Genomic DNA, 72,089 nt, shown 5'->3' with positions numbered 1-72,089 from the left:
TCTTTGGTAGGCAATCCATAAGTGGCTCTCATGATAGTTTCATATGGCAATTTTATTTTCTTTCTTGGAAAGTGTTCCATGCCCTTTTTTAATGGAAATTGAAATCTAATATTCCCTTCCTTCATATCAATAATCGCACCAACCATTCTAAGGAAAGGTCTACCAAGAATAATAGGGCAAGAAGGATTGCAATCTATATCAAGAACAATGAAATCTACGGGCACATAATTCCTATTTGCAACAATAAGAACATCGTTAATCCTTCCCATAGGTTTCTTAATAGTAGAATCCGCAAGATGCAAGTTTAGAGAGCAATCATCAAAATTACGGAAATCTAGCAAATCACATAAAGTCTTGGGAATAGTGGAGACACTAGCACCCAAATCACACAAAGCATAAAACTCATGATCTTTAATTTTAATTTTAATAGTTGGTTCCCACTCATCATAGAGTTTTCTAGGGATAGAAACTTTCAACTCAAGTTTTTCTTCAGAAGATTGCATCAAGGCATCAACAATATGTTCGGGTAAGGCTTTATTTTGACTATAAGCATGTGGAGAATTTAGCACAGATTGCAACAAGGAAATACAATCAATTAAAGAGCAACTTTCATAATTAAATTCCTTAAAATCCAATATAGTGGGTTTAGCAACATCTAGATTTTTATTTCTTTCAATCCCACTTTCATCAATTTCATCATTAAGATCTAAATACTCAGAATTTTTAGAACGCCTTCTAGGTAAAGGAAGATCATATTCAGTTTCATCAAGATTCATATTGTAAAACAAAGATTTAATAGGGGACACATCAATAACTTTTAGATCTTCATCATTATTTCATAGGGATTGGAAGAACACGCTTTAATAAAGGCATCTTTGGAAGCACGCATCCTAGCGGTTCTTTCCTTGCACTCATCAATGGAAATTCTCATGGCTTTGAGAGACTCATTGATATCATTCTTAGGAGGAATAGATCTAAGCTTTAAAGAATCAATCTCAAGAGAAATTCTATCAATGTTTCTAGCCAAATCATCAACTTTAAGCAATTTCTCTTCAAGCAAAGCATTAAAATTCTTTTGTGAATTCATAAACTCTTTAACACTATTCTCAAATTCAGAGGGCATCTTATTATAATTTCCATAAGAGTTGTGGTAGGAATTCCCATAATTATTAGAAGGATTACTAGGATATGGCCTAGGATTAAAATTCCCTCTATAAGCGTTGTTACCAAATTATTCCTACCAACAAAGTTCACATCCATAGATTCATTGTTATTCTCAATCAAAGTAGACAAAGGCATATCATTAGGATCAGAAGAAACACTCTTAGTAGCAAATAATTTCATAAGTTCATCCATCTTTCCACTCAAAACATTGATTTCTTCTATCGCATGCACTTTTTTATTAGAAGATCTTTCAGTATGCCATTGAGAATAATTAACCATAATATTATCTAGGAGTTTAGTAGCATCTCCTAAAGTGATTTCCATAAAAGTGCCTCCCGCGGCCGAATATAAAAGATTTCTAGAAGCAAAATTCAATCCGGCATAAAAAATTTGTATGATCATCCACAAATTCAAACCATGAGTAGGGTAATTACGTATCATTAATTTCATTCTCTCCCAAGCTTGTGCAACATGTTCATGATCAAGTTGCTTAAAATTCATAATATCCTTTCTAAGAGAGATGATCTTAGCGGGAGGGAAATACTTAGAGATAAAATCATCTTTGCACTTGTTCCAAGAATCAATTCTATTTTTAGGCAAAGACGAAAACCAAGCTTTAGCATGATCTCTAAGCGAAAAAGGAAATAGCTTCAATTTAACGACATCATTATTGACATCTTTTTTATTTTGCATATCACATAAATCAACGAAGCTATTCAGATGAGTAGCGACATCTTCACTAGGAAGGCCGGCGAATTGATCTTTCATAACAAGATTCAACAAAGCAGTATTAATTTCACAAGATTCAGCATCGGTAAGAGGAGTAATCGGAGTGCTAAGGAAATCATTGTTGTTGGTATTGCTGAAGTCACACAATTTAGTATTATCTTGAGCCACCGCAACAAACAAGCAAACTAGCACACAAGCAAACAAGAGCAAATGGGCAAAAGAGGCAAATAGAGGGGGAGGATAGAGAGAGAGAGAGAGAGAGAGAGAGAGAGAGGGCGAATAAAACGGCAAGGGTGAAGTGGGGGAGAGGAAAACGAGAGGCAAATGGCAAATAATGTAATGCGAGAGATAGGGATTGTGATCGGTACTTGGTATGTTGACTTTTTGCGTAGACTCCCCCGCAACGGCGCCAGAAATCCTTCTTGCTACGTCTTGAGCTTGCGTTGGTTTTCCCCAAAGAGGAAGGGATGATGCATCAGAGTAGCGTAAGTATTTCCCTTAGTTTTTGAGAACCAAGGTATCAATCCAGTAGGAGGCCACGCTCAAGTCCCTCGTACCTGCACAAAACGATAGCTACTCTCAACCAACGCAATTAGGGTTTGTCAATCCCTTCACGGTCACTTACGAAAGTGAGATCTAATAGATATAATATTTTTGGTATTTTTGGTATAAATATGCAAAGTAAAGAGTAAAGGCAAAGTAAAAAGCAAAACAAGATTAAAGTGATGGAGATTGATATGATGAGAATAGACCCGGGGGCCATAGGTTTCACTAGTGGATTCTCTCAAGAGCATAAGTATTCTATGGTGGGTGAACAAATTACTGTTGAGCAATTGACAGAATTGAGCATAGTTATGAGAATATCTAGGCATGATTATGTATATAGGCATCACGTCCGTGACAAGTAGACCGAAACGATTCTGCATCTACTACTATTACTCCACTCATCGACCGGTATCCAGCATGCATCTAGAGTATTAAGTTAGAAACAGAGTAACGCCTTAAGCAAGATGACATGATGTAGAGAGATAAATTCATGCAATATGAAATAAACCCCATCTTGTTATCCTCGATGGCAACAATGCAATACGTGCCTTGCTGCCCCTTCTGTCACTGGGAAAGGACACCGCAAGATCGAACCCAAAGCTAAGCACTTCTCCCATGGCAAGAACTACCAATCTAGTTGGCCAAACCAAACGGATAATTCGAAGAGACTTGCAAAGATAACCAATCATACATAAAAGAATTCAGAGAAGATTCAAATATTATTCATAGATAGACTTGATCATAAACCCACAATTCATTAGTATCAACAAACACACCGCAAAAAGAAGATTACATTGAATAGATCTCCACGAGAGAGGGGGAGAACTTTATATTGAGATTCAAAGAGAGAGAAGAAGCCATCTAGCTACTAACTATGGACCCGAAGGTCTGAGGCAAACTACTCACACTTCATCGGAGGGGCTAGAATGATGTAGAAGCCCTCCGTGATGACGGCCCTCTCCGGCGAAGCTCCGGAACAGGCCCCAAGATGGGATCTCGTGGATACAGAAAGTTGCGGCGGTGGAATTAGGTTTTTGGCTCCTGTTCTGATCACCCTCGTGACCTACTCTTTGACTCCTTGGAGTAGGGTCCAAGTCTCCTGGATCACGTTCGGTGAGAAAATCATGTTCCCGAAGGTTTTATTCCGTTTGGACTCCGTTTGATATTCTGTTTCTCTGAAACACTGAAATAGGCAAAAAGCAGCAATTCTGGGCTGGGCCTCTGGTTAATAGTTTAGTCCCAAAATAAATAAAAAGTGGAAAATAAAGCCCAATATAGTCCAAAACATTAGATAATATAGCATGGAGCAATAAAAAATTATAGATACGTTGGAGACGTATCAGGGCACAACCCGGCAGGGGGAGGTGCCAATGCGCAGGATGTGGTGGATCATGGTCGCGCACGTCGAGAGGCCGAGTTAGCAGCTCTGCATGGAGCCCGTCAACCTACTCCGGTTCACCCTACCGCTTCAGTAGAGACAGGCATGGTATTCAATTCCTTAGGGGTGCCGTGTTTCACCCCCGCTTTGTGTAATGTGAGACTGCCCAAGGACTTCAAAGGACCTCGAAAGGTACCCAATTACACTGCCGATCTACAACCAGAGCCATGGGTTGAAAGCTATGAGATGGCAATGGAGATGTTAGATGTGGATGAAGCAGTATGTGCTAAATACTTCACCATGATGTTGGAAGCAACAACTCGTACTTGGTTGAAGAGCTTACCAACTAACCCTGACGGATCATGGGCCGAATTGAAGCACCGGTTTATCCAGAACTTCAAAGGTACTTATAAGCAGCCCATGTCAATTGTGGATCTGGCCGCTTGTGTCCAAGAGGATGGGGAGTCCACGACCCATTGGGTAAAGCGGGTCTCAGCTATTTTGCATTCATCGAATCGTATCAATGCAGATACCGCAGTGCTAACATTGGAGGGCAATTGCCGTTTTCTGCCACTCAAACAGAAATTAGGAAGGCTCAAACGTCACTGCAATGATATGTCAATGCTTATGGCCGCTTTGGTTAAATACACCGATTCAGAAAATACCAAAGACCCTGACTCATAGGAGGACAAACCGGGGAAAGGGAAAAAGAACGGCAACACCAAGGGTCAGCAGCATAATCCGGCAGGCCATGGGAACAATGGTAAGCGCAAGGCCGACAACAGTTTGGACTTTCCGGCTAACACCAATGCTCAGGAGAATGGTCAGCATCATAAGGGCAAGCAGCCCCAGAGAGGCGGAGGTTCAGGCCCCAATTTGGAGCGCCTGTTAAATCAACCCTGTCCAAAGCATGGATCAAAGGAGAAGCCAGTGTCGCATCTTTGGAAGGATTGTTATATCATGCGAGATTTCAAGAACTCCAATATGTTTCAGTACGATAATGGCCCGCCTGGCGGTTCAGGAGGTGGTTTCCACGGGCCGGGTTACGGAGGTGGCAGTTCCGGTTCAGGATTTCAGGGCAATCAAACCGGACACATCAATCAAGGGAACCAAGGCAACCAGGGAGGTTACAACCATCAGGGGAACCAACAGCAGCAGCAGTAGTCGGGTTATCAGAGCAATCCTAAGCAGTTAAATAGTGGGCAATATCATGTCTTCACCACTAGCTTGTGTAAGCGTGATCAGAAGCTTCACAAGAGGGCAGTGAGCTCTGTTGAACTGGCGGTGCCTCAGTATTCACGCTGGTCTGAGCAACCCATTTTATGGAGTAGAGAGGATCACCCGCCCTGGGTTGACAATCCGGGTCATCTGGCCTTAGTGGTGGCCCCTCAAGTTGGGGGATATAAGTTCACTAAGGTACTCATGGATGGAGGAAGTAGTTTCAACATTCTATATTATGATACCTTCCGTCGTATGGGGTTGATAGATAAGAATCTTAAACCTTCAAACACCGTTTTTCATGGTTTAGTGCCTGGTAAGTCTGCATATCTAGTGGGCAAGATAGCCTTAGAGGTGGCTTTTGGAGGTGATCATGATTCAAGATCAGAAACATTGACTATTGAGGTGGTGAAAATCAAAAGTCCGTATCACTCTTTGTTTGGGCGGTCGGCTTACGCTAAGTTCATGGCGAGGACGTGTTATGTTTATCTACAGCTTAAGATGCTAGGTCATAAGGGGACCATCACAGTACAGTGGAGCAGGAAGATCGCTTTGGAATGTGAGGAAGGTGATGCGGCTTATGCTGAGTCGGTTTGTGCCACGGAGGAGCTGAAGTTTTATAAAGACCAAGTTGATCCGGCAGATATGACCTCTTTGAAAAAGCCAACTACGGAACACGATCCGGCGTTGAAATTTAAATCGGCCACAGATACTAAGATGGTTGATTTTGTTCCTAGCGATTCATCCAAGCAGTTCAGCATCAGCGCTAACCTGGATCCCAAATAGGAAAGCGCGCTCATCGAGTTCATCCATGAGAACCAGGACATCTTTGCATGGAAACCTTCTGACATGCCAGGTGTACCGAGGGAACTCGCTGAGCACACACTTAACATTGATCCTAAGTTTAAACCGGTGCGGCAGTTTCTCCGCCGCCTCAATGAAGAAAGGCGTAAGGCTATTGGTGAAGAAGTAGCTCAGTTGTTGGCCGCAGAGTTTATCGTGGAGGTCTTTCACCCGGAGTGGTTGGCTAATCCGGTGCTAGTTCTTAAGAAAAACGGCACTTGGCGTATGTATGTAGATTACACAGACTTGAACAAGGCTTGCCCTGCAGACCCCTTTGCCCTCCCTCGTATTGATCAGATCATTGATGCTACGGCGGGTTGTGACCGTTTGTGTTTTCTGGATGCTTATTCTGGTTATCATCAGATCAAAATGGCAGTTAAGGACCAGGAGAAGACAGCTTTCATAACTCCCTTTGGAGCCTTCTGCTATGTCTCCATGCCCTTTGGGCTTAAGAGTGCCCAGGCGACTTATCAACGTTGTATTCAGAATTGTCTTCATAAGCAAATTGGGCGTAATGTTCATGCATATGTGGATGATATTGTGATAAAATCCAGGAAGGAGGAAACATTGATAGATGATTTGAGAGAAACCTTTGACAACCTCCGGGTTTACAAGATGATGCTCAATCCAGAAAAGTGTCTCTTTGGTCTCCCGGCAGGCAAACTCTTGGGTTTTCTGGTATCAAACAGAGGCATTGAGGCTAATCCGGAAAAAATCTCAGCAATTACATTTTTGGCTAAACCGGCGTGTATCAATGACGTTCAACATTTGGTCGGCCAGATTGCGGCTTTGAGCCGGTTTATCAGTCGTCTTGGGGAGAAGGCTATCCATTTATATAAGATGCTAAAGAAAACAGATGATTTTGTCTGGAGCGAGGCGGCTGATAAAGCATTTGAGGATCTGAAGAGACAGTTAGCTGAACCGCTTGTGCTTGCAGCCCCGATCGATAAAGAGCCGTTATTACTGTATGTGGCTGCTAATGCCTGAGCTGTTAGCGTGGCTATTGTGGTGGAGCGCAAGGAAGCTGGCAAGGAGTATCCGGTTCAACGGCTAGTTTATTATATCAGTGAGGTGCTCATTGAATCAAAGTAGTGGTATCCACATTGGCAGAAGCTGGTGTATGGAGTGTTTATGGCAAGACGGAAGCTTAAACATTATTTTCAAGGCCATCCTATCACAGTGGTCAGTTCAGCCCCTCTTGGAAATATCATTCAAAACGGAGAAGCAATTGGCCGGATTGCCAAGTGGGCTATTGAGTTTGGACCTCACGGGCTCAAATACATACCTCGCACAGCGATTAAATCCCAAGCACTCGTGGACTTCATCAATGATTGGACGGAATTGCAGGCACCAAAGGAAAAGCCAGATAATATGTATTGGACTATTCACTTTGATGGATCCAGACAGTTGGAGGGCTCGGGGGCTGGAGTCATACTAACTTCTCCACGAGGTGACAAGTTTTGTTTTGTCCTCCGTTTAATGTTCCCTTGTACTAACAATGCAGCTGAGTATGAGGCCTTGCTCCACGGTCTTCGGATGGCTAAGGAGATGAACTTAAGCCGGGTTAAGTGCTTTGGGGATTCAGATCTGGTGGCTCAACAGGTGTTTGGCACTTGGGATTCTAAGTACCCACTCATGGCTGCATATAGACGAGAGGTGGACACAGTGGCTGGTCACTTCAAGGGTTATCAGGTGTACCATATAGACCAGTGAAAGAACAATGCGGCAAACGCTTTAAGCCGCCTTGGTTCTCAGCGTAAACCGGTCCCACCAAATGTCTTTCTTAACGTGCTGCATAATCTGTCGGTCAAGGTACCAACAGAGGAGGAGTTGGCTATTCCTGATTCGGAGGCTCAATTGGTGGCAGCTTTGCATGATATACCGGATTGGATAATCCCATACCTGGCTTACATGAACCGGGGCGAGTTACCGGAGGATGAAACCTCGGCCCGGCAGATAATCCGGCGTTCTAAGTTGATGACCATACTCAACGGAGAGTTACATCATTACAGCTTCTCAGGGGCAATTCAGTGTTGTGTCTCTCCTCAAGAGGGTTGTGAGATTTTGCGAGAAATCCATGAAGGGGATTGTGGTCACCATGCTGGTTCAAAGTCTTTGGTAGCTAAAGCTTTTCGCCACATTTTTTATTGGTTAACAGCTCACGCTGATGCGGAGGACTTAGTCAAAAGATGTGACGGTTGTCAAAAATTCGCACGCCATGCTCATATTCCGGCTTAGGAGTTGAGGATGATTCCAATAACGTGGTCATTTGCGACTTGGGGGCTTGATATGGTTGGACCCTTTAAGCGCTCCAAGGACAAAAAGACCCACTTATTAGTGGTAGTTGACAAATTCACCAAATGGGTGGAAGCAGAGCAAGTCAGTAAGTGTGATGCGGCCACATCGGTTCAATTCATCAAAAAGGTGATATTCCGGTTTGGCTTTCCACACAGTATTATAACTGATAATGGTACTAATCTGTCAAAAGGAGAGATGGAGGAATCTTGCCAACGTGAGCACATCTGGCTTGATATAGCATCGGTGGCTCACCCCCATTCTAATGGTCAAACGGAGAGGGCAAATCAAGAAATCTTGAGATGTATTAAGCCCCGGCTTATGGTTCTTTTGAAACGGACACCGGGTTGTTGGGTTGAGGAGTTACCTTCTGTGTTATGGAGCATCAACACCACACCCAATGGATCTACGGGTTACACGCCTTTCTTCATGGTTTATGGAGCGGAGGCAGTTCTTCCTAGTGACATACGTCACGACTCGCCCCGTGTGGCAGCTTATATTGAAGCTGATAATGAGACATCATGTCAGGACTCACTGGACTTGTTAGATGAGGAGCGTGATCTTGCAGCAGCACGTTTGGCGATTTATCAACAAGATCTCCGACGTTATCACAGCCGCCGGGTTAAGACCAGAACCTTTCAAGAGGGCGATTTGGTGCTCCGACTCATCCAGGATCAGACTGATATGCACAAGTTATCCCCACCTTGGGAAGGACCCTTTGTGGTCAGCAAGAATCTGCACAACGGGTCATACTACCTCATTGATATTCGAGAGCACAAAGACTCACGTAAATCGGAGGAGGAGACCAAGCGGCCGTGGAATATAGCTCTTCTTCGGCCTTACTATACTTGAGCCACAGGCTCTTCATATGTACATATTTATGATAATGTATATATTATATAATAAACCGGAGCCTCGAATAAAGCGGGGTCTCTGTTCTTTTTACATCGTCTGTGAGCTTACAAGAGTTTCTACTGACAAAGTGGAGTTTTGTTAAACCGGTCTCTGCGGCCGCACAAATATAAAGAAAAGCACTAGGGGGCTTGGTCATATCTGAACCATAGCTACACCTCTTGGTCGGTTTGAAACCACAAAGGGATATCACTAGGGGGCTTGGTTGTTGTCACACCATAGCTACACCTCTTGATCGTTTTAACACCACAAAGGGATATCACTAGGGGGCTTGGTTGTTGTCACACCATAGCTATACCTCTTGATAGGCGTTAAGCCAAAAGGAAATTATGTGGAGCCAAAGAGAGTTTGTTGCATTAAGCACAACTCAAACATAGGTAACCATCGAGCACAGCTCACATATTACCTGGGCGCTCTTTGCTTCTTAAAGAACAATGAGTTTTGAACCCTTGTAATAGGCTATCAAGCCAGGCTTGGAAGCCAGGTGTATTCACCTAAAACCCCGGGTTATCCTGCCTCTTTAAGTAAGTCACTCCATCCAGGTAAACCTGGTATGATCCATCAAACATTTGACAAGTCAATCTCATGGACCCTGAACTTGTCAAAGTTAAATTGGTGATTGGTTAAAGATTGAGGTCCATCTTAAAAAGGCTTTCCAAAATGGTTTTTTGGGCATCATAACCTGTCCAGTGGTAAACCACTAGGACACTTTCAAGTTCTTGTATCCAGGAACACAAATCATCATGGGGTATGCATAAATAGATGCCAAAAATTGGAGCAAGTTTTCACAATAGCAAAGCACCACAAAACATGCTCGATGGCATGACAGATAAAGGAGTTTTTGCTATCCTATTACAAGAAGCTTCAAAACGGCTCCAATTGAATAATTGTTTTTAAGCATTGGTGCACAATAGCTGGTAAACCGGCTGCTAGTTTAAGATGCTTCGTCTGGACGGTTTGACGGTTGAGGGTCATTTGGTGCAATCACTTCTTCTTCATCCCTCCCCAGACGCTGGAAGTCAACCGTTGACCAATCGATTCTGGTTAAAGCTTGAAACACGGCTTCTTCATGGATAAGGCTGGTGTTGGGGAACGTAGCATAAATTCAAAATTTTCCTACGTGTCACCAAGATCTATCTATGGAGTCATCTAGCAACGAGGGAGGAGTGGATCTACATACCCTTGTAGATCGCGTGCGGAAGCATTCAAGAGAACGGGGTTGATGGAGTCGTACTCGTCATGATCCAAATCACCGATGATCCTAGCGCCGAACGGACGGCACCTCCGCATTCAACACACGTACGGAGCAGCGACGTCTCCTCCTTCTTGATACAGCAAGGGGGGAGGAGAGGTTGATGGAGATCCAGCAACACGACGGCGTGGTGGAAGTAGCGGGATTCCAACAGGGCTTCGCCAAGCGCTGCGGGAGGAGGGAGATGTGTCATGGGAGGGAGAGGGAGGCGCCAGGGCTTGGGTATGGTTGCCCTCCCTTCCCCTCACTATATATAGGGCCAAGGGAAAGGGGGAGGGCACAGCCTTGCCCCTTCCTCCAAGGAAGGGTGCGTCCAAGGGGGGGAGGAGTCCATCCTCCCCAAGGCACCTCGGAGGTGCCTTCCCCCTTTAGGACTCTCCCCTCCTCTTGTCCCTTTGGCGCATGGGCCTCTAGGGGCTGGTGCCCTTGGCCCATGTAGGCCAAGGCGCACCCCCTACATCCCATGTGGCCCCCCGGGGCAGGTGGCCCCACCCGGTGGGCCCCCAGGACCCTTCCGGTGGTCCCGGTACAATACCGGTGACCCCGAAACTTGTCCCGATGGCCGAAATAGCACTTCCTATATATAATTCTTTACCTCCGGACCATTCCGGAACTCCTCGTGACATCCGGAATCTCATCCGGGACTCCGAACAACTTTCGGGTTACCGCATACTAATATCTCTATAACCCTAGCGTCACTGAACCTTAAGTGTGTAGACCCTACGGGTTCGGGAGACATGCAGACATGACCGAGATGACTCTCCGGTCAATAACCAACAGTGGGATCTGGATACCCATGTTGGATCCCACATGTTCCACAATGATCTCATCGGATGAACCACGATGTCGAGGACTTAATCAATCCCGTATACAATTCCCTTTGTCTATCGGTACGACACTTGCCCGAGATTCGATTGTCGGTATCCCGATACCTTGTTCAATCTCGTTACCGGCAAGTCTCTTTTACTCGTTCCGTAACACATCATCCCGTGATCAACTCCTTGATCACATTGTGCACATTATGATGATGTCCTATCGAGTGGCCCCAGAGATACCTCTCCGTCACACGGAGTGACAAATCCCAGTCTTGATTCGTGCCAACCCAACATACACTTTCGGAGATACCCGTAGTGTACCTTTATAGCCACCCAGTTACGTTGTGACGTTTGGCACACCCAAAGCACTCCTACGGTATCCAGGAGTTGCACAATCTCATGGTCTAAGGAAATGATACTTGACATTAGAAAAGCTTTAGCATACGAACTACACGATCTAGTGCTATGCTTAGGATTGGGTCTTGTCCATCACATCATTCTCCTAATGATGTGATCCCGTTATCAACGACATCCAATGTCCATGGTCAGGAAACCGTAACCATCTATTGATCAACAAGCTAGTCAACTAGAGGCTTACTAGGGACATGGTGTTGTCTATGTATCCACACATGTATCTGAGTTTCCTATCAATACAATTCTAGCATGGATAATAAATGATTATCATGAACAAGGAAATATAATAATAACTAATTTATTATTGCCTCTAGGGCATATTTCCAACAGTCTCCCACTTGCACTAGAGTCAATAATCTAGTTTACATCGCCATGTGATTAACACTCACAGGTCACATCGCCATGTGACTAACATCCAAAGAGTTTACTATGGTCAATAATCTAGTTCACATCACTATATGATTAACACTCAAAGAGTTCTGGGTTTGATCATGTTGCTTGTGAGAGAGGTTTTAGTCAACGGGTCTGCAACATTCAGATCCGTATGTACTTCGCAAATTTCTATGTCATCTTGTAGATGCAACTACTATGCTACATTTGGAGCTATTCCAAATAACTATTCTACTTGGAGCTATTCTAAATTGTTGCTCCATTATACGTATCCGGTATCTCTACTTAGAGCTATCCGGATAGGTGTTAAGCTTGCATCAACGTAACTCTTTACGTCGAACTCTTTATCACCTCCATAATCGAGAAAATTCCTTAGTCCACTAGTTACTAAGGATAACTTTGACCGCTGTCTGTGATCCATTCTTGGATCACTCTTGTACCCCTTGACTAACTCATGGCAAGGCACACTTCAGGTGCGGTACACAGCATAGCATACTGTAGAGAGCCTATGATAAAAGCATAGGGGACGACCTTCATCCTTCCTCTTTCTTCTGTCGTGGTCGAGCTTTAAGTCTTAACTTCATACCTTACAACTCAGGCAAGAACTCCTTCTTTGACTGATCCATCTTGAACACCTTCAAGATCATGTCAAGGTATGTGCTCATTTGAAAGTACCATTAAGCGTTTTGATCTATCCTTATAGATCTTGATGCTCAATGTTCAAGTAGCTTGATCCAGGCTTTCCATTGAAAAACACTTTCCAAATAACCCTATATGCTTTCCAGAAATTCTACGTCATTTCTGATCCATAATATGTCAACAACATATACTCATCAGAAATTCTATAGTGCTCCCACTCACTTCTTTGGAAATACAAGTTTCTCATAAACTTTGTATAAACCCAAAATCTTTGATCATCTCATCAATGCATACATTCCAACTCCGAGATGCTTACTCCAGTCCTTAGAAGGATTGCTGGAGCTTTGCATACTTATTAGCATCTTTCAGGATCGACAAAACCTTCCGGTTGTATCACATACAACCTTTCCTCAAGAAAAAACGTCGAGGAAACAATGTTTTGACATCCTATCTGCAAGATTACATAAATAATGCAGTAATCGCTAATATAATTCCAACAGACTCTTAGCATCGCTACGAGTGAGAAAGTCTCATCGTAGTCAACTCCTTGAACTTGTCGGAAAACATCTTAACGACAAGTCGAGCTTTCTTAATGGTGACATTTACCATCATTGTCCGTCTTCCTTTTAAAATCCATCTGCACTCAACAGCCTTACGACTATCGAGTTGTTCTGCCAAAGTCTACACTTTGTTTTCATACATGAATCCTCTATCGGATTTTATGGCCTCGAGCCATTTATCGGAATCCAGGCCCACCACCGCTTCTCCATAGCTCGTAGGTTCATTGTTGTCTAGCAACATGACTTCCAAGACAGGATTACGTACCACTCTGAAGTAGTACGCATCCTTGTCATCCTACGAGGTTTTGATAGTGACTTGATCTGAAGTTTCATGATCACTATCATAAGCTTCCACTTCAATTGGTGTAGGTGCCACAGGAACAACTTCCTGTGCCCTGCCACACACTAGTTGAAGAGACGGTTTAATAACCTCATCAAGTCTCCACCATCCTCCCACTCAATTCTTTCGAGAGAAACTTTTCCTCGAGAAAGGACCCGATTCTAGAAACAATCCTTTATTGCTTTCGGATCTGAGACAGGAGGTATACCCAACTGTTTTGGGTGTCCTATGAAGATGCATTTATCCGCTTTGGCTTCGAGCTTATCAGCCTGAAACTTTTCACATAAGCATCGTAGCCCCAAACTTTTAAGAAATGACAGCTTAGGTTTCTCTAAACCACAGTTCATACGGTGTCATCTCATCGGAATTACGTGGTGCCCTATTTAAAGTGAATGCGGTTGTCTAGTGCCTAACCCATAAACTATCGTGGTAATTCGATAAGAGACACCATGGTATGCATCATATCCAATAGGGTGCAGTTATGATGTTCGGACACACCATCACACTATGGTATTCCAGGCTGTATTAGTTGTGAAACAATTTCCACAATGTCTTAATTCTGTGCCAAACTTGTAATTCAGATATTCATCTCTATGATCATATCATAGATATTTTATCCTCTTGTCACGACGATCTTTCAACTTCACCCTGAAATTACTTGAACCTTTCAATAATTCAGACTCGTGATTCATCAAGTAAATGTACTCAACATCTACTCAAATCATCTGTGAAGTAAGATCATAACGATATCCACTACATGCCTTAGCACTCATTGGACTGCACACATCAAAATGTATTACTTCCAACAAGTTGCTTTCTAGTTCCGTTTTACTGAAAACAAGGCTTTCAGTCATCTTGCCCATGTGGTATGATTTGCATGTCTCAAGTGATTCAAAATCAAGTGAGTCCAAACGATCCATCTCTATAGAGTTTCTTCATGCATATCTACCAAAAAACATGGTTCGCATGTCTCAATCCTTTCAAAAATGAGTGAGTCCAAAGATCCATCAACATGGAGCTTCTTCATGCGTTTTATACTGATATGACTTACGTGGCAGTGCCACAAGTAGGTGGTACTATCATTACTATCTTTTGGCATGAACATGTGTATCACTACGATCGAGATTCAATAAACCATTCATTTTAGGTGTAAGACCATTGAAGGTATTATTCAAATAAACAGAGTAACCATTACTCTCTCCTTAAATGAATAACCGTATTGCGATAGACATAATCCAATCATGTCTATGCTCAACGCAAACACCAAATAACAATTATTTAGGTTTAACACCAATCTCGATGGTAGAGGGAGCGTGCGATGCTTGATCATATCAACATCGGAAACACTTCCAACGCATATCGTCGGCTCACCTTTAGCTAGTCTCCGTTTATTCTATAGCTTTTATTTCGAGTTACTAACACTTAGCAACCAAACCGGTATCTAATACCCTGGTGCTACTAGGAGTACTAGTAAAGTACACATCAACACAATGTATATCCAATATACTTCTATCGACCTTGCCAGCCTTCTCATCTACCAAGTATCTAGGGTAATTTTGCTCCAGTGGCTGTTCCCTTTATTACAGAAGCACTTAGTCTCGGGTTTGGGTTCAACCTTGGGTTTCTTCACTAGAGCAGCAGCTGATTTGCCGTTTCATGAAGTATCCCTTCTTGCCCTTGCCCTTCTTGAAACTAGTGGTTTCACCAACCATCAACAATTGATGCTCCTTCTTGATTTCTACTTTCGTGGTGTCAAACATCACGAATATCTCAAGGATCATCATATATGTCCCCGATATATTATAGTTCATCACGAAGCTCTAGCAGCTTGGTGATAATGACTTCGGAGAACCATCACTGTTCATCTGGAAGATCAACTCCCACTCGATTCAAATGATTGTTGTACTCAGACAATCTGAGCACAAGCTCAACAATTGAGCTTTTCTCCCTTAGTTTGCAGGCTAAGAAAATCGTCGGAGGTCTTATACCTCTTGACGTGGGCACGAGCCTGAAATCCCAATTTCAGCCCTCGAAACATCTCATATGTTTCGCGACGTTTCAAAACGTCTTTGGTGCCTCAATTCTAAACCATTTAGCATTACGCACTGAACTATCATGTAGTCATCAAAACGTGTATGTCAGATGTTCACAACATCCACAGACAATGTTCGAGGTGCAGCACCCTGAGCGGTGCATTAAGGACACAAGCCTTTTACTGTCTGCAATGAGGACAATCCTCAGTTTACGGACCTAGTCCGCATAATTGCTACTATCAACTTTCAACTAAATTTTCTCTAGGAACATAACTAAACAGTAGAACTAAAGCGCGAGCTACGACATAATTTGCAAAATCCTTTTTGACTATGTTCAGGATAAACAAGTTCATCTTATGAACTCCCACTCAGATAGACATCCCTCTAGTCATCTAAGTGATTACATGATCCGAGTCAACTAGGCCGTGTCCGATCATCACGTGAGACGGACTAGTCAACATCGGTGAACATCTTCATGTTGATCGTATCTACCATACGACTCATGCTCGACCTTTCGGTCTTCTGTGTTCCGAGGCCATGTCTGTACATGCTAGGCTCGTCAAGTCAACCTAAGTGTTTGCATGTGTTCCGAGGCCATGTCTGTACATGCTAGGCTCGTCAACACCCGTTGTATTCGAACATAAGAATCTATACACCCGATCATCACGTGGTGCTTTGAAACTACAAACTGTTGCAACGGTGCACAGTTAGGGGGAACACTTTCTTGAAATTTTAATGAGAGATCATCTTATTTACTACCGTCGTTCTAAGAAAATAAGATGTATAAACATGATAAACATCACATGCAATCAAATAGTCACATGATATGGCCAATATCATATTGCTCCTTTTGATCTCCATCTTCGGGGCTCCATGATCATCATCGTCACCGGCATGACACCATGATCTCCATCATCATGATCTCCATCATCGTGTCTTTATGAAGTTGTCTCGCCAACTATTACTTCTACTACTACAGCTAATGGTTAGCAATAAAGTAAAGTAATTACATGGCGTTTATGTTGACACGCGGGTCATAAATAAATAAAGACAACTCTTATGGCTCCTGCCGGTTGTCATACTCATCGACATGCAAGTCGTGATTCCTATTACAAGAACATGATCAATCTCATACATCACATATATCATTCATCACATCCTTTTGGCCATATCACATCACATAGCATACCCTGCAAAAACAAGTTAGACGTCCTCTAATTGTTGTTTGCATGTTTTACGTGGCTGCTGTGGGTTTCTAGCAAGAACGTTTCTTACCTACACAAAAACCACAACGTGATATGCCAATTGCTATTTACCCTTCATAAGGACCGTTTTCATCGAATCCGATCCGACTAAAGTGGGAGAGACAGACACCCGCCAGCCACCTAATGCAACTAGTGCATGTCAGTCGGTGGAACCGGTCTCACGTAAGCATACGTGTAAGGTTGGTCCGGGCCGCTCCATCCCACGATGCCGCCGAATCAAGATAAGACTAGTAATGGCAAGCATATTGAACAAAATCAATGCCCACAACTACTTTGTGTTCTACTCGTGCATAGAAACTACACATAGACCTAGCTCTGATACCACTGTTGGGAACGTAGCATGAATTCAAAAATTTCCTACGTGTCACCAAGATCTATCTATGGAGTCATCTAGCAACGAGGGAGGAGTGGATCTACATACCCTTGTAGATTGCGCACGGAAGCGTTCAAGAGAACGGGTTGATGGAGTCGTACTCGTCGTGATCCAAATCACCGATGATCCTAGCACCGAACGGACGGCACCTCCGCGTTCAACACACGTACGGAGTAGCGACGTCTCCTCCTTCTTGATCCAGCAAGGGGGGAGGATAGGTTGATGGAGATCCAGCAGCACGACGGCATGGTGGAAGTAGCGGGATTCCAACAGGGCTTCGCCAAGCGCTGCGGGAGGAGGGAGATGTCTCATGGGAGGGAGAGGGAGGCACGAGGGCTTGGGTATGGTTGCCCTCCCTTCCCCCCACTATATATAGGGCCAAGGGAGAGGGGGAGGGTGCAGCCTTGCCCCTTCCTCCAAGGAAGGGTGCGGCCAAGGGGGGGAGGAGTCCATCCTCCAGAAGGCACCTCGGAGGTGCCTTCCCCCTTTAGGACTCTCCCCTCCTCTTGTCCCTTTGGCGCATGGGCCTCTAGGGGCTGGTGCCCTTGGCCCATGTAGGCCAAGGCGCACCCCCTACATCCCATGTGGCCCCCCGGGGCAGGTGGCCCCACCCGGTGGGCCCCCGGGACCCTTCCGGTGGTCCCAGTAAAATACCGGTGACCCTGAAACTTGTCTCGATGGCCGAAATAGCACTTCCTATATATAATTCTTTACCTCCGGACCATTCCGGAACTCCTCGTGACGTCCGGGATCTCATTCGGGACTCCGAACAACTTTCGGGTTACCGCATACTAATATCTCTATAACCCTAGCGTCACTGAACCTTAAGTGTGTAGACCCTACGGGTTCGGGAGACATGCAGACATGACCGAGATGACTCTCCGGTCAATAACCAATAGCGGGATCTGGATACCCATGTTGGCTCCCACATGTTCCACGATGATCTCATCGGATGAACCACGATGTCGAGGACTTAATCAATCTCGTATACAATTCCCTTTGTCTATCGATACGACACTTGCCCGAGATTCGATCGTCGGTATCCCAATACCTTGTTCAATCTCGTTACCGGCAAGTCTCTTTTACTCGTTCCGTAACACATCATCCCGTGATCAACTCCTTGATCACATTGTGCACATTATGATGATGTCCTACCGAGTGGGCCCAGAGATACCTCTCCGTCACACGGAGTGACAAATCCCAGTCTTGATTCGTGCCAACCCAACAGACACTTTCGGAGATACCCGTAGTGTACCTTTATAGCCACCCAGTTACGTTGTGACGGTTGGCACACCCAAAGCACTCCTACGGTATCCGGGAGTTGCACAATCTCATGGTCTAAGGAAATGATACTTGACATTAGAAAAGCTTTAGCATACGAACTACACGATCTAGTGCTATGCTTAGGATTGGGTCTTGTCCATCACATCATTCTCCTAATGATGTGATCCCATTATCAACGACATCCAATGTCCATGGTCAGGAAACCGTAACCATCTATTGATCAACGAGCTAGTCAACTAGAGGCTTACTAGGGACATGGTGTTGTCTATGTATCCACACATATATCTGAGTTTCCTATCAATACAATTCTAGCATGGATAATAAATGATTATCATGAACAAGGAAATATAATAATAACTAATTTATTATTGCCTCTAGGGCATATTTCCAACAGCTGGAGGGGTTAATGTCAGGAGCGTAAGTATGCTTACGGATTGGAGGCACAAGTTCTTCGACTTCATGAATTTCGGCAGGCTGTCTCTTCCCTTCAGTGTCGTAAGCCGGCTGGAAATGAGATAAGTTTGTGTCTTCTGCCAGTTTGCTGGCTATTGGCCGCATCTCCTTTGTCAGCCTTCGGAGATCATCATTGTCGAAGTTTGAACCGTCCTCCTTCACACCTGGATATCCTTTTATAATGTCATCTGCTTCAAGGTCCGGAATCCATGCCTTGGCCTGGATTAGCGCGGTTAATGCTCCTGCTCTTGCAACTGTCTTCTTCAGTTCGGTAATCTGGGCTGGTAACATGGCCAGCTTCTCAAGAGTTTCTTTTATCAGTGATGGTGTTGGCTTATTGTAAGCCGCAGTGCAAATAGCATGCTGGGATCCAGAGTACAACTGTTCAATCAGGGTATAAGCCGCTTTAAGCTTCATCCGCATATCCGTGCCCAGATGAGCAATATGAGTGCATGTCACAGTTTAAAATCAGCAAACTGGTAAATGATAAGATCTCATGAATTGGACAAACTGCATAAGAAGATACTTACCAAAAACAGCGGATGTCATGGCATTGATTTGCCGCTTCAAACCAGTTAGTTCATCTACAACTGGCTTCAGGGCTGCTTCGGCATCCTTAGCTCTTTTGGTTAAACCGGCCTTCTCGGTTTCCTAGTCGGCATGTTCTTTGTTAAAAGACTCCTTTAGCTTTTCCATAGTTGTCAGGGCTTTGGTCAGCTCCTCCTTCGCTTTCACAGCCTCTGCTTGTTGGGACTTCATGTTCTCTTGCAAATCAGCGGTTCGGGCATCTCTATTGCTTAGCTCGGCCTGTAACAGCGAAGATATGTCAACAACAGGATATGTATTTTCTAAGTACAAAGCATATAACAAGTTATGCACTTCATACTTGGGGGCTAATGCCTATTTGCTCTGATTCACTACATCTTTTATAAGTCTCCAGAACAATGCAAGCATTATCCTTGACACTTGGGAGCTTTTGTACATCTGTTCAAAACGGACGCATGGATTAAAGACCCGGATTACCTCGCAAAGCTAAACCGGCCTTTGGGGGCTACTGAGGGAGTCCTGGATTAGGGGGTGTCCGGATAGCCGGACTATACCTTCGGCCGGACTCCTGGACTATGAAGATACAAGATTGAAGACTTCGTCCCGTGTCCGGATGGGACTTTCCTTGGCGTGGAAGGCAAGCTTGGCGATACGGATATGTAGATCTCCTACCATTGTAACCGACTCTGTGTAACCCTAGCCCTCTCCGATGTCTATATAAACCGGAGGGTTTTAGTCCGTAGGACAAACGACAATCATACCATAGGCTAGCTTCTAGGGTTTAGCCTCCTTGATCTCGTGGTAGATCTACTCTTGTACTACCCATATCATCAATATTAATCAAGCAGGACGTAGGGTTTTACCTCCATCAAGAGGGCCCGAACCTGGGTAAAACATCGTGTCCCCTGCCTCATGTTACCATCCGCCTAGACGCACAGTTCGGGACCCCCTACCCGAGATCCGCCGGTTTTGACACCGATATTGGTGATTTCATTGCGAGTTCCTCTGTGTCGTCACTTTTAGGCCCGATGGCTTCTCCGATCATTAACAGCGATGCGGTCCAGGGTGAGACCTTTCTCCCCGGACAGATCTTCGTATTTGGCAGCTTTGCACCACGGGCCAATTGGCTTGGCCATCTGGAGCAGATCAAAAGCTACGCCCCTGGCCATCAGGTCAGATTTGGAAGTTTGAGCTACACGGCCGACCTTCGCGGAGACTTGATCTTCAACAGATTCGAGCCGCAGCCGAGCACGCCGTACTGTCACGATGGGCATGATCTAGCTCTATCGCCGAACAGTGCCATGGAGGCACACCCGCATCAGCCCCGACCCTTAATTCGGAGCCAACTGTGCCAATCGAGGATGGGTGGTTGGACACCGCCTCGGGGGCTACAATCTCTATGGCGATCGAGCCGAACACCAGCCTCATTCTCTGCAAAGCCCGTGACTCCAAGGAGCCGGACTCCTCTCCAGACTCCGAGCCCTCCGCGCCCCTACCGATCGAACCCAATTGGGCGCCGATCATGGAGTTCACCGCCGTGGACATCTTTCAGCACTCGCCCTTCGGCGATATTCTGAATTCACTAAAGTCTCTCTCTTTATCAGGAGAGCCCTGGCCGGACTATGGTTAGTAAGGTTGGGATGCAGATGATGAAGAAATTCAAAGCCCACCCACCACCCACTTCGTAGCCACTGTCGATGATTTAACCGACATGCTCGACTTCGACTCCGAAGACATCGACGGTATGGACGCTGATGCAGGAGACGATCAAGAACCAGCGCCTATAGGGCATTGGAAAGCCACCTCGTCGTATGATATATACATGGTGGACACCCCAAAAGAAGGCAATGGCAATGGAACAGCGGAGGATCACCCCTCCAAGAAGCAGCCTAAGTGCCGGCATCAGCGACGCCGCTCTAAATCCCGCCAAAGCAAAAACGGTGATTCCGGCATGGGAGATAATAACACCCCAGACAGTGCCGAAGACAACCACCTCCAACAAGATTCAGCACAGGAGGATGGAGAAGCCAGCCCTAATGAGAGAGCGGCAGACAGAGAGGTCGAGGAAGATAATTATATGCCTCCCTCCGAAGATGAGGCAAGCTTCGACGATGACGAATTTGTCATGTCGGAGGATCCCGTTGAACAAGAGCGTTTCAAACACAGGCTTATGGCCACGACGAGCAGCCTCAAGAAAAAACAGTAATAGCTTAGAGCTGATCAAGATTTGCTAGCCGATAGATGGACTGAAGTCCTTGCGGCCGAAGAGTATGAACTCGAACGCCCCTCCAAGAGCTACCCAAAGTGCAGGTTGCTACCCCGATTAGAGGAGGAAGCACCTAAACCTACATCACCAGCGCATGATGCGGCCGACCGGCCACCCCGTGGCCGCGACAGAGAGGCCTCTTGGCCCTCCACTCAAGCCGCACCCCGGCGCCGCTCAAAAAATACCAAGGCACGGGAAAATGCGCCAGACCTGCGAGATATATTGGAGGACAAGGCAAGGCAAACAAGATCGATCTACGGACCGTGTGGGCGCCCCACGGCATGAGACGGTAATCATCACTCCGGATACAGTAAATCCGGCCGGGCCGAACACAGTAGACAAAGCTCTTTTGAGCTGCGTCGTGATATAGCCTAATACAGAGGCGCCGCACACCCACTATGCTTCACAAATGAAGTAATGGATCATCAAATCCCCGAGGGTTTCAAACCCGTGAACATCGAATCATACGATGGCACAACAGATCCTGCGGTATGGATCGAGGACTATCTCCTTCATATCCACATGGCCCGCGGTGATGACCTACACGCCATCAAATACCTCCCACTCAAGCTTAAAGGACCAGCTCGGCATTGTCTTAACAGCTTGCCAGCAGAATCAATTGGTTGTTGGGAGGACCTGGAAACCGCATTCCTCGACAATTTCCAGGGCACTTATGTGCGACCACCAGACGTCGATGACCTTAGCCACATAATTCAGCAGCCAGAGGAATCGGCCAGACAATTCTGGACACGGTTCCTAACCAAGAAAAATCAAATCGTCGACTGTCCGGACACAGAGGCCCTAGCAGCCTTCAAGCATAACATCCGCGACGAGTGGCTTGCACGGCACCTAGGACAGGAAAAGTTGAAATCTATGGCAGCCCTCACGACACTTATGACCCGCTTTTACGCGGGAGAAGACAGCTGGCTAGCTCGCAGCAATAACATGACCAAGAGCCCCGGTAATTCGGATACCAAGGACAGCAGTGGCAGGTCGCGTCGCAACAAGCAAAAGCACCGCATTAACGGCGACAATGCTGAGGATACGGTAGTTAATGCTGGATTCAGAGGCTCTAAACCCGGTCAGCGGAAAAAGCCATTCAAAAGAAATACTCCGGGCCCGTCTAGTTTGGACCGAATACTCGACCGCTCATGCCAGATACATGGCACCCCCGAAAAACCAGCCAATCACACCAACAGGGATTGTTGTGTGTTCAAGCAGGCAGGCAAGTTAAATGCCGAAAGCAGAGACAAGGGGCTGCATAGCGATGACGAGGAGGAGCCCCACCCGCCGAACAACAGTGGACAGAAAGGTTTTCCCCCACAAGTGCGGACGGTGAACATGATATATGCAACCCACGTCCCCAAGAGGGAGCGGAAGCGTGCGCTAAGGGACGTATACGCGATGGAGCCAGTCGCCCCAAAGTTCAACCCATGGTCTTCCTGCCCGATCACCTTTGATCGAAGGGACCACCCCACTAGCATCCGTCATGGCGGATTCGCCGCATTGGTTCTATACCCAATTATTGACAGATTGCACCTCACTAGAGTCCTTATGGACGGCGGCAGCAGCCTGAACCTGCTTTACCAGGATATAGTGCGAAAATGGGGCATCGATCCCTCGAGGATTAAACCCACTAAAACGACATTTAAAGGCGTCATACTAGGTGTAGAGGCCAACTGTACAGGCTCAGTTACACTTGAAATGGTCTTCGGATCTCCGGATAATTTCTGAAGCGAGGAGTTAATCTTCGACATAGTCCCGTTTCGCAGTGGCTATCACGCACTGCTCGGGCGAACCGCATTTGCCAAGTTCAATACGGTGCCGCACTACGCATACCTCAAGCTCAAGATGCCAGGCCCTCGAGGAGTCATCACGGTCAATGGAAACATCGAACACTCTCTCCGAACGGAGGAGCATACGGCGGCTATCGCAGCGGAAGTGCAAAGCAGCCTCTCAAGGCAATTCTCTAGTCCGGCCATTAAACGTCTGGACACCGTCAAGCGCGCCCGGAGTAACCTACAACAAGACCGCCTGGCATGTTCCGAGCAAGCGTAGCAATGCGGCCCCAACCCCAGCCCTTGCGAACTTGCGAAACCAGTGTTGCGCGTACATAACTAAGCTCTGGAAATACCATGGGCACAGGAGGAGGGGCACCATCACGGCACGCCCGAAACGCGGCTTAAACCGCACTAGGGGCTGCCGATTTCTTAATTTTCTCTTATTCTCAGGACTCCATTCTTCGGAAGGCTTGTCCAGCAGTACAATTGCCGCACAAACGATACAACCAGGGAAGCAGAAAGCTATGCCGCACTATGGAACTCTAAGGTGGTCTCTATAACAAGCAGTATACCTATTTCACATAACATTCCACAGCTCGCCCCTGGAAAGGACATATTAAATAGTCCCATCTTTTGCTTATTGCACTATTTGTATCGTTCTGCTTTGATCGCAGCTTTTTTAAAATAAACAATGCATAGCTTCCGTCTATTATTGCATTACTCTTTTTTACGAATATATGTTCATTAATGACATGTTGCACCCGTACACTTTGGTACGGCCAATACGCCAGGGGCTTAAGTACCCCACAATACGGTGTGAGAAGTCCGAACACTTTCACAAGTGCGGCACCCCGAACTTATATCATTATATGCATCGGCTCCGAATCATGTCTTGGGTCAATAGTTGGGTTTGCCCAGCTCCTATGTTTTGGTACCTTACGTTCTGTTATATCGGCTAAGGTTGCGCTAGGAGAACTACTGCGATTGTGCCCCAGTTGAGCTGGGCTAAGCACCTCAGTAGAGAAAGCTAAAACTGACCGTCATGATGAGGCGAGAGCTAGTCGCTGTTCGAGAGGTTTTCGAGTCCCTAAAGACTTATGCCGCTTAGAGCGAGGAGTCGGCTTTGTCCGGCCTATGCGTGGATAGCGCCCCGAACTCGGTCTTCCGAACACTAGGGGCTTCGCCAAAATTTAAAATTATAGAATTCTATGGCTAAATGAGAGTGTTCAAGCATTATAGTCCGATTGCCTTGTTCGTTGTGTTGAGCGCCTCCCTCGAAGGACCCGAGAATGGGAAAAAGAGTGCTCATGTTTATCCCGAACACCCCAGCACTCGTGGCATGGGGGCAGAAGCCGACGACTCGCCATCTCTTAAATTTGATAAACGGCCACACAGAAGGTAATATTTTAAATTCAAAAGCGTTGCTTAGCGCATATGAACAAGTTTTCAGCGTACAGGATCACAAATGCGAGTTTACTCAAAAATTACATCTTTAGAGCATTCATCCGCTATATGGCGGGCACCCTTTAGGACGCCCTCATAATATGCTTCCGGGACGCGATGCTCCTTGCCCTGCGGCGGCCCGTCCTTCACCAGCTTCTCCGCATCCATCTTGCCCTAGTGCACTTTAGCACGGGCAAGCGCCCTACGGGCACCTTCGATGCAGACGGAGCGCTTGATTACTTCAATCCGTGGACAGGCATCCACCAGCCGCCTCACCAGCCCAAAGTAGCTCCCAGGTAGAGCCTCTCCAGGCCAAAGCTGAACTACGAGGCCCTTTATGGCCTGTTCGGCCACCTTGTGGAGCTCGACCATTTGCTTCAGCTGGTCGCTCAAAGGCACCAGGTGTCCGGCCTCAGCATACTGAGACCAGAACACCTTCTCCGTCGAGCTCCCCTCCTCGGATCGGTAGTAGGCGGCGGCATCATACGCACTACGGGGCAAATCTGCGAATGCTCCTGGAGAGCTCTGGACTCGGGTAAGTAACAAGTAATTCACTTTCACGTGCTTGCTTTGCATAATGAATGCCTTACCCACCGCTATCTTCTTCATCGCTTCAATTTCTTGGAGGGCTTTCTGGGCTTCGGCCTTGGCAGACTTCGTGCTTTTGAGGGCTGTCGCAAGCTCGGACGCTTGCATCTTTGAGTCAAGCTCCAATCTCTCGTGTTTTTTCACGAGAGCGTGGAGCTCTTTCTGCACCGCCTCCACCCGCGCCTTTGCTTCCCTCTCTCTGTGCGCTCCACGGCCGCTCTGTTTTCGGCCTTGGACAGCACTTTCTTAAGGGTTGCCACCTCGGTCGTGGCCCCTATAATAGCACGTTGATCCTGTCATTTTTTGCAACCAATCTTCTCTATATACTTGCGCAAGGTATTACTTACCTTCCTTCTCCTCGAGTTGCCTCTTGGCATGGCCGAGCTCGTTCTCAGACCGCATGAGGTTTTGCTTCAGCGTATCCACCTCCGCAGTCAGTGCGGCGGAGGCCAGCAGCGAAGCCTGCATACGCATATTGACTTGATTATGTTATACTCCTGCGAATGTTATTAGATCCTCTATTCGGCTTTTCTTTCCGAACGCCGAACAGAGCATCAGGGGTTACTGCCTATGCGGTAATATTTTTACATATTCTTTACTTACCTCAAAGCTTGTTAGAAGGCTGGCACAGGCTTCAGTCAGTCCGCTCTTGGCGGACTGAACCTTCTGGATCACCGCACTCATAATAGTGCGGTGCTCCTTGTCGATGGAGGCGCCTTTAAGCACCTCCAGCAAATTGTCCGGTGCCTCCGGTTGGACGGAGGTCACCGGCTCGGTAGGCTTGCTCCTCTTGGAAGGAGGCTGCCTACCGGAGTCCGGAACCATTGAAGGTTCCAGCGCGGTGTCTGGCTCAAAGCCGGACTCGGGGCCCTTGGGGTTTTTATCCCCTTTGCGCCTGGAGTCCGGGAGGTCGCCTTGCGGCGCCTCCAGGACCACCTCCTCCTGGCTTGGAACCTGTTGGGACAGCACCTCGGCGTCGTCCGTAGGGTGGGGGGAGGTAGCGGGCGAAAGTGAATTCACGTCCGATGAATCCAGGGAGCCGCTCGATGACTCGTCGAGCCCAGCCTTGGGCGGACTGCATAGTCATATTCGGCGTAAGGAGGAGCTGTGCAAGAAAGGAACACTATGAATTGCTCTGGTGTCCGAATGCTTACGATCTCGCCAGGGGCTTGGCCCTGTGCGGCCACTCCTCTTCGCCATCATCGGCGTTGGTGGAGTAGTCTGGAGGAAGGATCTTCCCCTTCTTGGACCCTTCGGCCTCCCTAGTTGGGGTGGCCTTCCTTTTCTTCCCTCCTCCCGCTGGAGGGGGAGAGGTCTCTTCTTCCTCCTCCTCGTCTTCATGGGAGGAGTGCGTCTTGGAGTTGTCGGATGATGAATCCGACACCTCCTGGTGCTGGGCACTCTTTCGAGTCCCCGTGGCCTTCTTGGCCTTCTTCTCTGGCACCACATAGGGTGCCGGAACCAGCAGCTTCGCCAAGCGAGCGTCCGCTGGGCCTTCGGGCAAAGGAGCCGGACAGTTGATCTGTCCGGACGTCTCCTGCCAATCCTGTCAAAGGTAAGGGAGCTTAGATCATGCATGGAGTCAAACTATGAAAAACTAATACCCTGTAAAAGGTAAAAATAGCTTACCGCACGAGCGTGACGCTGCGTGCTGAATCTGCGATCCTCGGTAGCGGATGTGGGGGCCTCGGCGCCCTTGAAAAGCACCTTCCAGGCATCTTCGTACATTGTGTCGAAGAGCCTGCTCAGAGTTCGGTGCCGCGCCGGGTCGAACTCCCACAGGTTGAAAGCCCGTTGTTGACACAGGAGGATCCGGCGGATGAGCATAACCTGGACTACGTTGACAAGTTTGAGCTTCTTGTCCATGAGGGTTTGGACGCATGTTTAGAGTCCGGTTAGCTCTCCTTTTTTACCCGACGACAGGCCCGTCTCTTTCTAGGAGGTGAGCCGCGTAGGGGGTCCGGATTGGAACTCGGGGGCTGCGACCCATTCAGGGTCGCGCGGCTCGGTGATGTAAAACTACCCTGATTGCCACCCCTTTAGGGTCTCCACGAAAAGCCCTCGAGCCATAGGACGTTGGGCATCTTGCCCACCATGGCGCCTCCGCACTCCGCCTGGGTGCCGTGCACCACCTTCGACTTGACATTGAAAGTCTTGAGCCATAGGCCGAAATGGGGGCGGATGCAGAAGAAAGCCTCGCACACGACGATAAACGCCGAGATGTTGAGGACAAAGTTCGGGGCCAGATCGTGGAAATCCAGGCCATAGTAGAACATGAGCCCCCGGACAAATGGGTGGAGAGGGAAGCCCAGTCCATGGAGGAAATGGGGGAGGAACACCACCCTCTCATGGGGCCTAGGGGTGGGGATGAGCTACCCCTCTTCGGGAAGCCGGTGCGCAATGTCGTTAGACAAGTATCCGGCCTTCCTCAGTTTTTTTATGTGTCCCTCCGTGACGGAGGAGACCATCCACTTACCTCCCGCTCCAGACATGGCTGGAGAAGGTTGAGGTGGGGTGTGCGGACTTGGGTGCTGGAGCTCGAGTGCGCAGAAATGGATAGGCAAAGGAGGAAGAAGGCATGGATGAAAAGGTGGATCCTTATCCCCTTATATGGGTGGACACGACTATGCGTCCCCACCAGCCTGGTAAAACTCGCTTATCTCCCAAGCGTCGTAATCAATGGCGCGGTTGGGTTACCCACGCCCGTATTGATGAGAATCCCGGAATAAGGGGACACGATCTCTGCTTTGACAAGACGTGCCAAGGAAACCGCCTCGCTAAACGCACTGAGGTGGGACAGTAAAGTGATTCGAACAAAGACTTGGCCGTGGTGTGATGTCACGCTATGGAATACGTCTGCAGATTAGATTTGTGTACATATTATTCTCTCTATGGCAATAGGTGGAAACTTATTTTGCAGAGCCGGACACTACCTTTGTGTTCAAAATCTTCTATGAAGTACTTGGAGGAGGAACCCGCCTTGCAATGCCGAAGACAATCTGCACACCGGACTCGTCGTCATTGAAGCCTGGTTCAGGGGCTACTGAGGGAGTCCTGGATTAGGGGGTGTCCGGATAGCCGGACTATACCTTCGGCCGGACTTCTGGACTATGAAGATACAAGATTGAAGACTTCGTCCCGTGTCCGGATGGGACTTTCCTTGGCGTGGAAGGCAAGCTTGGCGATACGGATATGTAGATCTCCTACCATTGTAACCGACTCTGTGTAACCCTAGCCCTCTCCGGTGTCTATATAAACCGGAGGGTTTTAGTCTGTAGGACGAACGACAATCATACCATAGGCTAGCTTCTAGGGTTTAGCCTCCTTGATCTCGTGGTAGATCTACTCTTGTACTACCCATATCATCAATATTAATCAAGCAGGACGTAGGGTTTTACCTCCATCAAGAGGGCACGAACCTGGGTAAAACATCGTGTCCCCTACCTCCTGTTACCATCCGCCTAGACGCACAGTTCGGGACCCCCTACCCGAGATCCGCCAGTTTTGACACCGATAGCTACACTGAGGAAAGCTATATAATTACATTGGTAAAGTATCGGTTTTGGTTTTTCACTAAGGACCTGACATTTTGAGGGTTAGCAGGAGAGGATTCAAGTATTACAAAGACCCGATTTAAGATTAACATCATAAAACGGCCCTTGGCGGCTACCTGGGTTAGTGTTTCAACTTTGGAATCAAAAAATAAAGGGAGATGAAAATACCTCATAGCGTTCCTTCATCGGGTTCACCAAACCGGCTTCATAGTCACAGTTTGAGTGCAGACGGTTTAAGAAACCAGAGTGAAGTTCTTCAGCACTGAGATGAGCATAGCTTGATAAATCAGTGCTCCATTTACCCTTTTCCCTGGCAGCACGCTCCTCTTTGGCACTATGTTGGGACAAGATTACAGGATGGCCAGGAGAGCTGTGGCCCATGCCAGTAATGACAACATCATCTCCTTGGCCTTTAGTAGTTTTTGCGGGTGATGATGGAGTATCAGTACCTCTCATCGGACTAGCCCGGTTTGGAGCTGCCAGTTCAGTGTCAGGCACAACAGGATCAGCTTTTGGTTGTTCATCAACATTTTGGTCTTAAAGGGGCGGTTCATCAAAGGTAGCTTCAGGATGAGGACCCTCCGGTTCACAAGTTTGGTCCGGTTCACCTATTTGCTCTTCTCCAAAAACAGCCTGGTCTTCTGACGGATTGTTGACCTGAGCTTTCTTGCTGGGTTTAGCTTTGGCTCTGCAAACAAAATTGAAAGAAGGTTTAGCATCTTATTCAAGATTTGCAACACTTTTGAAGAAAGGGTTTGAATACTTACCCAGCTACAGTTTTAAGAGGAGGGAGTTGGGTTGATGTTGATTCGCTAGAGGACGAGGGAGGTGTCACCTGATAATTTGAATCGAATGGATTAAGAGGTTGTCTGAAATAACCTGCCTTGGGATAAGAATTGTCAGAAGTGGGAGAGACCTCAGACCGGCGCTTCCGAACCAGGGTATCAGGTAAACCGGCCAAAGTGACCTGTTAGCCACTGTGCCGGGTTGTCTGGCGAGCTTCATGCTGCTGCGTCTTCAAAATAAATGTTGGATCCAACTAAGCAAGAGGATGAGAAAAGCTTACTTTTCGGACTGTTTGACGTGTTTTTTGTGGTGGCATAGAGTCTGAACCGGAGGAAAGGGTAATTATCTCTACATCATTAGCTTGGCTGCCTTCTACGTCCTCCTGATAAAGATCATTGTTAATGAGGTGCATGAAAAGTGAGCCAAGTGAGTCAAGTTCCACCTCAACTTCCGGATCATCGGCATCTTCATCAAGTTCCATGTTGATTCGGTCAGCCGTTTTCCACTTTGAGGTAGGCTTGGCGGCTTTGGTTTTGGGACGGGATGGCTTTGCCGCTTTATCTGCGGATTTCCGCTTGCAGAAGGGATCATCACCCTGTTTATACGCAAACAGAAGGAAGTTTACAAGTTGAACAATTTAAAGATATCAAAGATAAAAAGGAAGCATAGTGCTTACAGCAGGCGGTTTATTTTGAGTATAGAAGGGGTTCAAGCCGGTTTGGTGACAGACTGATTCCGGTTCATTCAAAATTTCTTGACACTTTCAGTGACCTCTTCATCGGTCACCTCAATGTTGATATGGCGTTGGGGGTCTTCTAAATCACCGGTGTACTCACACATTAAACCGGGGCGGCGGCTTAGTGGCAAGACGCTCCAAGATATCCAGCAACGCACAAAATCAACGCCTGTTAAACCGTTGGCCATAAAGGCCCAGAGCTTGGCGAGTTGAGGGGCATATTTGGCCCATTCCATAGAACTTAAACGCTGCGGCATCGGATGAGTGTTGGAAAGCCGGTGATCACGGTAGCCTGGAAGAGGGTTCTCATCTTCATGAGAGGTATCTATGCAATAGAACCAAGTCTGATTCCATTCCTTAGGGTGACTATGCAGTTTGGCATGAGGAAATTCAACTTCTTTCTGCTTTTGAATAGAGACACCACCAAGTTTAGTGTTGGGACCATTTACAAATTCTGTATGCCGGTTCAGATGAAAAAAGTCCCGGAACAGCTTAGCAGTTGGTTCTTCTTGTAAGTATACTTCATAGAAGACTTGGAAGTTGCATAGATTGGACACCGAATTGGGTCCGATATCTTGAGGATGGAGTTGGAAACTGGCAAGCACATCTCGGAAAAACTTCGACCCGGGCGGTTTGAAACCACGGCCTATGTGGTTGACAAAGACCACTACCTCACCCTGCCTCGGGGTAGGAGGATTCTCTGTTCCTGGAACTCGCGATCGAATTTCAGTTTTCTTAGGCAAGGTGCCGATACTGACCATTTCGTTCAACTGTTCCTCGGTGACCCGGGAACGAGCCTAGTTGCAAGCGGCAAACTGTTTGGCCATTGTAAAGCGAAAAGCTGAAAAAGAAATGCTGGATTACAAATCATTCATGGTGGTACGCAAGATGCAATGGAATAAAGATATACAGATATGTGAAATTGCGTAAACCGGAGACTGATACAATAATGACTGACAAGGTCATATCAAGGGTATACATGTGTTGTTAAACCAGACTGTTACAATGAATATAAAGGGGGGTTTGCCGGTTTACTAGGGGACTAATGGTATGAGATAGATTGTTTTTACAAGGGTAAACCGCCTACATGGTAAAGAGGATACAGATCTAAGGCGAAAAGGGCTAAGTAAGGTAAAACAGGTTTCACAGGATCACATGGGCATTTTGGATCTACCACAAGTCAGGAAAAGAAAAAGATTTAGACCTAAAAAGTTGGTCCTGGAGCAGTTCATAAAGGTCCAGATCAGTTTTTATGTGTATAAGGCTTGGTTTGATAGCCAAAATAAGGACTACTATAGCTGCCGCACGGAACACATCAAGTTTGAGGTCTGCTGTGTATGGACTGACGAAGAACAAGAGAAGAACGCCATGAGCCCATGTGAACCCTAAGTGGATCTGAAGAGAAAAAAGGGGAAGATTTACCGAAGTTATTGAAGTAGAGGAGGTGCGTCGCGTTTTTCTGGTTCAGTCAGGTTGATGCAGCGGTCGACGATGAGGCAGAGGTGAAGCTCGACGACGACGGCGGCGCTCGGGTGCAGAGGCGTCGCGAGGAGGAAGAAGATATGAAGAGGCAACGGGAGGAAAAGGAAAGGGATCCTCAGCCCTATTTATAAGGCAAATAAATAAGCGACAAGCGCGGGAATCGAGGAGCCCAAAAATGGATATATGACAAGGTTGTTGCCTCAATTGTTGGATGCTCATTAATAAAGGGTATCTTCGGCTTTAATGAACAGGTGACATCACGACGGTTTACTACAAATCTGGAGGATGACGTCACGGCGGTTTACAAGATCTATGCGAAGGTGCAAACGGAGGAATTTTTCTAAGTGTTGAAGATTGACATGAACAAGTTCAAACCAATCTGGGGCCTAATGTTGGGGATATTACTACTGGACATAAACCGGCCAGGAGTAGCCAGATTAACTTTATGAAGATTAGAAGCCCATGAAGACGTAAGAATGATGGCGCTTATGAAGGCCCAAGGCCCAGAGGCGAGTTAAGGCCTATAGATGTAAACCGACCTTATTATGTAACTTGCATTATAAGATAGGAAGTATAGAGACCGAACCGGACACGTTTATGATCCGGCTTCGGGACTCTGTAAACCGGCGGGCGTCAACCTATGTATATAAAGAGACGACCCGGCAGAGGTTTAGGGACAAGACATACAACTCGAGAGCCAGTCAAAGCGGATTCGCTCCCTGGTCATCGAAACCCTAGCAATACCAATCACAACTAGACGTAGGCTTTTACCTTCATCGAAGGGGCCGAACTAGTATAAACTTCCCGTGTCCCCTTGTCCAGTTTAACCCCTTTAAGCTAACCCGTTGCGATGGCTCCACGACTAAGTCCTTTCACAAGGACATCTGCCGTGACAAACCCACGACATATTCCTAGGTCACTATTGTACTCGCTTGCTAAACACAGTGTAGGGTATACAATAGATCTGGTACACAGCATGGCATACTTTATAGAACCTACTGAGGCACAGGGAATGATTTTCATTCTCTTTCTATCTTTTGCCGTGGTCGGGCTTTGAGTCTTACTCAATTTCACACCTTGTAACATAGGCAAGAACTCTTTCTTTGACTGTTCCATTTTGAACTACTTCAAAATCTTGTCAAGGTATGTACTCATTGAAAAAACTTATCAAGCGTTTTGATCTATCTCTATAGATCTTGATGCTCAATATGTAAGCATCTTCGCCGAGGTCTTTATTTTGAAAAACTCCTTTCAAATACTCCTTTATGCTTTCCAGAAAAATTCTACATTATTTCCGATCAACAATATGTCATTCACATATATTTATCAGAAATGTTGTAGTGCTTCCACTCACTTTCTTGTAAATACAGGCTTCACCGCAAGTCTATATAAAACTATATGATTTGATCAACTAATCAAAGCGTATATTCCAACTCTGAGATGCTTGCACCAGTCCATCGATGGATCACTGGAGCTTGTACATTTTGTTAGCACCTTTAGGATCGACAAAACCTTCTGGTTGCATCATATACAACTCTTCTTTAAGAAATTCATTAAGGAATGTAGTTTTGACATCCATTTGCCAGATTTCATAAAATGTGGCAATTTGCTAACATGATTCGGACAGACTTAAGCATCGCTACGAGTGAGAAAATCTCATCATAGTCAACACCTTGAACTTGTCGAAAACCTTTTGCGATAATTCGAGCTTTGAAGATAGTAACACTACTATCAGCGTCCGTCTTCCTCTTGAAGATCCATTTATTTTCTATGCCTTGCCGATCATCGGGCAAGTCAACCAAAGTCCATACTTTGTTCTCATACTTGGATCCTATCTCAGATTTCATGGCCTCAAGCCATTTCGCGGAATCTGGGCTCATCATCGCTTCCTCATAGTTCGTAGGTTCGTCATGGTCAATTAACATGACCTCCAGAACAGGATTACTGTACCACTCTGATGCGGATCTCACTCTGGTTGACCTACAAGGTTCGGTAGTAACTTGATCTGAAGTTACATGATCATCATCATCAGCTTCCTCACTAATTGGTGTAGGAGTCACGGAAACAGATTCCTGTGATGAACTACTTTCCAATAAGGGAGCAGGTATAGTTACCTCATCAAGTTCTACTTTCCTTCCACTCACTTCTTTCGAGAGAAACTCCTTCTCTAGAAAGGATCTATTCTCAGCAACAAATATCTTGCCTTCGGATATGTGATAGAACGTGTACCCAACAGTTACTTTTGGGTATCCTATGAAGACGCACTTCTCCGACTTGGGTTTGAGCTTATCAAGATGAAACTTTTTCACATAAGCATCACAACCCCAAACTTTAAGAAATGACTGCTCAGGTTTCTTGCTAAACTACAGTTCATACGGTGTCATCTCAACGGATTTAGATGGTGCCCTATTTAACGTGAATGCAGCTGTCTTCTAATGCATAACCCCAAAACGATAGTGGTAAATCGGTAAGAGATATCATAGATTGTACCATATCTAATAAAGTACGGTTATGATGTTCGGACACACCATTACGCGGTGGTGTTCCAGGTGGCATGAGTTGTGAAACTATTTCGCATTGTTTCAAATGAAGACCAAACTCGTAACTCAAATATTCTCCTCCACGATCAGATCGTAGAAACTTTATTTTCTTGTTACGATGATTTTCCACTTCACTCTGAAATTATATGAACTTTTCAAATGTTTCAGATTTATGTTTCATCAAGTAGATATACAAATATCTGCTCAAATCATCTATGAAGGTCAGAAAACAATGATACCCACCGTGAGTCTCAACACTCATTGGACCGCATACATCGGTATGTATTATTTCAATAAGTCAGTGGCTCGCTCCATTGTTTCAGAGAACGGAGTCTTAGTCATCTTGCCCATGAGGCATGGTTCGCAAGCATCAAAATGATTCATAATCAAGTGATTCCAAAAGCCCATCAGCATGGAGTTTCTTCATGCGCTTTACACCAATATGACCTAAACGGAAGTGCCACAAATAAGTTGCACTATCATTATTAACTTTGCATCTTTTGGCTTCAATATTATGAATATGTGTATCACTACAATCGAGATCCAACGAACCATTTTCATTGGGTATATGACCATAGAAGGTTTTATTCATATAAACAGACCAACAATTATTCTCTAACTTAAATGAATAACCGTATTGCAATAAACATGATCAAATCATATTCATGCTCAACGCAAACACCAAATAACATTTATTTAGGTTTAACACTAATCCTGAAAGTATAGGGAGCGTGCGATGATGATCATATCAATCTTGGAACCACTTCCAACACACATCATCACTTCACCCTTAACTAGTCTATGTTCATTCCACAACTCCCGTTTCGAGTTACTACTCTTAGCAACTGAACCAGTATCAAATACCGAGGGGTTGCTATAAACACTAGTAAAGTACACATCAATAACATGTATATCAAATATAGCATTGTTCACTTTGCCATCCTTCTTATCCGCCAAATACTTGGGGCAGTTCCGCTTCCAATGACCAGTCCCTTTGCAGTAGAAGCACTTAGTATCATGCTTAGGTCCAGACTTGGGCTTCTTCACTTGAGCAGCAACTTGCTTGCCGTTCTTCTTGAAGTTCCCTTTCTTTCCCTTTGCCATTTTATTGAAACTAGTGGTCTTGTTAATCATCAACACTGGATGCGCTTTCTTGATTTCTACCTTCATCGATTTCATCATCATGAAAAGCTCGGAAATCGTTTTCGTCATCCCTTGCATACTATAGTACATCATGAAGTTCTACTCACTTGGTGATGGTGACTAGAGAATTCTTTCAATCACTATTTTATCTGGAAGATTAACTCCCACTTGATTCAAGCGATTGTAGTACCCAGACAATCTGAGCACATGCTCACTGCTTGAGCTATTCTCCTCCATCTTTTAGCTATAGAAGTTGTTGGAGACTTCATATCTCTCAACTCGGGTATTTTCTTGAAATATTAACTTCAACTCCTGGAACATCTCATATGATCCATGACGTTCAAAACGTCTTTGAAGTCCTGATTCTATGTTGTTAAGCATGGTGCACTAAACTATCAAGTAGTCATCATATTGAGCTAGCCAAACGTTCATAACGTCTGCATCTGCTCCTGCAATAGGTCTGTTACCTAGCGGTGAATCAAGGACATAATTCTTCTGTGCAGCAATGAGGATAATCAACAGATCACAGATCCAATCCGCATCATTGCTACTAACATCTTTCAACTTAGTTTTTCTCTAGGAACATGTCAAAAATAAACAGAGGAGTTAAACGCGAGCTATTGATCTACAACATAGATATGCTAATACTACCAGGACTAAGTTCATAATAAATTAAAGTTCAATTAATCATATTACTTAAGAACTCCCACTTAGATAGACATCCCTCTAATCATCTAAGTGATCACGTGATCCATATCAACTAAACCATGTCCGATCATCACATGAGATGGAGCAGTTTTCAACGGTGAACATCACTATGTTGATCATATCTACTATATGATTCACGCTTGACCTTTCAATCTCCAGTGTTCCGAGGCCATATCTGCATATGCTAGGCTCGTCAAGTTTAACCCGAGTATTCTGCGTGTGCAAAACTGGCTTGCACCTATTGTAGATGAATGTAGAGCTTATCACACCCGATCATCACGTGGTGTCTCGGCACGACGAACTTTGGCAACGGTGCATACTCATGGAGAACACTTTTATCTTGAAATTTAGTGAGAGATCATCTTATAATGCTACCGCCGATCTAAGCAAAATAAGATGCATAAAGGATAAACATCGCATGCAATCAATATAAGTGATATGATATGGCCATTATCATCTTGTGCTTGTGATCTCCATCTCCGAAGCACCGTCATGATCACCATCGTCATCGGCGCGACACCTTGATCTCCATCGTAGCATCGTTGTCGTCTCGCCAACTTTTGCTTCTACGACTATCGCTACCGTACCGCTTAGTGATAAAGTAAAGCATTACAGGGCGATTGCATTGCATACAATAAAGCGACAACCATATGGCTCCTGCCAGTTGTCGATAACTCGGTTACAAAACATGATCATCTCATACAATAAAATATAGCATCATGTCTTGACCATATCACATCACAACATGACCTGCAAAAACAAGTTAGACGTCCTCTACTTTGTTGTTGCAAGTTTTACGTGGCTGCTATGGGCTGAGCAAGAACCGTTCTTACCTACGCATCAAAACCACAACGATAGTTCGTCAAGTTAGTGTTGTTTTAACCTACTCAAGGACCGGGTGTAGCCACACTCGGTTCAACTAAAGTTGGAGAAACTGACACCCGCCAGCCACCTGTGTGCAAAGCACGTCAGTAGAACCAGTCTCGCGTAAGTGTACGCGTAATGTCGGTCCGGGCCGCTTCATCCAACAATACCGCCGAACCAAAGTATGACATGCTGGTAAGCAGTATGCCTTGTATCGCCCATAACTCACTTGTGTTCTACTTGTGCATATAACATTTACGCATAAAACCAGGCTCAGATGCCAGTGTTGGGGAACGTAGTAATTTCAAAATTTTCCTACGCACACACAGGATCATGGTGATTCATAGCAACGAGAGGGGAGAGTATGTCTACGTACCCTTGTAGACCGAATGCGGAAGCGTTAGCACAACGCGGTTGATGTAGTCGTATGTCTTCATGATCCGACCGATCCAAGTACCGAACGCACGACACCTCCGAGTTCTGCACATGTTCAGCTCGATGACATCTCCGCCTTCTTGATCCAGCAAGAGGGGCGAAGTAGTAGATGAGTTCCAGCAGCACGACGGCGTGGTGACGGTGTTGGTGAAGAACAATCTTCACAGGGCTTCGCCTTAGCACTACGAAAACTATGACGGAGGATAAACTAGAGGGGACGGGGTTGCCGGCACACGGCTTGGTGTTTCTTGATGTGTCTTGGGTGCTAGCCCTACCCCTCTATTTATATGTTGAGCCTTGGGGTCAAAATTTGGAGTAAAAGCCTCCACAAAGTCGGTTTCACCCGAAAGGCAAGAGTCCTTCTCGGACTCCAGGGCCAGACGCCAGGGTTCCCGGCTTCTGGACCCAGACGCCAGGGACCTTGGCGTCTGGCCCCTGGATTCCGCAAAACTTCCTTTTGCGCTTTCCAAAAACCTTGTGGGCTTTCCCCTTTGGCCCAAATAAAGTGTTCTCGTACCCAAACATTTCGGGAAACATCCGGAACCCCTTCCGGTGAATTCCGGAACCCTTCCGGAGACCAAACACTATTATCCCATATATCAAACTTTATCTTCGGACCATTCCAAGGAGTTCCTCGTCATGTCCATGATCTTATCCGGGACTCCGAACAACATTCGGTTACCAACATACATAACTCATAAATACTATATCGTCAATGAACGTTAAGCATGCGGACCCTACGGGTTCAAGAACTATGTAGACATGACCGAGACACTTCTCCGGTCAATAACCAATAGCGGAACCTGGATGCTCATATTGGCTCCTACATATTCTACGAATATCTTTATCGGTCGAACCACATAACAACATACGTTGTTCCCTTTGTCATCGGTATGTTACTTGCCCAAGATTCGATCATCGGTATCTCAATATCTAGTTCAATCTCGTTACCGGCAAGTCTCTTTACTCGTTCAGTAACACATCATCCCACAACTAACTCATTAGTTGCAATGCTTGCAAGGCTTAAGTGATGTATATTACCGAGTGGGCCTAGAGATACCTCTCCGACAATCGGAGTGACAAATCCTAATCTCGAAATACGCCAACCCAACAAATACCTTCGGAAATACCTGTAGAGCACATTTATAATCATCCAGTTACGTTGTGACGTTTGGTAGCACACAAAGTGTTCCGCCGGTAAACGGGAGTTGCATAATCTCATAGTCATAGGAACATGTATAAGTCATGAAGAAAGCAATAGCAACATACTAAACGATCAAGTGCTAAGCTAACGGAATGGGTCAAGTCAATCACATCATTCTCTAATGATGTGATCTCGTTAATCAAATGACAACTCATGTCTATGGCTAGGAAACTTAACCATCTTTGATTCAACGAGCTAGTCAAGTAGAGGCATACTAGTGACACTCTGTTTGTCTATGTATTCACACATGTATTATGTTTCCGGTTAATACAATTCTAGCATGAATAATAAACATTTATCATGAAATAAGGAAATAAATAATAACTTTATTATTGCCTCTAGGGCATATTTCCTTCAATTTGTTGTCGTCAACTCACAAACACATTTAAATTGGTGGGACTGTCTACAAGTAAACGATGTGGGACTATCTATTAACCATATATAGTGCACGTACGGACGCGTATAGATAAACGCACCGTTGAACTTATATAGTACCACCTCGGATATTAAGAAAAATATGAAATCAAGAAAAAACAGACAGGAAGAAGCATATTATGACATGGTAAGAAAGCGCATTGTGACAATGAACCCGGCAAAGTCAATGCGTGCTTTACTATTAAGGAAAAGATTAATCTGTTGGCATGGTCGACAAAAAATAGGGCTTGATGTGCACTGTGCCTTTCGTCTAAACTCTTTTTAGCTTTTTTTATACATATGACGAAAAAGGGTTCCCCATTTTAGAGTATAAAGCAACTAGCGACAATAAGGTTCATACAACATATAAGTTCAGGTAGCAATAGAGATAAAATTAAGTCTTATTAGCACATATGTCCGTGCATTGCAACGGGAGAAATTAGTTTGTCCATCAAAATAACATCCAAATGGCGCCATCCGGCGATGACACGGAGGTGCACCCCCAAAATCTAGATAATTTTTGTTTCTCTTAAATATCAGATTATCTCCATGATGAAATGATGGGTAACATAATGGACGCACTATTTGTTTCTATTAAAAAATTACAGACTAATAGCACAACATAAAAATCAATGAGTTTATCTCTTCGCCATCGAACCGCGGATCTTTGCATTTTCTATTTATCCCATGTCAGCACAAACCCATATAGACAACAGTAACAAAACTTCTCAAAAAAAAACAGAGTTGAACCAAGTTGAGCTGCAGTCTGGCTTCATGTGGTAACATACATTGGGACGGCTCTTGTTGTGCGGTGGTAGCATACACTGGGACATATCTTGTTGTGCGGGGCGGATTGATGGTTGAGGTCTCACGGCTCACAACAGCAGCAATGCGTGGCCGAGCAGCCGGAGTAGGAATGCAGCTTCGATCTTCGGACCTCGTCCAAGGTAGCAATCCCATGCAATCTTGTTTAAATACTCTTTATGCAACCCACAATCATGTGCCTTAATTATTGAGGTAGCCTACAAATCCTCTTCCTTAATTATGGGACAGCCCACACAATCCTCAGTATTTGTCATGTCCCCCCATCTCGTTTATTTAGCTCACATCCTTTAGTCACAACTAGTATAATGCCCGTGCGTTGCCACGGGCTTCTTAAAATTTATATCGGTTGCATATATAAACATGTCAAATTTCACATGTAAAAAAAAACCTTTAGCATAGGTTAAATAACTGAAACTGACTCCACTTGCAATGTATTTCGATAAAGAATGAAACGAAATTCGACGACGTAGCTAGCATATATGCACAAAAAGTAGAAAAGGTGGCACAAAAACATAGAACTCTTTATTGTGCACTGCATTACAAATGATAGATAGCACATGGAACCCTTTATTATCCATTAAGTAAATATAACACATGGAGGATTTTGTACTCTTAAAATGAATGTTTCAAGATGCTACAACCAAAAACTTGATTGCGTTACGAAATTGTCTAACAAATTATTACATATGAAATTAGGCACTTGGAGTTTAGAATTTAGGTACTACTGCAGCAAAACACACGTCCCATGGCAACACAAAATATTTTAAGCCTTCCCCATTTATTATTCATAGCTCAAAAGATTTTGGATAGACCATGTCTACTTTTCTTTGCTCAAATGGATTGAGGCCCCACCAACTGCACTCAACTTCTAAGATATTTCTTCTTTAATGTCCATGAAAGCAATCATCCAGTAAGGTCGTTAATGATTGTAAGTGATATTTATAATTACTTGATATTTTCATATACAATATCTAAATAATAAACTATTTATAATCATTATCCTCCATTTACCACCCCCTCAACTCAGGTGCAACTGCAGCCCTCTAATTAGAAACACAACAGTAAAGTATTAAGCCAACAATAATGAAGAACGTGATAATCTATCAATTGGTTCTGCAGCATGGTAACCACTAACCACTCCGACAACTATTGCACATACCTTTGGCCTTTCTCTGTTCATGACAAAATATCAACTCCCAAGGCAATGCTAGGAGTGCCTATTTCTTATGGATGTCACAAATGTTGTAATATGATTTGCCGACACGATTGTATTTTCATAGAGCCAGACAATAAATACAAATAATTAGAGGCCAGGATATCAAACATTAGATAGCCCCATAAAAATAGCATACATGTAATCCTTGTAAATATTTTGCTTCTAATAATACATGTTTTAGACATCCGGTAGGAAATATTGAGTCTCAATAGCAAAGATCAAACACATGCTTCCCCGTCTGAGGTATAAATATGTGTAATTTCTTATTGGTGTGCTTCCGAAATCTTCTAGCTCATAACACCATAATTCCAGTGATTTTGCCACACATTTTGTTGGAACATATACATAAGCACTTCTTCACCCTACAATATATTGTTGGGGATCAAACTGAAAAGCGAAACATACGCCTTTTCACAAAAATTGTAAAATTGATGAGACTAAAGGAAAAAATGAATACCACTTAGTAGAAACAAATCGGACATGTAAATGCCTGAGCAAAGGACATACACAAAAACCAATCAAAAACCAATCAAAATCCAAAGAGAAGGGGCTTTAACGCTCCAATCATTATTCTGGTGTCTTGCGTTAGGCATGCTGCTGTAGTGTGAGACTGTCACATTTTTCTAGACTGCTCCTAGCTGATTTACCCAGGATGCCCCTGTCGTTTATGTTCATTGAAACGGCTTCTGCAATCTCCAGAACTAAATTATTATCGGGTTAAGCAGTTGTAACTTCAAGTTTAAAAGATCAACAGTGCTAAGTTTTTTGCTCCTGTATTGCAGGAGATGCTGCAAAAATAAACCAATGCAAATTAAATAAAGCAATTAAGGATCCTAATCATCTCAGACTAAGTAAAGTTTAGATGAAGCAAACTTGCCCAACCATGGATCTTATAGGTCAAGAAGCCTTGCTCATGTCCACCTGCGGCGCCTCACTCACGACCTCACCTGGTGGTTGGTGCCATTGTAGTCACGAGAAACCAACATCACACACAACTTCTGATCTAATTAATCAGAGTGCTCTTTCTCATCTAGATGAAGAATCTCTTTCCCTCAAAATAAACTGTACGAACTCTCGACGCACAAGAAAACCAAAGGCACAGACAGACACAATTCCTTCCCTATCAATTGAAGCTCGGTAGAAGATGCTACCTTCAACCAATCCATTATGGCAACTCCAACGCACCACCCCGTCCGGTCCGCGTCTGCCCGTTTGGGCCCAAACGGACAGACCGCACGACCCGCAGACCTTCAACCAATCCATTGCATTTTCTGTCCGTTTCGCGTTCGGGCCGCCCCATTTCCGGCTCAAATTTGCGCCCGGTTTGCGTCCAGACGAACGTCGAACGGACGCCCACACGCCCACTCCGCTTCCTCCTTGGGCCCGCGTGGCAGCCGCCCACCTACCACCCACCGTCCACATTTACGATGCACGCGCGGGCGGCCCCGCTTGTCAGCCACCCTGGCCGAGTGGTCGCCGTCCTTTTTAATGCGGAAGCCATGGACCGGTGGGGGTACACACTTCCACTTCCCCACTCCCGGCGACACATGCCTCCTTGAAGCCCGACACGCTCGGTTTCTCCAAACCCTAGCTCAACCTTGCCGCCGGCCACACTGGATCTCCGGCTGCAAGGGCAGGAACGACCACGAGGTCGGCTCTTCCTCTGGCCGTCGTCATCGCCGCTCCACCCCTCCACCTGCACCTCCAACACCCGCATTTCACATCGCGCCGCTGGCGGCCGGACCTCGCATGAGGCCATATGTGAAGGCGGAGATTTGCAAATGGGAATACCTCTCATAGTCATCAAGAAAATGATTGCATGAGATTAATTTTGAATTGGTAGAATACAAGTAATCCCTCCCAAGCCATGATGGATATCAGCTCGCCGCAACTTGGATCAGCGTCCGACGCATTCAAAGCAACATCAAGTTGAGAAGACAGTCACCTGTGTTCAATCATCCCCAGTCCCCGACCACACTTCCAGGACAAATGCCCTCATGGTGGTGCTGCTAATCATGGCCAACGCTCATCTATTCATAGCCGTAGCTACTTGCATAAGTGTCACCCCCCTAATAAATGTCACCTCTGTTAACTACCTCCAAATAAGTTCTGTATCTTGTACGTCAGCTCTGTATTTTTCATAGCAGTGGGGAACAACTAATTTCCTTTTCTAAGTGGTTACGCCAGTTCTGTATTTCACAAAACAGCTTGCTTTAACGTTGAGTATTCACATGCATTAACATATGTCAGTCATCTCTACTATCTAACGATACCAAAGGCAAGCAAGCCCGAGCACTAAATGTCTGCGCCCTAAGTTAGTGTTGCTACTAAGATTGCATTTCTGTGCTTTGATGGCTTATTTCTTATGTGACAATTTTGAAACTGAAACAATTATTTGAGCAGACATAGAACAAGTCAAATTAGTTGTTCCCCAGTAATAAGAAAAATAACCTTTTTTTCTAGCATTGGACATAGAATCAAGCGGTGATTATAATTTCATCCACTACATAAATGCACACCATATAGTCAAATTCTTAAATCAAGAATAGAGAATGCATGTTAAAGGGACTCCAGTCTACACAAATCATGGAAAAGTTTCCTTCATTTCGCTAGTAGCTTAGGCATGGATGCATGGTGATATGTACTAATACAAGCTGCAAAGCATGTGTCTAATAATTGGAAATCTGAAACAGCAGACACGTGAGTGTTAATGCAGAATAGCAAAAGATAAAAGAGCAGACGAGAAGGTGAAAATTCACGTCACCTTTTTGCTGAAATTCTTGTCATGTCAGTAGCCAAACATATATGATCTCCTTCAAGGCCTTTGAAGGCAATAGTATGCACCGGCTGGATCTACGCCGCTTCAAAATCTTTCTGGATCTTTCATGTGTTACCACTGTCGGCACAAGAAAAAAATTATAGCTACAGCGTAGAGACCACCTGCAAGGTTCAGGCTACAAACAAACATAAAAAACCTGATGTATTCAAAATACCTTAGACCATAGAAAGCACGCAAACAACTTTAACTCTGAATATATGGTATGCGAGTGAGCACAACAACACCTCCTAGGGTCGCCACATGCCTTATCAAGTCTTGAGCTGAAGTGAATTTCCTTGCTAGCATAACCTTTTTTGTTCCAAAAAAATTCGGGTTTTGTCAAACACCGTATCTGATTGTGATATATGTGAAGCGAGATTTAGGTCATTTAACACCACAATATCCCCAAGTAGCAGGCATATTCTTAAGCTTCTGTACGAGTTTGCAAAGAAATTTTGTTGACATATCTAGATTGTCTGAGCAGCAGTATTGACCTCAGATTGCCGGTTGTATATCTCAAACTGAAATTCAGATTTAAACAATTGCAGCAAACTACACAGAAAATCTCTATCTCAAGAAGAATTGCTTACAATCAATTCCATTCTTTCTTTTCCTTGTGTTAACAGATAGTATAGTTTCACTCAAAACTTACACAGTTTAAAAAAGAGAAAAGTATGTTTTTGGTCCCTCAAGTTTCCAAAAAGTACAGATTTGGACTCTTAAGATTTTTTGGTATACATTTGGTCCCTCAAGTCTCAAAACCGGACAAGTCTGGTCCTAAACCAGATTTTGACCCCATTGACCGGGTTTGACCGCCGCAAAACCGCCCGATAAACAGTAAATTTGAGTTTTTTTAAAAAAAATCTTCAAAAAATTCCGAAATTTTTTGGGGTCCAATATGCTTACATGCATAAGGTGCGACCAAATTTTCGTGGTCTTTCGACAATCGAGGAGCTCGTGACAAAAAGAACAACAATATATGTCCGATGAATAGTAAATTCAAACAAAATAAAAAAACAAAAAAGTTCTGAAATTTTTTGGGGGTCCAATATGGTTACATGCGCAAGATGCGACCAACATTTTGTCATGAAATGACGTAGGACGGGCTCTAGCAAAATAAACAAATTTTGGCTATTTTTTGTGAGCGATTTTTTTTTTGCCACGAGCTCCTTTAGTCTCGAAACACCACCAAATTTTGGTCGAACCTTGAGCATGTAATCATATTAGACCCCAATAAATTTCAGATTTTTTTGAATTTTTCTGATTTTGTTTTCGAATTTACTGTTCATCGGACGTAGATATTTTGTCTTTTTTGCCACGAGCTCCTCGAGTGTCGAAAGACCACGAAAATTTGGTCGCACGTTGCGCATGTAAGCATATTGGACCCTAAAAAATTTCAGATTTTTTTAGATTTCTTTTTTAAAACTTGAATTTACTGCTCATTGGGCGATTTTGTGGCGGTCAAACCCGGTCAACGGGGTCAAAATCTGGTTTAGGACCAAACTTGTCCGGTTTTGAGACTTGAGGGACCAAATGTATACTAAAAAATCTTGAGGGACCAAGTCTGTACTTTTTGGGAATTTGAGGGACCAAAAACATATCTTACTGGCCTATCTTTGCAAAAGTGAACGACACCTGATCCGCAATTAAAGAAAACACTATATAACTATACTGACGTGGGATAACTGTATAAGAAATCAATGAACATAACTATATTTCTAAACTGTTAACAGAAGGATGCAAGGTAAGCATAATTGAAAAAATAGGAGTATCAACAAGTATAGATGACAAAGTCTTCACCTTAATATTTCGTTGCCTTGTGTGATGATACAGTGTGACTCTTTGAACAAATTATTCACAAACTAAAAGCCTTATAAGCTATACATATTAAGGTGTTGTATGAAAAAATGGTCATTATTACAAACAATTCGAAGTGATTCACAACGCCATTTATTGAGCCAAATAATATACATTGACAATCTATTTTCATATGCAAAAAAAAAAACTATATGTCTGCATGACTGAATATAACTTCTATATTTCCAGTTGATATGAGCAACTTTTGATATCTTGACAACAAATCCTTCATTGTCTCACCTTGTGTTAAAAATTGCAATTATTCATGCCAATCTCCACTCCCCCACTCATTTTGGTCCGAACGCGAGAACTAAAAAGACCCAAACTCCAAACCTTTCCATGATAAGAGCAAGGAGAATATGATAGCACTGCTCACTGAACAAATTTGGGGAAAGCACGTTCAGGGTCGAGCCACGTCCACTAATATGCCTTGCTCAGGCACCTTGTCGAGCACCAGGAGCCGCTCGTTCTCCACGTGATGGCAGGGTCGCTCCTCCCAACAGCCTAGAAGAAGAGCAGAACTCGCGTTACACCCAACTACATGGTGAAGTAAACATGAGGTGGAAAACTAATCCGTCAACATGTTTCATGGCTTGATCCGGCGCTTATTGCGAAGCCTTGACCTGGTCCTCGCCGCCACTGTCGCGCCAGCCAGTGCTCCCCCGGGTGAGTTTCAGCTTGCGCCAGCGGCGGTCGGTGGTGGACGACTCGAGCAAGCCGCTACAGTGCTGGAGACAGTGCGGTGAAAGAAGTTCAGTGGAACACAGAATTTAAAAATAAAATATGTAAATCATCTTCCATCAAGGTAAATCCATCACCAAGATTTATTTCCTCTGCTAGAGTTTATACAAGAAAAATAGCTGACACACGCAAATAGGGGAATGAAGGGGAACAAATTGAGAGGAGGGGATCTCACCTGAGAGAACCCTTGCTGTTGGTGGTCGCATAGAATAGTCAGTACAACATAGAATAGTTAGTACAGCATAGAGTAGTCACATATCTGAACCTATTTCCTCATGATCTCAAATAAAATAAAAGAGCAATACCTTCAGAGCGATTGATTGCTAGCTGTCTAAACTCGGGATCAACTCATGTGCAATTTACGATAGAGGCAGTACAAGCATGTATCCTTATCCTGCTATCTAACTGTAGTACGGTTAAAAAGAAAGGAATTTGTCCCAAATAATCCAAGTAATTGGACTGCAAGATGAAGGTGCATACAACATTCAGTTCTGCTAGTGGTCTTTCACACAGAAATTTTTTGTTCTTGAAGCAAGCCGGAACTGAAGAAGTGATAGAGGCTCGGATCCCGGGACACGCACTTGAGCCATGGATTTCGTAGAGCCGAGAAGTGCTGCCACATCTCGGACCCATCAGCTCAAAACAAAATCTAGAAGAAGCATAGGGGAAAAATTATAGTACCTGTGTGTACGTGGGATCAATCCACGGTTCCTATGCCCGCAGCCAATTCCCACCAACTGCAGCTCTCATGCCGGTACGCCCGAGCATACTCCCGCTACAGCGAGCGTCGGCGCTAGGCGAGCTCTCCGGCGAGCAGGGCCTTCTCCGCCGCCTTTTTTCTTCACTCCTCCTGCTGCTCCTCCCTGACCTCCCCCTCGTCTCGTTTTCTTTGCATAGGAAGCCATGGCGCCGTCCGAGTTGCAGCTTCGCCGCCGTCCCAAACCGCCGCCGCCGCGCGCCTACAGGTCTCCCCATCGACCGGTTCCAGCCCTCCGTCGCCAGAACGTGCGGCTCGGAGTTCGTCGCCGCCGATCGACCTCTCCGGCGAGCAGGGCCTTCTCCGCCGCCTTCTTTTCCTTCACTCCTCCTGCTGCTCCTCCCTGACCTCCCCCTTGTCTTGTTTTCTCTGCACAAGGAGCCATGGCACCGCCCAAGTTGCAGCTTCAAGTTGTAGCGAGACGACCGATGGCCCCCGTCGAGGTAGAACAGGGATCGGCGGCGGCTTCATGTGCGAGGGCGGCGGCAAATGGATGGATCTGCGGAGGCTTGATGTGCGAGGGCGGCGGCGGAGGGATGCGAGTGCGAGGGCAGCGGCGATGGGATCTGGTGTTTTTTTTTTTTTTTTGCGATAGATGGGATCTGGTGTTGCGTCGCTCGAGGGTACCCTTCGCTCGTTGGTACGTTACGAGGGAGCGACTTTTTTTCGTTGGTTTTCTTTCGTAGGCTTTTTTTCTTTGGATTTTTCTTGCGAGGGTAGTACGTCGAGGCATCACTTCTTCGTAACCTGGGTTGGTTTTTTTTCGTGCGAGGGGATACCTGGGGTTAGGAGTAGGGACGAAAATAAACCCAAAAAAAGTGAGACGAAAAAAAATCTGAAAGCGAGATTATCAACTGCTTCATTAAGAATAGAGACAATGCTGCTTTTCTCCTTTCTGAAAAAAATTATATGAGACCAGGTCTCACGGTTAGCAGGTAAGACTCGCCTTGATGGATGACACGTGACATTCACAAATCACAAAGCATCTAATCCCCCACCCACCCACCCACCCCTCTCCTCTTGATTTCAAGTGAGGGATGTGGTGAATGCTTTGTGATTTGAGAATGCCACGTGTCATTTACCAAAATGGGTCTTGCGTGAGACCTGGTCTCATAGAATTCTTTTCCCTCCTTCCCCACGTTTGCTTGTTGATCTAAGCGTATATGAACATCATATACAGGTGCAAATCCTTTTTCGACAGCGAGGTGTAACTAATAAACATGGTATATGCTAGCTCAGTGGTTGGTGTCTCTTAGACTGAACGAAAGGTCTTGAGTTAACTTTTTTCTACATGGTGTCTATTTTTGCTGCTTCTAAAAAGGCCCACGCTGGCCTGCGTCGGGCAGATGCGCCAAGGCCCATTACAACAGGGCAGACGTGCGGAGGCCCATTACAGCGGGTGAGGCAACGTTGACGAAAATATTACCAGTACATGATATGGTGCGTAGAAAGTTAGTACCACCTCGTGAAAAACAATAATAATATAGATCATCAACCGGAACGAAACCAAAAATATCACGTTGCTTTATTAGTACGTAACGTAAGGTAATAAATAGATATAGATTGGAGGCGCAACACAGCACACCCCTTAAATGAAAAGAAGTGTCTAATCCGACTCAGGCGGTGGTGCAGGAGGCGGAGGAGCAAGAGGTGCAGCGATCTTTTCAATAGCGTCTAGAGCATGCCACTTGCTAAGTGGCCTCCATAGCCCAATTACCACCCAAACTGTTGAAAATATGAGCAAATTACTACGAGATTTAATCCGAATAAACAGAAGATAAATCATGACAGCAATAGCAAAGATTAAACTAATCTTGCGAACTAGCATAGTAGATGAACATATCACATCTACGGCACATACTAGAAACATGAATTCTACCACGATCTCAAACAAGAAGGATAGAATCACATACGGTGCAGCGGGAGCAGCACCGCCGGCGTTGATGTTGTCGCCCATATCGTTGAGGATGAGGTTGCCGAGGTCGGGGGAAAAGTCGTCGTTGGCAAAGTCGTCGCTGCCAGCAGTCGCGCGAGTGCACTCCCCAAAAACCTGATCGCCCCTCTCCCATACAGGATCACGAGAGGCAGGGTTCCGGAGGCCTGCTGTCCCTTCTTGCAGTGCACGCCGGAAGGATGGATGGAGAAGACTTGCGTGGCGGCGCAATGCTCTGGAACGGTGGTGCGAAACCATACGATGCGGGAACCGCTAGGGTAGACATATGTCTGACTATATAATGCGGGTCGAGTAGGTCGTGGAGAAAACCCCAAGTCCAAGTAACATCCTCACAATCCAAAAGGATCGGAAACGGTTGAGTAATTAACGCGTCCATTAGTTGTTAATTAATGAATTATTAATTATTTCGGAGCAGCAAAAATATAGAATACGTGCATAGCTCTATCTTCGGCTTGGCTCATTCCCGCAACTCGCGGCATGTCGTGACGAGGCGTGGCGAGCGAGGAGGAGGAGCGTGCGTGTAGGTCTCCTTTTCTCATACTCATACAAGTGGTAAAAGAGCTCACCTTATAAAGAGGTGCAACTCTCTCTCTCAACTTATGGGGTGGGACTAAACTTTAATCTCATTCACACCACTCACATTTGTGCATGAATGGGCCAAGAGAATTTCATAATTTTAGTTGGGCTTTGGGCCAAAAGCCCACTAGCAAATTCCAACAATCCCCCACAAAGTCTCATTGGCACATCTCATCATTTAGTTCCAGATCATTGTTTATATACCGGTGCTCAGTGGAGACTGTAAAGTTGAACTTCCACTTAGAGGTCTATACTAGACTAGGTCACAATTTAAATAGTGGACTATACCTTGAACTACAAGTTTTCTGCGAGACTACTTTCACACAAATGCTTGACCGATACTGGGTTGCCACAAGGCTTCCCCACGGGTGAAGCGTATACGTCATACTCCAGGACCTTTCATGAATTTATTAGAGAGCACCCAATTCTCACAGACTGCTACGTTTAACAATCAAATTCATATAGGCGTGTTCCTCAGGAGATGCTCTGCAGGGCAACATCTCTGCTTACCTGAATAAGCCACCTGGAACACATTAAGATAAGTATCAACCTGCCATGAAGATCAGGAGAGTATTGCGTCTTCACGGAGTTGGATAATTAACATAGGGATACTCTCCTCCCAGTTGACCAACAACTTGTCTCCCACTTCTACTTCACGGGATCTCCGACCACATAGAGTGGGTTACCACTGTGGACAACTCATGCGGTGGGTCCCAAGCCCATCTCCATCGATGCATTATCTATCACATTACGTGATAAACCCTTTGTGAAGGGATCTGCCAAGTTTTTCAACGTTTGGATATAATCCAACGTAATAACTCAGGAGTTCCTCAATTTTCCGACAGATTTTAGTCTCCTCTTCACATGCCTTGAGGACTTCATATTATCCTTAGAACTGTTTATCTTGACGATCACAGTTTGATTATCACAGTTCATTTGGATAGGGGGTATTGGTTTTTCAACCATAGGTAAGTCCATCAAAAGCTCACGAAGCCACTCTACTTCAACAGTGGCAGTGTCTAATGCTATGAGTTCTGCTTCCATAGTTGACCTCGTTAAGATGGTCTGCTTGCAAGACTTTCAGGAAACAGCGCCACCACCAAGTGTGAAAACATAACCACTTGTGGCCTTAATCTCATCAGCGTCAGATGTAACACCCATGATGCGGCTATATCTCCCATGTGTCGGGGCACGACTCAGAGGCATAGCCGCATGGTAGATTTGTCGCAAGAGGGGTAACCTTCACACAATCTCATGTACTGAATAAATAAGGGATAAAGAGTTGGCTTACAATCGCCACTTAACACAAATACAAGGTAAACATACATCATCCAGAATACAATCAAGGTCCGACTACGGAACCAAAATAAAAGAAGACAACCCCAAATGCTAGATCCCCGATCATCCCAATTGGGCACCACTACTGATCAAACGGAAAAGACGCATAACAACGAACATGATCTTCATCGAGCTCCCACTTGAGCTCAGTTGCGTCACCTGCACTGGTATCATCGGCACCTGCAACTGTTTGGAAGTATCTGTGAGCCACGAGGACTCAGCAATCTCACACCCGCGAGATCAAGACTATTTAAGCTTATGGGTAGGAAAGGGGTAATGAGGTGCAGCTGCAGCATGCACTAGCATATATGGTGGCTAACTTACGCAAAAGAGAGCGAGAAGAGAAGCAAAGCACAGTCGCGAACTAGAAGTGATCAAGAAGTGATCCTGAAACTACTTACGTTCAAGCATAACACAAAACCGTGTTCACTTCCCGGACCCCGCCGAAAAGAGACCATCACGGCTACACACGCGGTTGATGCATTTTAATTAAGTTAAGTATCAAGTTCTCTACAACCGGACATTAACAAATTCCCATCTGCCCATAACTGCGGGCACGGCTTTCGAAAGTTCAAACCCTGCAGGGGTGTCCCAACTTAGCCCATCACAAGCTCTCACGGTCAACGAAGGATATTCCTTCTCCCGGGAGGACCCGATCAGTCTCGGAATCCCGGTCACAAGACATGTCGACAATGGCAAAACAAGGCCAGCAAGACCGCCCGATGTGCCGACATCCTGATAGGAGCTGCACATATCTCGTTCTCAGGGCAACACCGGATGAGCGCTCCGTACAACTAAAACCAACCCTCAAGTTTCCCCGAGGTGGCGCTGCAAAGGACTCTAGTTCGAACCAACACTTAGAGAAGCACTGGCCTGGGGGGGTTAAAATAAAGATGACCCTCGGGAGCGCGACTCCCAAGGGAAAAGTAGGTGGTGGTGAGGAAAATGGTAAAACCAAGGTTGGGCCTTGCTGGAGGAGTTTTATTCAAAGCGAACTGTCAAGGGGTCCCCATAACACCCAACCGTGTAAGGAACGCAAAATCAAGGAACATAACACCGGTATGACGGAAACTAGGGCGGCAAGAGTGGAACAAAACACCAGGCATAAGGCCGAGCCTTCCACCCTTTACCAAGTATATAGATGCATTAATTAAATAAGATATAATAATGGTATCCCAACAATATCCATGTTCCAACATGAAACAAACTTTATCTTCACCTACAACTAGCAACGCTATAAGAGGGGCTGAGAAAAAGCGGTAACATAGCCAAACAACGGTTTGCTAGGAAAGGTGGGTTAGAGGCTTGACATGGCAATATGGGAGGCATGATATAGCAAGTGGTAGGTATCGCGGCATAGCAATAGAGCGACCAACTAGCAAGCAAAGATAGAAGCGATTTCGGGGGTATGATCATCTTGCCTGAGATCCCGCAAGGAAGAAGAACGAGTCCATGAAGAGGACAAACGGACATAGTCGAACGGATCCTCACAAACGCGACGTTATCGGAACTAACCCGAAGAAGCAACACCAGAAAGAAGCAAACAACATAGTAAACAACCATCACATCAACATGGCATGATGCACAACCAAGTATGATGCATGTCCGGTTTAAAAAGGCATGGCATGGTAAAATGCACAAACAAAACTACAAATTAAGTGGAGCTCAATATGCAACTCCGTTGCATATTGACGAAACACCACGTGACTTATTTAGTTCTCTCTTGTTTATGTACCCAACAATATTAAATGTTGTTAAACATGGCAAGAGGTTAAGCATAATAAAACTACCTATCTAGGCAAGTTTAAATGAGGCCGGATCAACAAGCAACAAGTCCGGAAAACCTCATGTGCATATTTTTAGGTTTTGGTACTGTTCTGCCCTAAGCACAATTTTAGAGTTGTTAAACATACAAGAAAAGTGCACCATGTTAAACTAGGCATTTTTCTACCCCATTTACATATAAAGTTTGTTCGGTTTGGAGCTACGGTTATTTAGTTATGAATTAAAGCATCTTAGTATGGCAATAGGAGCAAATTAATGCAAACAACAGTTTAAACATTTTAAACATAGATGAAAGTTGCATATTATGAAACTAGCTAAAATTCTAGTCATATTTCATATATAATTTATTTTAAACCGATGCACGGATGATGAGTGATACGTCTCCGTCGTATCTAAAATTTTTGATTGTGCCATGCCAATATTCTACAACTTTCATATACTTTTGGCAACTTTTTATACTATTTTTGGGACTAACATATTGATCCAGTGCCCAGTGCCAGTTCCTGTTTGTTGTATGTTTTTTGTTTCGCAGAATATCCATATCAAACGAAGTACAAACAGAATAAAAACTGACGGAGATTTTTTTGGAATATATATGATTTTTGGAAAGAAAAATCCACGCAAGACGATGCTCGAGGGGCCCACGAGGCAGGGGGCACGCCCCTGACCCTCGTGGCCACCCCATAAGGCGGTTGATGCCCTTCTTTTGCCGCAAGAAAGCTAATATTCGGATAGAGATCGTGTTAAAATTTCATCCCAATCGGAGTTACGGATCTTCGGGAATATAAGAAACGCTGAAAGGGAAGAATCTGAGAACGCAGAAACAGAGAGAGACAGAGAGACAGATCCAATCTCGGAGGGGCTCTCGCCCCTCCCACACCATGGAGGCCATGGACCAGAGGGGAAACCATTCTCCCATCTAGGGAGGAGGTCAAGGAAGAATAAGAAGAAGTAGGGGGGCTCTCTCCCCTTCGCTTCCGGTGGCACCGGAGTGCCACCGGGCGCCATCATCATCACCGCAATCTTCACCAACAACTTCACCGCCATCATCACTAACTCTTCCCCCTCTATGCAGCGGTGTAACCCCTCTCTTACCCGCTGTAATCTCTACTTAAACATGGTGCTCGACGCTATATATTATTTCCCAATGATGTATGGCTATGCTATGATGTTTGAGTAGATCCGTTTTGTCCTATGGGCTATTTGATGATCGTGATTGGTTTGAGTTGCATGTTTTATTATTAATGATGTCCTATGGTGCTCTCTGTGTCGCGCAAGCGTGAGGGATCCCCGCTGTAGGGTGTTGCAATACATTAATGATTCATTTATAGTGGGTTGCGTGAGTGACTGAAACACAAACCCGAGTAAGGGGGTTGTTACGTATGGGATAAAGAGGACTTGATGCTTTAATGCTACGGTTGGGTTTTACCGTAATGATCTTTAGTAGTTGCGAATGCTTGCTAGAGTTCCAATCATAAGTGCATATGATCCAAGTATAGAAAGTATGTTAGCTTACGCCTCTCCCTCATATAAAATTGCAATAATGATTACCGGTCTAGTTATTGATTGCCTAGGGACAAATAACTTTCTCGTAACAAAAAGCTCTTTACTAAAACTAACTTAGTTGTGTCTTTACCTAAACAGCCCCTACTTTTTATTTACGTAATCTTTATTATCTTGCAAACCTATCCAACAACACCTACAAAGTATTTCTAGTTTCATACTGGTTCTAGGTAAAGCGAACATCAAGCGTGCGTAGAGTTGTATCGGTGGTCGATAGAACTTGAGGGAATATTTGTTCTGCCTTTAGCTCCTCATTGGGTTTGACACTCTTACTTATCAAAAACTGTTGCGATCCTCTATACTTATGGGTTATCAAGACCTTTTTCTGGCGCCATTGCCGGGGAGTCATAACGTGGGGTGACTATTCTCGTGTGTGCTTGTTTGTTTTATCACAAAGTAATTTTTTATTTGTTGTTCTTAGTTGTTCTTTATCTTTATTATGGATATGGAACACGAAATACCAAAAAAATTAGGTGTACTTTCTGCTCATGGAGATGGGGAACCTCCTAAAACCCTCGATGCTGGTTATGTGAAAGATATTATGTACTACTTTAATAATCCTGAGAAAAGCACATTCAATTATGTAATGGGAGTAACGTTGGATCCACTTGAATACTTTAGGGATTACCGCTTGACTCAAAAAGGGAAACTATTATGGGATCAAATTCATATATTGAAGTGGTATGCTAGGCAACTATGCTTGAGATATGATTATACTTGTTGCTCTAGGATGAAGGCTCCACACCTTCCCTTTTCATGCAAATTTAATGATAATAAAACCTTAGCTTCTTATGCTAATGGTATATATGATTACTATGATGTGGAACAAATAGAAGAATTTGTTGCTTTTATGGGTGTTTATGAAATTGAATCTATGTTTAAAGAGTTTGAAGACTTTGATGATTCGGTTTATAGACCTGAAAATTTAGCTATCCTTAAATATTGTTATAAGAATTATGAATACAATTACGATATTAATGCACTTATTGAGAAAGTCTCCGCTATCCAAGAAGAGACCAATATTTTGCAGGAGTCTATGGAAGAAGAAATTGATGAAACTGTGAGCTCATTGGATGAAAAAGATGAGGAGGAGAGCGAAGAACAAAAGGAGGAAGAGCGGATTGATCACCTGTGCCCACCTTCTAATGAGTGTAACTCTTCAACTCATACATTGTTTAATTTCCCTTCATGCTTACCGAAGGATGATTGCTATGATAACTATTATGATCCCGTTGATTCTCTTAAATATCCCTTTTTGATGATGCTTGCTATGCTTGTGGCCAAGATGCCAATATGAATTATGCTTATGGAGATGAACTTGCTATAGTTCCTTACGTTAAACATGAAATTGTTGCTATTGCACCCACGCATGATAGTCCTATTATCTTTTTGAATTCTCCCAAGTACACTATATCGGAGAAGTTTGCCCTTATTAAGGATTATATTGATGGGTTGCGTTTTACCGTTACACATGATGATTTTGATGAATATAATATGCATGTGCTTGATGCTCCTACTTGCAATTATTATGAGAGAGGAACTATATCTCCACCTCTCTATACTTCCCACATGATAAAATTGCAAGAAACTGTTTATACTATGCATTGGCCTTTACTTTGTGTGCATGAATTGTTCTTTTATGACGATGCTGATGCATAGGAAGAGAGTTAGACTTCGTTGTTGCATGATATATGTTACTTTGTGCTCACTACTAAATTACAAATCATTGTTAATTAAAATTGGCTTTGATATACCTTGGGATCCGGGTGGATTCACTACTTGAGCACTATATGCCTAGCTTAATGGCTTTAAGGAAAGCGCTGCCAGGGAGACAACCCGGAAGTTTTAGAGAGTCATTTATTTCTGTTGAGTGCTTTCATATAGTTTAAAAACAACAAAAATAAAGAGGGGAACCCAAAACTTTTTCAAAAAGGAAAGTGAAAGTGAGAGAGACAAGCATTGTTGAAGTGGGAGAGCTCCTTGAACTTTGTTCATGCTCACGGCAACTTTGTGAATCTTTATTACAGAAACTTTTCAATAAAAATAATTATCCCCTTGTACAATTCCATTGTATTATAAAAATAATGTGCCAAGGTTTGCCTTTAGGATGTTTACATTTGTTTGATGGTTCATACGGTGCAGGACAGAAACTTTGGCTGTAGTGCGTGATTTTACATTTTTAGCTGGAATGTCAAATGGTTCTGATTATTTTTGCACTGACTTTCTGTACAAATTTTTTATTTTTCCTAATTTTGGTAGAATTGTTCAAGTATCAGAAGTATGGTGAATGTTCAGATTATTACAGACTGTTCTGTTTTAGACAAATTCTATTTTTGATGCATAGTTTGCTTGTTTTGATGAAACTGTCAATTTATATTAGTGGATTAAGCCATGAAAAAGTTATATTACAGTATACACAATGCCAAAACAAAATATGAATTGATTTTCAATGGTACTTAGAGTAGTGATTTGCTTTATTATACTAACGGATCTTATCGAGTTTTCTATTGAAGTTTTGTGTGGATGAAGTGTTCGATGATCGAGAAGGTCTCGATGTGAGAAGAAGGAAGAGAGGAAAGAGCTCAAGCTTGGAGATGCCCGAGGCACCCCAAGTAAATATTCAAGGAGACTCAAGCGTCTAAGCTTGGGGATAACCCGGAAGGCATCCCCTCTTTCTTCAACAAGTATCAGTATGTTTTCGGATTCATTTCGTTCATGCGATATGTGCAATATTGGAGCGTCTTTTGCTTTAGTTTTCACTTTTATTTTATGCACCATGCTGGTATGAGATAGTCCTTGGTTTATTTATAGAATGCTCATTGCACTTCACTTATATCTTTTGAGTATGGCTTTATAGAATGCTTCATGTGCTTCACTTATATCATTTGAAGCTTGGATTGCCTGTTTCTCTTTACATATACAACCGCCTTTTGTAGAATGCTCTTTTGCTTCACTTATATTTGTTAGAGCATGGGCATATATTTTGTAGAAAGAACTAAACTCTCTTGCTTCACTTATATCTATTTAGAGAGATGACAGGAACTGGTCATTCACATGGTTAGTCATAAAATCCTACATAAGACTTGTAGATCACTAAATATGATATATTTGATTCCTTGCAATAGTTTTGCGATATAAAGATGGTGATATTAGAGTCATGCTAGTGGGTAGTTGTGGATTAGTAGAAATACTTGTGTTGAGGTTTGTAATTCCCATAGCATGCACGTATGGTGAACAGTTATGGGATGAAGTCGGAGCATGATATATTTATTGATTGTCTTCCTTATGAGTGGCGGTCGGGGACGAGCAATGGTCTTTTCCTACCAATCTATCCCCCTAGGAGCATGGGCATAGTACTTTGTTTTGATGACTAATATATTTTTGCAATAAGTATGTGAGTTCTTTATGACTAATGTTGAGTCCATGGATTATACGCCCTGTCACCCTTCCACCATTGCTAGCCTCTCTAGTATCGCGCAACTTTCCCCGGTACCTTAAACCCACCATATACCTTCCTCAAAACAGCCACCATACCTACCTATCATGGCATTTTCATAGCCATTCTGAGATATATTGCCATGCAACTTCCATCATCATCATATACATGACTTGAGCATTCAATATCATATTGCTTTACATGATCGTAAGATAGATAGCATGATGTTTTCATGGCTTGTCCGTTTTTTGATGTCATTGCTACGCTAGATCGTTGCACATCCCGGTACACCGCCGGAGGCATTCATATAGAGTCATATATTTGTTCTAGATATCGAGTTGTAATATTGAGTTGTATGTAAATAAAAGTGTGATGATCATCATTATTAGAGCATTGCCCTAGTGAGGAAAGGATGATGGAGACTATGATTCCCCCACAAGTCGGATGAGACTACGGACTTTAAAAATAAATAAAAGAGGCCAAAGAACCCCAAATGAAAAAAGAGGCCAAAGAAGCCCACCAAAAAACAAAAAAAATGAGAGAAAAAGAGAGAAGGGGCAATGTTACTATCCTTTTACCACACTTGTGCTTCAAAGTAGCACCATGTTCTTCATATAGAGAGTCTCTTGAGTTATCACTTTCATATACTAGTGGGAATTTTCATTATAGAACTTGGCTTGTATATTCCGATGATGGGCTTCCTCAAATGCCCAAGGTCTTCATGAGCAAGCAAGTTGGATGCACACCCACTTAGTTTCAGTCTGAGCTTTCATACACTTATAGCTCTTAGTGCATCTGTTGCATGGCAATATCTACTCACTCACATTGATATCTATTGATGGGCATCTCCATAGCCCGTTGATACGCCTAGTTTATGTGAGACTATCTTCTCCTTTTTTGTCTTCTCCACAACCACCACTCTATTCCACCTATAGTGCTATGTACATGGCTCACGCTCATGTATTGCGTGAAAGTTGAAAAGGTTTGAGAACGTCAAAAGTATGAAACAATTGCTTGGCTTGTTATCGGGGTTGTGCATAATGTGAATATTTTGTGTGGTGAAGATGGAGCATAGCCAGACTATATGATTTTGTAGGGATAACTTTCTTTGGCCATGTTATTTTGAAAAGACATGATTGCTTTATTAGTAGGCTTGAAGTATTATTGTTTCTATGTCAAATGATAGACTATTGCTTTGAATCACTCGTATCTTAATATTCATGCCATGATTATATATGTGATCAAGATTATGCTAGGTAGCATTCCACATCAAAAAATATCTTTTTTATCATTTACCTACTCGAGGACGAGCAGGAATTAAGCTTGGGGATGCTGATATGTCTCCATCGTATCTATAATTTTTTATTGTTCCATGCCAATATTCTACAACTTTCATATACTTTTGGCAACTTTTTATACTATTTTTGGGACTAATATATTGATCCAGTGCCAGTGTCAGTTCCTGTTTGTTGCATGTTTTTGTTTCTCTTAAAATCCATATCAAATGGAGTCCAAACGGAATAAAAACAGACCGAGATTTTTTTTGGAATATATATATATATATATATGATTTTTGGGAAGAAAAATCCACGCGAGACGATGCTCGAGGGGCCCATGAGGTAGGGGGCGCGCCAAGGGGGGCAGGCGCGCCCTGACCCTCGTGGCCACCCCGTAAGGTGGTTGATGCCCTTCTTTCGCCGCAAGAAAGCTAATATCCGGATAGAGATCGTGTTAAAATTTCAGCCCAATCGGAGTTACGGATCTCCGGGAATATAAGAAACCGTGAAAGGGAAGAATCTGAGAACGCAGAAACAGAGAGACACAGGGATAGATCCAATCTCGAAGGGGCTCTCGCCCCTCCCACACCATGGACGCCATGGACCAGAGGGGAAACCCTTCTCCCATCTAGTGAGGAGGTCAAGGAAGAAGAAGAAGGAGGAGGAGGGGGGCTCTCTCCCCTTCGCTTCCGGTGGCATCGGAGTGCCACCGGGGGCCATCATCATCACCGCAATCTTCACCAACAACTTCACCGCCATCATCACCAACTCTTCCCCCCTCTATGCAGCGGTGTAACCCCTCTCTTAACGGCTGTAATATCTACTTAAACGTGGTGCTCAACACTATATATTATTTCCCAATGATGTATGTCTATCCTATGATGTTTGAGTAGATCCGTTTTGTCCTATGGGCTATTTGATGATCGTGATTGGTTTGAGTTGCATGTTTTATTATTGATGCTGTCCTATGGTGCTCTCCGTGTCGCTCAAGCGTGGGGGATCCCCGCTGTAGGGTGTTGCAATACTTAATGATTCGCTTATAGTGGGTTGCGTGAGTGACTGAAACACAAACCCGGGTAAGGGGGTCGTTGCGTATGGGATAAAGAGGACTTGATGCTTTAATGCTATGGTTGGGTTTTACCATAATGATCTTTAGTAGTTGCGGATGCTTACTAGAGTTCCAATCATAAGTGCATATGATCCAAGTAGAGAAAGTATGCTAGCTTATGCCTCTCCCTCATATAAAATTGCAATAATGATTACCGGTCTAGTTATCGATTAGCTAGGGACAAATAACTTTCTCGTAACAAAAAGCTCTTTACTAAAACTAACTTAGTTGGGTATTTACCTAAACAGCCCCTACTTTTTATTTACGTAATCTTTATTATCTTGTAAACCTATCCAACAACACCTACAAATACTTCTAGTTTCATACTTGTTCTTGGTAAAGCAAACATCGAGCGTGCGTAGAGTTGTATCGGTGGTCGATAGAACTTGAGGGAATATTTGTTTTGCCTTTAGCTCCTCGTTGGATTCGACACTCTTACTTATCGAAAGCTGTTGTGATCCCCTATACTTGTGGGTTATCAAGACCTTTTTCTGGCGCCGTTGCCAAGGAGTCATAGCGTGGGGTGAATATTCTCGTGTGTGCTTGTTTGCTTTATCACAAAGTAATTTTTTATTTGCTGTTTTTAGTTGTTCTTTATCTTTAGTTATGGATATGGAACACGAAATACCAAAAAAAGTAGGTGTACTTTTTGCTCATGGAGATGGGGAACCTCCTAAAACCCTCGATGCTGGTTATGTGAAAGATATTATGTACTACTTTAATAATCCTGAGAAAACCCCATTTCAATTATGTAATGGGAGTAACGTTGGGTCCACTTGAATACTTTAGGGATTACCGCTTGACTCAAAAAGGGAAACTGTTATGGGATCAAATTCATATATTGAAGTGGTATGCTAGGCAACTATGCTTGAGATATGATTATACTTGTTGCTCTAGGATGAAGGCTCCACACCTTCCCTTTTCATGCGAATTTAATGATAATAAAACCTTAGCTTCTTATGCTAATGGTATATATGATTACTATGATGTGGAACAAATAGAAGAATTTGTTGCTTTTATGGGTGCTTATGAAATTGAATCTATGTTTAAAGAGTTTGAAGACTTTGATGATTCGGTTTATAGACCTGAAAGTTTAGCTATTCGTAAATATTGTTATGAGAATTATGAATACAATTACGATATTAATGCACTTATTGAGAAAGTCTCCGCTATCCAAGAAGAGACTAATAGTTTGCAGGAGTCTATGGAAGAAGAAATTGATGAAACTGTGAGCTCATTGGATGAAAAAGATGAGGAGGAAAGCGAAGAACAAAAGGAGGAAGAGCGGATTGATCACCCGTGCCCACCTTCTAATGAGTGTAACTCTTCAACTCATACATTGTTTAATTTCCCTTCGTGCTTACCGAAGGATGATTGCTATGATGACTTTATGATCCCGTTGATTCTTTGAAATATCCCTTTTTGATGATGCTTGCTATGCTTGTGGCCAAGATGCCAATATGAATTATGCTTATGGAGATGAACTTGCTATAGTTCCTTATGTTAAACATGAAATTGTTGCTATTGCACCCACGCATGATAGTCCTATTATCTTTTTGAATTCTCCCAACTACACTATATCGGAGAAGTTTGCCCTTATTAAGGATTATATTGATGGGTTGCCTTTTACCGTTACACATGATGATTTTGATGAATATAATATGCATGTGCTTGCTGCTCCTACTTGCAATTATTATGAGAGAGGAACTATATCTCCACCTCTCTATGTTTCCACATGATAAAATTGCAAGAAACTGTTTATACTATGCATTGGCCTTTACTATGTGTGCATGAATTGTTCTTTTATGACATGCCGATGCATAGGAAGAGAGTTAGACTTCGTTGTTGCATGATATATGTTACTTTGTGCTCACTACTAAATTACAAATCATTGTTAATTAAAATTGGCTTTGATATACCATGGGATCCGGGTGGATTCGCTACTTGAGCACTATATGCCTAGCTTAATGGCTTTAATGAAAGCGCTGCCAGGGAGACAACCCGGAAGTTTTAGAGAGTCATTTATTTCTGTTGAGTGCTTTCATATAGTTTAAAAACAACAAAAATAAAGAGGGGAACCCAAAACTTTTTCAAAAAGGAAAGTGAAAGTGAGAGAGACAAGCATTGTTGAAGTGGGAGAGCTCCTTGAACTTTGTTCATGCTCACGGCAACTTTGTGAATCTTGATTACAGAAAATTTTCAAAAAAATAATTATCCCCTTGTACAATTCCATTGTATTATAAAAATAATGTGCCAAGGTTTGCCTTTAGGATGTTTACATTTGCTTGATGGTTTGTATGGTGCAGGACAGAAACTTTGGCTGTAGTGCGCGATTTTATATTTTTAGCTGGAACGTCAAATGGTTCTGATTATTTTTGCACCGACTTTCTATACAAATTTTTTATTTTTCCTAATTTTGGTAGAATTTTTCAAGTATCAGAAGTATGGTTAATGTTCAGATTATTACAGACTGTTCTGTTTTTGATGCATAGGTTGCTTGTTTTGATGAAAGTATCAATTTATATTAGTGGATTAAGCCATGAAAAAGTTATATTATAGTAGACACAATGCCAAAACAAAATATGAATTGGTTTTCAACGGTACTTAGAGTAGTGATTTGCTTTATGATACAAACGGATCTTACCGAGTTTTCTGTTGAAGTTTTGTGTGGATGAAGTGTTCGATGATCGAGAAGGTCTCGATGTGAGAAGAAGGAAGAGAGGCAAGAGCTCAAGTTTGGGGATGCCCAAGGCACCCCAAGTAAATATTCAAGGATACTCAAGCGTCTAAGCTTGGGGATGCCCCGGAAGGCATCCCCTCTTTCTTCAAAAAGTATCGGTATATTTTCGGATTTGTTTCGTTCATGCAATATGTGCAATCTTGGAGTGTCTTTTGCTTTAGTTTTCACTTTTCTTTTATGCACCATGCTGGTATGAGATAGTCCTTGGTTGATTTATAGAATTCTCATTGCACTTCACTTATATCTTTTGAGTATGGCTTTATAGAATGCTTCATGTGCTTCACTTATATCATTTGAAGCTTGGATTGCATGTTTCTCTTTACATATACAACCGCCATTTGTAGAATGCTCTTTTGCTTCACTTATATTTGTTAGAGCGTGGGCATATCTTTTGTAGAAAGAACTAAACTCTCTTGCTTCACTTATATCTATTTAGAGAGATGGCAGGAACTGGTCATTCACATGGTTAGTCATAAAATCCTACATAAGACTTGTAGATCACTAAATATGATATGTTTGATTCCTTGCAATAGTTTTGCGATATAAAGATGGTGATATTAGAGTCATGCTAGTGGGTAGTTGTGGATTAGTAGAAATACTTGTGTTGAGGTTTGTGATTCCCATAGCATGCACGTATTGTGAACCGTTATGTGATGAACTCGGAGCATGATTTGTTTATTGATTGTCTTCCTTATGAGTGGCGGTCGGGGACGAGCGATGGTCTTTTCCTACCAATCTATCCCCCTAGGAGCATGCGCGTAGTAATTTGTTTTGATGACTAATAGATTTTTGAAATAAGTATGTGAGTTCTTTATGACTAATGTTGAGTCCACGGATTATACACACTCTCACCCTTCCATCATTGCTAGCCTCTCTAGTATCGCACAACTTTCGGTGGTACCTTAAACCCACCATATACCTTCCTCAAAATAGCCACCATACCTACCTATCATGGCATTTCCATAGCCATTCCGAGATATATTGCCATGCAACTTCCATCATCATCATATACAAGACTTGAGCATTCATTGTCATATTGCTTTACATGATCGTAAGATAGCTAGCATGATGTTTCATGGCTTGTCTGTTTTTTGATGTCATTGCTACGCTAGATCGTTGCACATCCCGGTACTCCGTCGGAGGCATTCATATATAGTCATATCTTTGTGCTAGATATCGAGTTGTAATATTGAGTTGTAAGTAAATAAAACTGTGATGATCATCATTATTAGAGCGTTGCCCTAGTGAGGAAAGGATGATGGAGACTATGATTCCCCCACAAGTCGGATGAGACTACGGACTTTAAAAATAAATAAAATAGGCCAAAAAACCCCAAATGAAAAAAGAGGCCAAAGAAGCCCACCAAAAAACAAAAAAAATGAGAGAAAAAGAGAAAAGGGGCAATGTTACTATCCTTTTACCACACTTGTGCTTCAAAGTAGCACCATGTTCATCATATGGAGAGTCTCTTGAGTTATCACTTTCATATACTAGTGGGAATTTTCATTATAGAACTTGGCTTGTATATTCCGATGATGGGCTTCCTCAAATGCCTGAGGTCTTCATGAGCAAGCAAGTTGGATGCACACCCACTTAGTTTCAGTCTGAGCTTTCATACACTTATAGCTCTTAGTGCATCCGTTGCATGGCAATCCCTACTCATTCACATTGATGGGCATCTCCATAGCCCGTTGATACGCCTAGTTGATGTGAGACTATCTTCTCCTTTTTTATCTTCTCCGCAACCACCACTCTATGCCACCTATAGTGCTATGTCCATGGCTCACGCTCATGTATTGCGTGAAAGTTGAGAAGGTTTGAGAACGTCAAAAGTATGAAACAATTTCTTGGCTTGTCATCGGGGTTGTGCATGATGTGAATATTTTGTGTGGTGAAGATGGAGCATAGCCAGACTATATGATTTTGTAGGGATAACTTTCTTTGGCCATGTTATTTTGAAAAGACATAATTGCTTTATTAGTAGGCTTGAAGTATTATTGTTTTTATGTCAAATGATATACTATTGCTTTGAATCACTCGTATCTTAATATTCATGCCATGATTAGATATGTGATCAAGATTATGCTAGGTAGCATTCCACATCAAAAATTATCTTTTTTATCATTTACCTACTCGAGGACGAGCAGGAATTAAGCTTGGGGATGCTGATATGTCTCCGTCGTATCTATAATTTTTGATTGTTCCATGCCAATATTCTACCACTTTCATATACTTTTGGCAACTTTTTATACTATTTTTGGGACTAACATATTGATCCAGTGCCCAGTGCCAGTTGCTGTTTGTTGCATGTTTTTTGTTTCGCAGAAAATTCATATCAAACGGAGTCCAAACGGAATAAAAACTGATCGAGATTTTTTTTGGAATATATATGATTTTGGGAAGAAAAGTCCATGCGAGACGATGCTCGAGCGGCCAACGAGGAAGGGGGCGCGCCCCTGACCCTCGTGGCCACCCCGTAAGGCGGTTGATGTCCTTCTTTCGCCGCAACAAAGCTAATATCCGGATAGAGATCGTGTTAAAATTTCAGCCCAATCGGTGTTACGGATCTCCAGGAATATAAGAAAAGGTGAAAGGGAAGAATCTAAGAACGCAGAAACAGAGAGAGACAGAGAGACAGATCCAATCTCGGAGGGGCTCTCGCCCCTCCCACACCATGGAGGCCATGGACTAGAGGGGAAACCCTTCTCCCATCTAGGGAGGAGGTCAAGGAAGAAGAAGAAGAAGGAGGGGGGCTCTCTCCCCTTCGCTTCCGGTGGCACCGGAGTGCCACCGAGGGCCATCATCATCACCGCAATCTTCACCAACAACTTCACCACCGTCATCACCAACTCTTCCCCCCTCTATGCAGCGGTGTAACCCCTCTCTTACCCGCTGTAATCTCTACTTAAACATGGTGCTCAACGCTATATATTATTTCCCAATGATGTATGGCTATCCTATGATGTTTGAGTAGATCCGTTTTGTCCTATGGGCTATTTGATGATCGTGATTGGTTTGAGTTGCATGTTTTATTATTGATGTTGTCCTATGGTGCTCTCCATGTCGCGCAAGCGTGAGGGATCCCCGCTGTAGGGTGTTGCAATACATTAATGATTCACTTATAGTGGGTTGCATGAGTGACTGAAATAGAAACCCGGGTAAGGGGGTTGTTGCGTATGGGATAAAGAGGACTTGATGCTTTAATGCTATGGTTGGGTTTTACCTTAATGATATTTAGTAGTTGCGGATGCTTGCTAGAGTTCCAATCATAAGTGCATATGATCCAAGTAGAGAAAGTATTTAGCTTATGCCTCTCCCTCATATAAAATTGCAATAATGATTACCGGTCTAGTTATCGATTGCCTAGGGACAAATAACTTTCTCGTAACAAAAAGCTCTTTACTAAAACTAACTTAGTTGTGTATTTACCTAAACAGCCCTTACTTTTTATTTACGTAATCTTTATTATCTTGCAAACCTATCCAACAACACCTACAAAGTATTTCTAGTTTCATACTTGTTCTTGGTAAAGCAAACATCAAGCATGCGTAGAGTTGTATCGGTGGTCGATAGAACTTGAGGGAATATTTGTTCTGCCTTTAGCTCCTCGTTGGGTTTGACACCCTTACTTATCGAAAACTATTGCGATCCCCTATACTTGTGGGTTATCAATGAGTTATAATATGCATGAACGTGAAGGTCTTTTCTGCAAAACTGCGTTTCTCTGGTTAATTTGCAAATTCGTTCGGCCGAAAAAATAGTGAACGGGCCAAAACTGGCTGGCCTAGCAGGAATAGGAGCTGGGAGGCAACTCACCATGGGCCAAGGCCCAATCGGTGGAGAACTAGGCCGGGCCTTGGCGAGGCAAGAAGAGGCCCCGTGTGGCGACGTGGTTCTCGTCCATGCTGGCAGTGGAACAGGTCAACGAAGGCACGGCCTGGTCTCGTTCACGAAGCAGGGGATGCAGGTGTCGCTGGTTGCGGCCAGGCTTGGCGACATGGGCGGCGGATTCGGCGGGCGACTCGGCAGGGAGGTCGAAGACGGGGGCAGCACCGAATCTAGACGTGGGGGTTCAGATCAGGACAGCGGTGGACGGATCCAGCGAACGGAGCGGAGCTCCATGCTTCGGGCACCATGGACGAGCTCCATGCATCGCTCCTGTTATCCCACGGCAGAGAGAGGGCTGGAGAGATTAGAGAGCAACGAAAAAAGAGAGATGGGAGGAAGAAGGAGAAGGGCGCGAGGCACTGGCCTGGACTCATCCCCGGCGATGGTGGCGGCAGATGACTCCATCCAGTGGGTGGCGGCGAGCGCTCCCGATCCCATCGGGATCGAGCGAGAGGGTGTGAGAGGTGGGAGGAGCGGGGCAGCTCCGGCCTGATTTGGCCCGCGGCGGGCTCGCGATGGGCTCCGACGGGCCCTGCATGGTGGGAGGCGCGAGGAGGACGTGGGGGGTGACGTGGAGGCACCCGATAGGCCGGGGCGACTCCTCAGATGGCGGTGTGGCCAAACAGACAACGCCAATTGGTGGGACAGCAGCTGGGGAGGAGCTAGCCGCGACAAGTGGTGGCGGGGGAGTGGGCAGGCGCGGAAATTGAGGAGGATTGGTGGCTGGAGGTAGGTGGAGGGGCTAGGCTGCCCAAAATGGAGAGAGGTGTCCATATATAGCAAGAGGGGCTAGGGTTGGGGGTTTGAGGCCGTTTCTAGACCCTTCGATCGCAATCGAACGGTTTCGGTCAGAGGGGGGTTAGGTGGGCTGCAGGTGGGCTGTGCTAGAGAGAGATGGCCTGAGAAGAGAGGAGAGAGAGAGAGGCCCGACAGCAGTTTCAGAGACCGAATCCGTCTGACGTTTGACCGACTATATTGTCGCTATAGTTATTTGTTGGGGCATCAAACGAACTCCGAATGTGATGAAATTTGGCAGGCGGCCTGCCTACAACATAACAAGACCGCATGACAACTCTCAACCCATTCCGAGAACATTTTCCGGCCACTTATAAAATACTATTTCGGACGTGCCGCGGGCTCGTGCAAGTGTGTTTGGGCTCAGAATGGACAACGGAAAGAACTTGGAGACCGGGACGGATGCAAGTTTTGAAAACATGATGATGCAATGCAGATGCAACACGCAAGCAAATGACAAGGCAACAACAATGAATAACTGGAAGACACCTGGCGCATCGGTCTCGAGGCATCACAACACTCCGCCACTACAAGAGGATCTCGTCCCGAGATCTAGGATGGCACCGGAGAGAAACGGAAGAGGAAAGTGAAGAGGTAAAACTAAGTTGCTTCTTTGACAAATGAGTGAAACCATGAACCTTGAGAGGTTGAACCATTTGAGAAAACAAAACAACGGAGATGATCAAAATTGGAAACACTCCGTTAGAAAAAAGGAACATGGAACCTTACTAGAACCTTATAGGTTGAAAGACATAAGAAAAGTGTTACAACGGACAAGAGGTACATGCAAGCACTCCGATTGAAATGAGATGTACAAGGAACGATAAAGATCAATTATGACAACACTCCGGTTGAAACAAGATAGAGAAGGAATAAAAAATGATATAATTTGGGCAGCACTCCGACTGAAAATGGAAGGAATTAACAAGAACTTGACAAGATTGGATGATACTTGACGAAAACAACAACACACTGCCTCCAGAACTATTGAAAGAATGGCACAATGGATAAGAAAGATTTTAGACAGAACTCCGATTGAGAAGGGAGGCAAAACTTGACAGAATGGGAAGAACTTGAAAAGAGGACACGACACTCCGGTTGGAAATTGATAAGAACACGGTCCTCACAACCCGAGATGATGAGTGAAGAGAGCAACATCACAATGCCTCCAGAAGAAGAAAGAATGGAAAGAAATGAATGGAGGGAAAACAAGATCTTGGGAGAGCACGCTTACAACAAATGCTAGAACAGAGTTGTTGGATTTTCAACAACGAAAGGGTAAGCTTGATGTGGGCTTATGGAAGACATCTCAAAATTATGAGGTGAAATTCTGCCACTAACGGAAACAATAGATTGGACTGATATCAACAAGGAGACTAGAAACTTATTTCACCGAGAGGATAAATGAAGAACTTGGGTCATTTATGAGCACCAATAACAACAACAATCCTTAGGGAAGGTTTTAGGTGAAATCTGACAAAAGATAACTCCAACGAAGAGATTAATGGCTTTAAAATATCTCACTCTTGATAACTTGTGAAACATGAAACACGAATGGAAATTATCAACAATGACATAACACCACCTCAAATGATAAGATAGAAAGAATTGCACTTCGGAATACAAGATGAAGAATGCTTGAACTCCTCAAAACAAGACATGTGTTGAACACCATGTTTAATTTTGAGTATAGCTTGGCAGATCTTAACTCCGAGAGAAATCTTGAAGAACAATTGAAGAATGAAAGGAATCCTTAATGAACCACGATGTAGAGCCTCCATGAAGAACTCCGGTAATAAAAGGATGATAAAAAGAAAGAGAAGTAGAAAACACAAGGTGACACCTTGCAATGATTTAGATGGATCTTCGTGATGATGAGAGCTTGGAACTCCGGGAAAAGAAAAGATGAAACAATTGAAACCGAGAATTTTGATGAACCTCCAGAATAAGGAATTGAATTTACTCAAAGAAACAAGAACAAGAATTACATTATGCTTACCCTTCACCAATTAAATTGATGACAAGCAACGGATTTGGCATACTACTTATTCTCGTTGAAAAGGATTAAGGAGAGATATAGCGTCATCTTGGTACACTCTTCAACGAACCACCGGTAGGATTTAAAAATGAACAAAGAAAAGATAATGAAACACCAGGAAGAATTAGAAAATGAACGAAGATACTTGAGAGAATTTAGATGCAAGTGAACGAAGAGATCTTGAGCTGATTAGAGAATACTTGAGCGATGCACCGGTAAGATATAGGGAACTTCGGAGAATCAAACTGAAAAGACTCCTGAATTGCTTCGGATGGGTGAAAAGAATTCTCACAATCGAAAACAATTATGAGAGGATGGCATAAAGCTAGCACCAAGAATCTTCAAGAGAACGGATATGATTGCAGAGAAACTCTTCTTCGGTTTTCAAATGTTGAGAATGATGACGAGAACCACCACTGAGAATTTTTGAGGCACTCCAAAATAAAAATTGGAAAGGTTGAGCCAACGATGAAAAGAATTTGAAAGATCATGGAGAAATACATATGACTGATGATAATTCATTTTTACAACAAACTTTGAAGAGGATTTGAGAATCACTCCAGAAAAGAATTACAAGAGTCAGGTAAGATCCTGGAAAAAGACCTGTGGGTTAGGGCCCACTCAAGAGAAACACCGTTGAACGATTTAAAAGGAAGATTGTGCTGGTCGAATTAAATGGCTTGAAAGAGATAACAACCTCGAAACAGGTTGAACGGATCTTAAATGAAAAGACGAGCCTTCTGAGATATCTTCAGCACTCCAGAACAAATGAATAGCGAGAAGTGAATGATTACGAAGTGCACCGGTATGGGAAAAACATTTGAAACGAGGAAAGGATATGATCGACAAGGCTTGAATTGAATCCACCAGAGAAAAAAGAGAACGAATAATGATGAACTTGAAGCTCCATTAGTATCTTCATGAGAATCGTCGGATAAGAACATTGAAAGAAAAGAATGGAGAGATGTCCCATCAATAAAATGATACTTGATTAAAAAATCTGAGTCCTTGAAGAAAAGGAAAGGGTGGGAGGGTGGGAAAACAAAGACAATTTGGGATGGATGAAATGAACAACATTGGGAAACCCGAGAGGTGATCTTGCGGATGTTGAAATGATAGGATCCACTTGAAGAGAAACATGCCGGTTGGAAAAGAATTAACATGACAACCTCGATGATCAAGAAGGATTGGTATTCACATAGAAGTGTGAGAATACCACTTAGGAAAGGTATGGAATCAACACTTGACTTTGAAGCAACTCGAATACCACAACTGAAAACAAAAACAAAGGATTGTCTTGCAAAATAAGCCGGAACAAACATATGATAGAGATTTCATCCGAAGTTTTCGTGGTGAGGCTCACACGGGCTCGATCGTACAGCACCATCATGTACAAGGTAGTGCACATGACATACGAAGCATCCCCAGGTCAGCATAGCCAAGGACTCTTTAAGACACAACGAGACCACTGTAAAACCAATCGTGGATAGGCGGACCACTAGACGTCGAACCCCAATTTCATATCATACTTCTGTCGGAAAGATATCCTAGGAGCTACTTGAATTCCCACTTATAAACTCCCGAAACTTTTTGGTTATGCAATCAGGTGTTGGGTATACGGGGAAGCATAATATCTCACCCAAACTAGCAATTCCTACATCCAGCTGTATCCATCCTTCAACACATAACCAAGAAATCTTTGGAAATCGTTTACCTCAACCTTCGAAAAGCATCTGTTATACGAGTTATGGAAATACTCCCGAACTCCCGCCCCAGTACTGGGTGGCGTCCAGGTTATCTCACCAACAACTGCATAAAATAGATTTTCGATGTCGGCGAACTCAGGTATTCCAGAACTGCAATGATAAAATTGTGACGACAACACCTCGGAGCTCAACTCCCCGGGACACTGCCACAACCCCTAAATGTCAGGAGGCACCAAGAACAATGTTCTCGTCACAAAACCATCGTAACGATTCCTAGA

General features: G+C 44.0%; 2 long non-coding RNA genes across 3 annotated transcripts; both read right to left on the bottom strand.

Moving 5' to 3' along the window:
• Positions 1-43,960: 43,960 nt before the first annotated feature.
• On the bottom strand, positions 43,961-44,941 carry LOC123104804 (uncharacterized). Its single transcript, XR_006450518.1, has 2 exons — positions 44,428-44,941; positions 43,961-44,330 (listed from the first exon to the last, which is right to left on the bottom strand). It is a non-coding gene; the product is annotated as an uncharacterized lncRNA (long non-coding RNA).
• Positions 44,942-46,035: 1,094 nt separating this feature from the next.
• Positions 46,036-48,209, bottom strand: LOC123104803 (uncharacterized). Of its 2 annotated transcripts, XR_006450517.1 has the most exons (4): positions 47,532-48,209; positions 47,156-47,463; positions 47,026-47,040; positions 46,036-46,837 (listed from the first exon to the last, which is right to left on the bottom strand). It is a non-coding gene; the product is annotated as an uncharacterized lncRNA (long non-coding RNA). The 2 variants fall into 2 exon arrangements; XR_006450516.1 differs by having other exon boundaries at positions 47,026-47,463.
• Between the last annotated feature and the right edge of the window lie 23,880 nt (positions 48,210-72,089).

Source organism: Triticum aestivum, chromosome 5A (genome assembly GCF_018294505.1).
Source record: "Triticum aestivum cultivar Chinese Spring chromosome 5A, IWGSC CS RefSeq v2.1, whole genome shotgun sequence".
NCBI lineage: Eukaryota > Viridiplantae > Streptophyta > Magnoliopsida > Poales > Poaceae > Triticum > Triticum aestivum.
The sequence above is the reverse complement of the archived record's forward strand: the minus strand, read 5'-3'. Positions and strand labels throughout refer to the sequence as shown.